Source organism: Seriola aureovittata, chromosome 8 (genome assembly GCF_021018895.1).
Source record: "Seriola aureovittata isolate HTS-2021-v1 ecotype China chromosome 8, ASM2101889v1, whole genome shotgun sequence".
Taxonomy (NCBI): domain Eukaryota; kingdom Metazoa; phylum Chordata; class Actinopteri; order Carangiformes; family Carangidae; genus Seriola; species Seriola aureovittata.
The window spans coordinates 4,139,444-4,211,532 of NC_079371.1; the positions used below are offsets into that span (position 1 = coordinate 4,139,444).

Genomic DNA, 72,089 nt, shown 5'->3' on the forward strand with positions numbered 1-72,089 from the left:
ACTTTTCTCTGCCATTTTTTTTGTGTGTGTGTGTTTGTTTTTATCCACTCTGCTGGTTCTCTTATCCAAATCTTTTGATGTATAAGTAAAGGTGAGTGAAGCAGTTCACGAAAAGCTGCGTCACGATCCCAACAATGCAAACACATTAGTTAAGGAAGACTTTGCTTAAAAAGGTGGTTTTACCTCTTTTATATTTGGTTACAGTGGCTGCTCAGATGTGACCTTTAGTTGTCTCCAGTTGGAGAGAAGATGATATCACTCTCTGGCAGACTCCTTCTGTAAAAACAGGTAATTGCATGAGAAGCTTTTTGAAAGAGACTTCCTCTGTCCGAGTGTGTTTGAGGGCGGCTGCAGAGCTGAAAGCATTGACGTGCTGGCCAGTGTCTCAACTGTCTGACAGTGACACTGCACATACGCACTTTCTGACACCGCTGACGGCCGGCACATGTGCTTTGCTCGCCGTCGGATCACGTTCACCCTCAAAGTGAGCAGGGAGGCGGACTATGCAGCGAAGCAAAACAAGAGGGCGTTCACCGCCGCCGTGTTCCACACACATTCTCAGCTAATCAGGAACTGCCCTGCTTGGAGACACACAGTCCACTGAATAACAGCATGCAGTGATAAGGTCACCAAATTAACTAAAGCTGGAATCAAGAATCCGAAGCCCTCTCTAATCCGTGACCGACAAGATTAGAGGGTTTCCACTCAACATATGAGTCACTGAAGGAATCACTCAGGGACCCGAGCTGTACTGGACACAGAGAGGTGCCTGAAGTTTGAAAGCTTTGCTCCGAAATGAAACATCTACCTTAAAATGGAAGGTATTTCCTTGTCATGCAGTGATTGCAGGGATTTTGGTTATTGACTCTCAGCTGACAGCATATAAAAAATGTTCTTTGAGCTAGACCCCAAACTGATCCTGAGGAGCGCTGAAACCGTGTGAGACACGTTCTCATCTCGTGGAAATACCCCATTTAATATAGTGGAGGGGTGGCACCTGGGTGAAGTGCACAAGGAGGCAGGAAATGCACCAAAAGGTCCCTCAGTCTCTTGCCGTTCCTTGTAGTTTATCTGATGATTTCGGCATCAGCCCTTCCCCAATCGCTCCACACACACACTTTGGCGTCTTCATGTGAACGACCCTCGGATGTTTGTATCCTTCCGGTTTCACGTCAGCAACAGACATGGGCTCAATCGAACGTCACACAGACTCTGTACTGGAGATCTGGAAGGTTCACGTCCGTTTAATGTCCAACTGATTCGAACATTTGCGATTTCACGCACAGCTTGACCCGACTGTTTTAAATGATGTGTTTGCGTGTGTAATGTTTCCCCTCAGATTCACCAGCAAAATCTTCTGCTGTTTGTCCCAGTGTTTTCATCCCAACTATAAAAGTACAACTATCATGATTCGGTGGATTTCATTGGTTGACAATACTTTCGAATTCCAAGTAAAAAAAACCCACAATTGATCTTATAGTTTGGGGGGAAAATAGCTTATAGGGAGGATTTAAAGATGAATTACGATTTTTTTATGGCAAACGATGAGTGTCCCGTGTACAGCGAAGAAACACAGAGAGACAGTGAGAAGAATTTGTGTCCGGTAGAAGTTGGACAATATGCAAAACAAGTCTGTGTCTTTTCCCCCGAAGCGAAGGCAGCCTCGTCTCTGAAAAGCTTCCATACATGAGGTGGCGAGGAGAATGCCACGCAGGCTAAAAAAGACGAACTGTGGAGAGGAGAGAATACACTTTCTCCCTCCCTCTCCTTGCTCACTGATCCAGCACAGTGAACACAAAAGCTACTGTTTGCCACTGGGCCGAGGAATCCGACCAGTTACCTCAATGAGAAAAAAAAAAAAAAAAAAAAAAAGCCCCCAGAAGTGCTTCTCATAGAAAACACAAAGCAAAGGATCAGAAATCAGAACGACACGTCTCAATGGAAAGTGAGATATATTATTTCAAGTGAGAAAAAAGTCTGGCGTTTACTTTGACTCGATGATAAAATAATAAACGATTATCTACCTCATGATTTAGCGATATAGATTTCAGGTAACTCCACGTCGGTGTCCCAGTCACTCTGAATAATCCACAGACCTCACAGGTTTCATTCATAAGAGTAGTGAGAACTATCCACAGCAGAAACTTAAAACCTGGACCTGTTTGTCGAGCTACATGAGGTACATGACTAGATCGTGTACGTACCTTTTCAAACTGAATCTTAGACTCATTTAGACGAACAGCAGCCACTACTTTTTAATCTCAGTGTCTCAGTTAATAATCAGCTTGGCGCCCTGGTGGCTCACCTGGGAGAGCGCATCCTGCTCAGTCTTCACCGCAGCGGCCAGCGGTTTGACTCCGGCCCGGGTCCTTCGCTGCACGTCTCTTTCCCGTCTCTCACAGACAGGAATGTTGTTTTTTTCAGTGCAACTGGCAATAATCCTTTCACATATCAAACATAAACAATAATAATTAAGATCTGTAGCTAACCTGTAGCTATTATATTAATTTAGTGCTGCAAACAGTCAGACCTGTCCTCCTGAAATATAATGTAGAGAACATAAAAACTGTCACACATCTCAAAATGTATGTACTGTCCTTCAGAAAAATGTGTTTTGACACTTAAAGGTATAAAAACTTTATTCATATTACGCCTTTTTTTGCAAAAAGTCTGCATGTGTTTATTAAATTTCTCCGCTCTGAAAAGAATCTGAAAGCTCTGCACAGTAAACAGTGTTTAGTTGGATGAGTAATTGCCGTCTGTCCTGCCCAGATTTCTTCCAAAGATTTCTTCATCTTTGTGTCTGCAGAGAACGGCGCGCATCCATGATAAATCCTCAGTGCTTTATGCTGCTTTTAGAGGAGCATAATTCTTGCAGGCTGGTGTTTTTATCACCCAGTGTTTATCCTGGGAAACACATGCTCAGCAGACAAATTTCACATAGTGACTGGAGGAGGACATTCATCTCCGTCGGCGGGAGAGAACTCTGCAGATTTTGTGCCTTTTAACAGAACTTACCTGAACATTTCAACCTGAGGGAAAAAAGAAGAAGCACTCACAGTCGAGAATCAAATTATCAGCCAGATAAGACCTGATGATGTGGTTTACAAGTGCCGCCGCATTCACAACGTTCTTTTCTATCAACACAGTTTCATGTTGCAGCGTACCCCCCCCCCCCCCCCCCCCTGTCAAGGTGTGATGGGTGAGATTACAGGGTTTTAGTGTAAGATTCGGTTTGCTATGTTACAATGCACGTACTTCAACAGAGATGAATTTATCCAGTCCCCGATTCTCAACGTCTCGATTTACAAAACACGTCCACAGATTTGAATCTTGCATAATTTAGAGATTATGAATGATGAAATTCAGGTGATGAATTTTTACTTTATAAAAATAGATGCGTGGCATTTCAGGGAAGCACTTTGGTTTATTTTATTTTTCACCTGTAGCAACTGTCTCTCCTGTGTTTTATTTAGACCAGCATTCCAACTGGACTACATTTAGAGGAAGGTTTATCATACCTGTCATACTTTCAGAGCCATTTCCCTCCCTTATGAAGCCTAATATGCTCAGTCGCATTCTCAGGATGAGACCACACAGCTTCTTACACAACAAATAGCTGAAGCCAAGCCGCCTGATTGGTCGGGGATGCGTTCCAGCCGTGCCGGTAATCCCACAATGCACTGGCTGGAGGTTATGAGAAATGGAAATGGTTTTTGATACTAACTCTCGGTAACCACGGAGCTCGGAGACAATCTGTCTTCTTTTCCCCACTGTGTCGGTCTCATATTTGTAATTCATTCACATCGACTGTTTTTTAAGAAATGGCATGAAGCCACGTCGCTGCTGTACACAAAATCATGTTAAAGAATCCTCTCTTGGATTTTACTGCTGTAATAAAGCATATGTGCTTAAATTTCACTAGGGACCGCCTGCAAATTTTAACACTCAGTTCAAATGTGCTTTTTCCACTGGATTTATCCTGTACACATGCACAGAGTGTTTTTTTCCTTTAATTTTTTCATTTATTAAGATTTTTCTTTCAGTGCAATGTTGGTATGAATTATAATCTTAGTAAAACAAAAAATGTTGTGTTCTGAATTCAGGACCAAAGAAGGAAGTAGCAGGATGTTGTTATTAGCTTTGCAAAACCTGTTAGGGAGGAGGCCAAGGTGGACGGATGTGTCGAACATGCATGTGGCTTCAACATGATGGGAGGGGGGGTTGCTGTTTACATCCTGTCCCTTTCTTTTAATGCAGAATAACTTTTTATGCTTATTTTAAAAATAATTTGTAGCATACTGTGGCGGGCCGTGACAAACACCTCCACCCTGGTGACAGCGGGTCAGATCAGATGGTGATCAGACGGTGCCTGGTTCATTTTGGAAAGCAAAGACATTTTTCAAGGACTTGTTGATAAAATTGTATCCATGTATCAGGTTGTCAGGAAGTGACACATAAACCAATAATTTCATATTTTGAATAACAAATTTAACTATAAAAAGTGAAGTGGAAGACAAAGAAAATATAAACTAAACCATCCAGAGAACAGACAGCGATGAAGGGAAGGTGCTTGTCACATTGTGAGCTCTCAGTAAGGTGTAAAAATGATTATGTTTCTGAAATAATGTTTTTATATTTTGCTTTTTAAAACTAGTGTTAGCATAATGTTCGGCCCTGGTCCCCGTCAATGTGATCATTTCACACAAACAAAAAAAAGCAAGGAAGAAAGTTTTGTTTTTCATAATATATGGTTGAATTAAAGGAGGAAAAAAAGCAATATACGAGTATAAAAAGGTAAATAAAGTGAATTAAAAAAAACGTACATACAGTATAATCATTACTCAAATTGCTTACAGGGTGACCTGCTGTGAGGCCAGTGTAACTTTGACACAATCAAAGCTGAAAACACACACATGTGCATGCTGTTGTGTTTACAGTAGCTGGTTGTGCCGTTGCTATATCAACCCGTGGATGATGCTCTTCAGGGCGACATATTTTAAAACCGAACCATTAAAACCAAAGGTTAGTGATCGGTGCCACTCTGATCCAAACCAAATTGAAACTAAGCACCAGTTGAGATAAAAACCTGGCCTGCAGTTTTATAAGTGTGATACGATCAACGAACAGTCTGAGTACTCTCTGTCACATGGATGTAATGATTATGTCACTCACATGGCGCTGGGTGTTCACGCCCCAGAGTCACACCGTTCACACGCCGACCCCGCAGCAGAAAGCTGAAAGGCCAGCTCAACAATATGCCGTTAATTCTGGATCACAGCTTTCTGCTTATCAAAATATTTCTGCTCCGCCTTCCGTCAAAATACTTCTGTCACCTTGGAATCTGTCAAAACAGTCCGGGTGCATCGAGTTTACCTGACGGCGTCCGATTCCGTCAGAAACGACGTCTGAAATACTCCGACGTCACAGATTAGTGGGTGTTTTGTTAAACAAAGGTGGGTTTGATTCTGAGCAGAGCTCGGCACTCCACCTCCCAGGCATTACATAAAGCGTGAGCCTCGACTTGGCATTGTCCGCCTGCAACAACGCTCCATGAGAACATGACTGAGCAATGCTAAACCCATGACCCCACTTATGCTTGTACCCCACATCACCCTGCCACCCCCCCCAACCCCCCCTCTACAGCTCATTCTCTCCATTTCAGTCTTTCTCCTCCCTCCCTCTCGTTTTCCTCTCACAGCTCATCCTGTGTTGGATGTGAACATGTTTGCAACTTTATTGTGGAAGAATGCAACAAGATATTCATTACTATGAGTCGTGTTAGTAGCAGCAGCAGTAGATGCTGTAGGTGAAGTTGCAATAGCAGTAGTAAAAGTTGCAGTAGTGGCATTGGAAGCAGCGATAAATACTAGGTATTAGTAGCAGTACCACTGGTGGTGAAAGAGTGTGTGCATATAATGATAAGAATAGAGTAGTGGTAGTGATAGAAGCAGTAGTGAAACTTAGTGAAAGTCAGGAAGAGTATCTCTCTGTGCTTCTCTAAACTCCGCAAGCTTATTCTCATTTTCATCCAATCACAACCTGACACGCCGGCCTTTAGCCAATCACATGTAAACTGTCAAACTTACATACGGCATCACTAATCCACCTTGCGGATGCCTGACCACCTCCGAGACGTCAGACGGTTCCCTCTCATGAAGACCTTCCCGTCCTGGAGCCAGTTTCCCCCCGTCGTTCCTTACGGAGCGCTTCCCGTGGGGAACTTCCTGCCGGGGTCTAACCGCCTCCTGCTCGCAATAAATTCTATTTTACTTCAAATTTCTCATTGCCTTTTTCGTTCCTCATATCAATCTCTCCTGATTGAGGTAGTATCAGTTGCAGCAGTCGTTGCAGTGTAAGTGGAAACGTGTAACTCCATTTTAAGGGTTTAGAACAATGTGAAGGCAGCAGGATGCAACTCCTTCACCAAACCTACTCAAATCTAGTATCATGTACTGCGGTGGCTGCTGTCCACTTTCTTTAATCTCATCACACAGAGATAGGTGGTAAGATGGTAGTAGTAGTTCTATAACAATTTTTTTTTAATCATGATTGTTGTTGTTTCTGTGTCTGGCTTCCTCTCTGTGCTGCCTGCTAAGACTTGCAGTACTGCAGGTCCAGCCAGTACACTTTGTACCATCACATAATCTGCGATCCCGCGGCTTCAAATCTTTCCCATCCTATTTGTTTTGTGTCTGACGCTGCCTCGTACATCCTCTCCCATCTTCTCTGTCATTTATTTAATCACACATCAAAAGGCCGCTCTGTTTGATCACAGCGAATCAAATCATATCAAAATATCATCGCTGTCACTCGCTCTGTTGTTTTAAAGACTTGATGACGCTCTCGTCCGCACTCTTTGCATATTTTTTGTGGAGCATAGCCAAGCAAAGTAGCTACAGTGACATCAGCTTATATTGTTTTCACTCACCTATACACTAACTGCCTCTAAATATGTAAAACACGGAGCTCAGTGCCGAGGTCTGTGAGGCCTTTAAAGACTGAGAAACACCTTTGATATTTAGCCAAGCATTCATCAGTCTGAACACTTGGCTTACAGAGGCGATTGCAGAACCACAGAGACAGGCAACAACTATAACCGGTCAGCTTTGACTTGATTTGTCTTTTCTCCCGTATCATTTCAACGTCATGCAGATTTTGTACATTTGTATAAGCTGCAACAGTCATTCTCTGTAATCTGTAGCGCTGTAGTGACTGCACGGCTCAACATTTACGTCCTTTAATAATATATAATGTGTTCTGTCGCCATTACAGCTTCTGCTCGATGTGACTGTCTCTCCGTTTCACACTGCGCATGAAACAATGTAAGCACAGTTATTGTGTGTTTGTAACAGCTGATGCATCCAGCTGGTGTTGCGGTGGTGCTACGAAAACCAGCAGGTAAAATACCTCAGTGGAGAAGCATAAATCAGGTTTTACACTGTTGGCCACACAAAGCGCCACTGCAGGGCCAAGATGGAGGACGTCCAAGGACGCCTAACGCAGAGCCGTTTCTTATTTTATCATATCGACCACTCAAAGTGTTTTACACTACAAGCTCATAGTTTCCACCAGAAGCTCGTACTCACATTCATACAGCAAATTTTCTCTGCTCTGAACTGCACTTTTATGTCCCTCACACACACACACACACACACACACACACACACACACATTGTGGGTAATTCGCGGTTCAGTATTTGAGGAATGATTTGAGGAACCGGGGATCGAACCGCCGACCTTTGACTGATAATTAGTGGACGACCCGCTCTGCCTCCTGATCCCCAGCAGTGTGTGTGTGAGTGTGTGAGTGTGTGTGGGACTCCACAAGGTAGGGACTCTCCTCTGGCTGCAGACAGGTCAGCTCAGCTTGGTCGAGCCCGGTTTGGTGAAGTCGGGTTAACACGCTCCATTAGCCAAACAATCAGCGACTGGAGATCAGGTGAAGGCCTCAGCCCCGGCGGACCCCCCCCCCCCCCCCCCCCCCCCCCCCGCCCACCTACGCTCCCCACTCAGTGACAGACCGCTCATTGTCTCTCCGCCTCCCGCTGCAGCCGAGGATTCTTTGGGGATTGAATAAATGCAGGTGAGTTACTGCTTTGACAGGGAAGAGAAATAGTCCTATATTGTATAAACATTACATCATCCACCGTATAAGCTGCAACTGGCAATTGTCCACGAGTTATCGGATGGAGGAACGCAACGCTTTGTCTGTGGAGTCCCAGTCTCGCCAGGATCTTTAACTGAATGCAAACAAACTCCACAGACAGACAGACAGATAGATAGATAGATAGATAGATAGACAGATAGATAGATAGATAGATAGATAGATAGATAGATAGATAGATAGATACAGGAGCCAACCACTGGAAATTTACAGTGCATGCTTCTGTGCCGTCGTGGTTCATGTGTCACCTGTTGTTACTCGTCACTCTGGATTCTCTGGGTATTTAAACCAGCAACTGCCCCCCCCCCCCTTCCCACTCCTTCAGTCCATGAACCGAGTGAAGCTTCACTGCCAATAGACACTTAGCACCACAACTCTGCTGGGGCCGATGACAGACAAATATTATTATCATCTACAGGATAAGCTCTGTTTAAGACCAAGACATTTTCTTTTATTACTTCTTGGCGCCTTTAAAGCATTCCACTTATTTTGTCCCTCTTCCACTCGTCTATAAAAATCTGATAAAATAACCAGACTTAAACACTTTGGAAGCAACTGAATATCTTTCTCTCTTTTTTCTTTGTTTGGTGCAAGTCAAACAGAATATTCCCCCTTTTTTTTTTTTAACTTATGTGGGTCCATTCTTCAGTGTAAACCAGACATATTTTTTTTTAGTTTGAGAAGATCTGTGGGAAAAGACGAGACACAGCAGAAGTCCACAGTGAAAACTGTGAAGGCGTTCCTATGTTTTCCCTCCCCAGACGGAAGACGGAGACGACACAGGCACACATCTGCACAGCTTTTCTGACACTGTCAAGAGTTACTTTTAAAACACTGTTGTGGTTCTGCTTATATTTATGCCAGAGATTCTGTGAGAAAGAAATTCAACGTGCATTCACATGATCGGAGGAGGATACAGGATGTCGTCAGAATCTGAAAATGGGAATATTTCGTGTATACGGCGCCGGGGTCTCAAAGTCCGAGACCTCGTCGCACTTTATACCTGACGGAGGTGGTCTGAAGCTTTTAAAGGAGCTAGAACAACAACGGGCATTGCTAAACTGCAGCCAGCTCGGGGTCCCTGCATTTTGAATCTGTGTAGACTGTGTACTACTTTTAAAAGCTAAGATATAGTGGGGGTCCAAACGTCCCCAGAAATGGGACCCTACTGTATGTAGAACTGTAAACACAGGACCCACCCCCACCCCCCTCGGTGGTATTAAAAAAAAGCCTGGGTTTTTCACTTTAATTGTCCTGTTGCTCAACTATCCATTCATGCCATCGATAGATTAAAAGGCTGCAGATACTGGGTCAAGTAACTCCTTTCCAAAGATCTTTGTCACATCTACTTTTCTGTGCAGTAGTCATTTCTCATTTCCCTCACAGCTTGGTGGGATCATCCTGGACTGAAGCTCTGTGGTTTCTCATTTATAATAGATGATGGATCTGCAGGGGGGGGGGGGGCTGCTGTAATCTGATCATAGATAATCTGAGGATAATCTGCGAGACCATGCATCATAGCCGTACGGCAGCCGTTTCAGTTCTGACCTCCTCCCAGCTCCTTGGATGACAGTGAACTCTGTGCAAACAGGAATCTTCTGACGGGCAATCCGTCACTATCTGTGCAACCTGCACATGACAAAGCAACAAATTGCCTTTGAATCGCTTGTTGCGGGTGAAATCCCAGCTTCAGGGTAGAGTTTTTTTTCCTCCTCCTCCCTCAAAGCAATGAATCACAAAAATATGACAAATATGGTTTGACGTTGCTTTTTGGGGCTGATTAATGAGTGTAGCTACAGTCACAGTGGAAAGTCCCACACAGACAGGTTTCGAGATTTCTGTTTAGCGCTGGAGCAGTGAAGAAAAGCCTCTTCATGTGTGTCCTGGCGTTGAGCACAGGTTGGCTGGGTGACATGCAATCAGGCTGTTCTCCTCATGTGAACCTTGAAATTTACTTTAAATCTTTCTGCTGTCATTTTAACTGTGCCTACAGTTACAACAAAATGCTCAATTTGTCATGTCTGTATTAACGCTTTCTGTCACTGGAGAAGTTATCGCCGTTTCGTAACAGCGGTGGGGATGTTAACGCAGTGTTTATAAGAATCACATTCGTCTTCAGCCCACAGGATTACCCAGCACAGATAAGAACACTGACATGGCTCTGGTGTACTTAGAATAATAAAGAAATACTGAACATGGTGAATTGAGTAAAGACAGATGAGTAATACTTCCATATGTGCAGTAAAAATGTACAAAAATAGTTTTTAAACACAAGATGCGTTGAGATTTCTCTGCTTTTTCAAGGTGAGGCTGATGAAACCTGCAGGTGTTTCACTGCAACTCCACAGTACCACTTGTTTTAGAGCAAATATGAACCATTAAAGAAGATTCGTACAAGCCTCCTTTTGATCGTGCCATGATACAACTCCTGCTTTCATGAGCAGCCTTGAAGATATCCCTGTGCACACAGCAGGTCTGCTTGTGTTTGAAATGTTCTATTTCTCCACCAATGAAATCATTAAAAATTTGAAATGTGCCTGATGCTTGTTGCGTATCCATCACACACGTTTCAATCTCTACAGAGAGTTTCATTCATTTCCTAACTCTGACCTCACTGCAGGTGTCAGTGCAGGGACACAATAATGAAAGTTTTGACCTGCAAAGACTGCTGGAGTTTGGACGGAGCTCGCGCTGAAATCGGAAACCACATAATCAATGTGCCCTCCAATCCTCCACATCATCGTCTATATTTAACTACATGTATAAATAGAAAAAACAAGACATTGCATTTTAACAAGCAGTCCTGCAATTTGGTGGCACTGACTGACCGTCAAGTAGCTCTGCAGAAGTCATAACCTCAGCTGCACAGTACACACAACGCCAGCTCAGGGTTGCCGCCTGCTCTATGAACACAGACCGTCCATCCGAGGGCACGTGTCCGCATATATATATATATATATATATATATATTTATAAGTATGTGTGCAGCATATTATTGCAGCATTAAGACAGATGTGAATGAAGCTAACACGTTCAGTAAAATAGCAATTTACTGGGTTTATGTAAATACTGAATTTTAAACTGTAATCCTTTCTCCTACTTCATGTTCCTGTAATGCAATATTAAGTCATGTATGACTGTATTAAATACCATTTGCAGTAGCAGCAGCTGAGCATTACCAGTAGATTAGTCGGACTGGTTACACTGGCCACTCTGAGAACGGGGGAGACTGAAGGTCCCTGTGTTGTGTCAGAGCTTCACCACAGAGAGACACAGTTTCAACCCTCGCTGGATATTTTACAGTTGAAGAGTTATGGCTGTTAAACATGAAATCATCATCTTCAACTATAAAAAGTCGCTGGTATTTCTTGTGTCGGCGCCTGTGATAGTAACCATGACTTCATACGGAGCTGTTTGGAAACAACCTCTTCATATTCACTAAACTCTCACCGGTTTATTTTATTTGTCACCTGTAGCAACATGTTCGTCTGTGTTTTATTTAGACCAGCATTCCAACTGGACTACATTTAGAGAAAGGTTTATCATACCTGTCATACTTTCAGAGCCATTTTCCTCCCTTATGAAGCCTAATATGCTCAGTCAGACCACACAGACCATACAGCTTATTATACAACATCCAGCAGAGGTGATTGGTCAATGATGCATTCCAGTCGTGCTGGTAATTCTCACAATAGCTGTGCTTTATCAGAAATCTAACTAGTTGCTGTGGTAACCGGTGGCAACAAGGTACAGTCAGATTAAAGTGTACAACTTTCTTGAGAAAGCATTACTGCTGCGATCATACTTATACTAAAGCACAATTTCTTGGAAATTTCAATGAAGTCATCTAATAGCTGAAATTCCCACTTCCTTAAATCTGACAAAGAGACATGAGCTCAAAATCATAACTACGAACACATGACCATCAAGTGAAAGCAGTGTAATGTTTTTAATGTTTGACACACATGAAGTTGTTATTTAAATGGTTTATACTTATACTTTAAGTCTTGTAATCCATAGTTAGACATCACAAATCCAAACTTTCTTCTACAGGGTTAAATGCTGCAGACTGAAGCTTCTGCTGTTAATGGGCCTTTTTCAGAGGAGACATTTTGACACGGCACAGGAGGAAAGTCACAGGTGTAAATAATAAAAAATGATTGATACCTTCATTTTCACTTTCTGGTATTCTCTCTTGAATTGAACAGAGCCATCGCCGATGTGATTAGTAACTCCTGGGGTTTTCCTGCGATGACGAGTCTAGATGTCTGCTGTGGAAAAGGCGTATTCAAACCCTTTTCAGGAAGTACAAGCACTACTTGTTGTAATACTGCGGAGAAAACCCAACTAACTACCTTACAAAAAAAAAAAAAAGCGGTACTGAAACAACTGCACCAAAGGACCCACGACAAAAATGCAACCATGCGGCGGTTAAGACGAGGGTGTTTTCCTTCCTTCCTCAAAAGTTGACATGTTTGACTTGTGACTGCACACAGGCCAATACTGAAATATGTCCAAGTGCAGCTCTGGAAAGCAACCCCACCTTTAAATGACAAATTCAACTAAATTAATAAATCACATTAGCAACTGTATCCAATATTTATTGAAAACTAATTAGAAAAGCCTTTTCCTCGACAGCACAATCTGAATGAAAACCACAAGAAATCAGAGGATTTAAATGTAAGGACACGTAAAATAAAATTCATTTACAAACTTTCCTCCACAACCAGAGCAGCCATGTTCGAACACGTAACCTGGGTGGTCTGTAGTGATAGCATTTTTGATTTCAGGCCCATGAAAAAAAAAAAAGAAAAAGGAATGACATTTTGCAATGCAAAAAAAAATAATCTGCTGCAATTTTCATTCTGCTTTTGTTGTTTTTACTTTAAATGAAAATTCACAAGGTTTTTTCATCTAGTGGGTGAGTTTTGTGATCCTCAGACCCCCGAGACCCGTTAAAACGCCGCTGTATTTATTTCAAAACTCCTTGATGTCAATAAGAAAACAAGCATTCTTGTCATTCTTTTCTTTGTGGTTTTGTCCCACAGCTGCAAAATAGCTGTAATAACTCTCGTCCCGTTACAACAGACTGTGTGATTTCAGCATTGTTTGGGAATTTCCCTGAAGAAGCTTAATATTGCAGAATATTATTATGCCACAAGACTGCATGAAGACGTTGGCTTTGGAATAGGTAGAGACAAATTTTCAGATGATTCAGCTGCTACAATAATAAACATTGACATTCCTTTCTTTATCTTGCGATCTAGAGTTACACATGTGCCGCCAAAATGAGCAAGGTGTTTTTTTTTTTCTCCCCCTCTTCAGTGTGCAATATATGTGATTATACACAAGAATATTTGTTACACATCTTGTCAGGACACTGTGCTCTTGACCCTTGGTCTCCTTTTAGTGCCTATTTGTAAACTTCTGATAATAAATCACTAAACCCTGGTAAGATTTTTGCTTTTATGTTCGTGCATGTTTGCAGATATTTTTAGAACCTTATAAGTAAAGTAAATGTTCAGAAACTCATCTGCAAAACAGCCACCGTCAACATTTTCAACAATTTGAAAAACCAAGTTCCAACTACAGTGATTACAGGCTTATGTAAGAGCTGCCTCAGGCTGTGCCGTGTGCACGTCCTCTAACTGATGGAGACCAACACAGGTGATTCAAATTAATGTTGTTTAACTTAGTCCAGGACAGCATGGTTAACACATGACTACTCAAGACTTAAAGTAGGTTTCAGGAAGGATTATGTCTTGTAGGTTAAAGCCACAACCTGGTTTAATTTACATCCTTTCCAGGAAATAGGCCCAACTGAAGTCTACAACAGGCTTTACACAGCTTTACAGCATCTTTCAGGTCATTGTTTTGATATTGTTTATATTGTTTTACTTCACTCTCAGCACTCGTCATCAACCTTGTTTCCAGCCACAGCAGTCAGCTGTTTTCAGCTCAGATAAACTCACTGTACACCACCTGTCCCGCACCAGACAGCAGACAGACAGTGTTATGGACGAGGTGATGCACAAAGTTTAGACAGTCAGGAGTCGGTGGAGACCAAAACAGACTTGGAAGAAGAATAAACATCGGACTTCCATTCATAATTCATATTAATGCTAATGTTGCTGTGTGTGTGCTGGGTGTGTAAATATGACACTGGTTGCTAACACACGTGTGCACCTTTCACACGATCATAAGTCAGTGTTGTGGTTATTGCTCGTTTCCACAGCTTCAAGTTGCAAAAACTAAATTCATGCTGCTTTAAGATTAGGCAACTTACACCTCTTGCTTAACTCATTCCATTAAATTACAGGCTTTTAGTGATAAAGTCCAGCTTTGATGAGCAGCCTCAGGCCGCGCTCTCACTAATGAGGACTAACACAGGTGATTGAAATTACTCTCGTTTAACTTAGTCCAGGCTTCTGTAGTTAAGACATCACTGATCTAAACTTAAGAAGAGTGACAGGAAGGCACCTTCTAAACAGGATTAACTGTTGTAAAGCCGACACCTGGTTTCGTTTATATCCTTTCTGGGAAGTCGGCCCAACTGGTAAGTACAAGTACTAATTCTTGTAATTCTGCAAAGCAAACACAACTTGCTCAATACCGTCAATGACTCATGACAAAAATATAACCTGTAACACTATTGTTAATGTGTGCACAGATAAACTATGGAACATTGCAGCAATAAAAAGAAACTGCTGTTTTGTTGTTGGCCTCTTGGAGGAAGCAGAACAAGCAGCACGTTTTCATAAAGCAGCAGATTTTTACACATCCAGCAGTGACGGTGCAGCACGGCTTTTTATTTGGAGTCAGGTTTCTGGCCACATGATGACTGTAAATACAATATGCATTCTTCTTCTAAGTCTTTCTTATTTTACAGCAACGCCTGCAGGAAATATTTGGCTCTTTAGCTGCTAAAATGCTCCACTATGTTGATCAGCACGTTGCTAACTGTGAAATTACACAGTATGTGTTAATTTAGCCAGATTTAAACCTTATATTTATATGGAGCCTCATCCACTGAACCACAGCCAAAGGACAATAGTGCATTTTTATCCAACACTGCATTAAAAACATTTATTTCTCCAAACAGTTTCACTCAGAACTGATGGACTGTTAGATGAATACCTCCTCTGTTGTGTCGCTGACTCTCGTCATGCGAGTTCGCCCAGTCGTGGCAGAGTGCTGTTGGCAGTGTGCGTGCTGCAGCGATTGGCGGTGTTGATACGTTTCATTAAGAGGTAACTCTAGCTGCTCATATCTCTTGTTTCATCCTCACAGAGTCTCCTGGGAGTGCGCTGGAAAACAAAGGCTACAGGGTCCTTTGTGGGGTACACTTAGGACTGGTTCCGTTTACTGTAAACACACTGGCAGGGGCACCGCAGAGGTCACGTATGAGTGTTTTGTGTGTGGGTGTGGAGGCTTTTGTCGCAGTGCTTTTATAGAGTTAGGTTGCAGTTAGTGATGGAGAATGGAAAGAGGGAGAAAAAACATGCTTCTCAGAAAACTGGGGAGGAGTAGAGACGGCAGCATTTAGATTCTGGACTATTTTTGATGTTGTAGGGAGTTCATGAGTTCATAAATCTGACAGTAGTTAGTATTTTTCTGATGATAGATTATAAGCTTTGATAAATACACAGAAGGTACATACAAACTTGCTCTTATCAGCTGATGAAATGCTTAATCCTTAAATCTTAGACAACCACTCGCTAAAACCCAGACGGATCTCTGGCAGGGATCCTCATCAAACTTTGCTGTGGGGGGGGGGGGGGGGGGGCTTCATGATCCCAGGAGGACCCCAGAAAACCTTATTTCATACTGGTCCTCTCAGGTGTGCTGATATGATGTCATGCCGTTTTATGAGCTGAAGCTTGTCTCGACTTACAGAGGAATCTCCCACAGGAAACCTGCCAAACGTCAGTTATGATTATTCTCATTTCTAGAGAATAACAAATTAATTTATGATCTTTATTTCTAGGATTATCTTGAAATTTAAAAAAAAAAAAAAAAAAAAAATTCCCAGATGTCAAGTTAGGGCCTTGAAACGCCTGGAAGGTGCAGAAGGAAGTGAGCCAATTTTGTTGATGGCGAAAATTAAGACACAATCAGTTTGTAATTTCTTTTGACATGTCATTTTTGCTAATAAGAGGAGACTTTAGCTGTGTCACAATTCAGGCGCCACGTCCTTCAGCGTGACTAGACTTTCACATTTCGAAGGCTCCTTTAAATGCGGCCAGTTCTAATAGATCATTTATTTAAATAATCACATTCTCGCAATTATTATATATGTTTAAAACTGTTGTTTGTTAAACTGTTTGTTGTTTGTTAAACTGTTTGTTGTCTAAACTCTTTTTTGTTCCTTTTTCTAGCAGTATTTCACAATTCTCAGATCAGTTGTAAACCCACTTCAGACGGTGGGTTTATTTTTGGTTTGATATGTATGGTGGCTGTAAAAGGACAAAAAGCTGTTGTCAGCTCTAGCAGTGACCCAATACATATCCAGAAGAGGAAGGTTAATTGCTAGCTAGCAGAGGAACGCCTCAGAAAAGATTTATTTGATGTTTGCCGTTTGTCACCTTGACCCTCGGCTGTTCTACAAACAGGCTCTGATGAGGCTGTGTGTGTGTGTGTGTGTGTGTGTGTGTGTGTGTGTGTGTGTGTGTGTGTGTGTGTGTGTGTGTATGTGTGTGTGTTGTGCTTGTACCTTTTCCGACACAAAGGTCAACCAGTCAACTAGGTGCTGAGGGAACAATTTTTCACAGGCTTTGATTTGCCTGTGAGTAAGTTGGCAAGTATGCTTTCAAAGTCCAGTAGTCTGCGGTCCCAGCAGACCACCACAAAGGAGCTAATCCCCTCTATCACAGCCAGCGCAAACACATTAGCCACACAACATCAACACTGCACTCAAGAGCCCCATTGACAAATCCTCCCTGCTTTCTCAATGAAAATTCAGACTGGGAGCCACGATGTTCCTTTCCCAGCAGATCGAGGGGCTCAGATGTTGAAATTCAAGATGCTGTGAAGAATAATTAAAGCTGCAGTGTGCACAGTTTTCATCTTAAGATAACAATAAGTGGAAAAAGACGCCCAATATATTGTGAGTCACTGTGGGGTTTTTTTTTGTTTTTTTGACACATTTACTCACCATTAAGACAAAACACCACAGCGAACGTTCAGCAGATGAGGCCCACTTGAACACTTTGAAACTTTCTTCACCGTTTGTTTTGCTGTGTGTTGCACGGCTCCACAGTTGCAGGTTTTCTCAGCCTCAGGCTACATGTTGTTTTCAAAGCAGACAGGTCATCCAGGTGACTGACAGGTGCTGAGGCATGAACTTGACTGAGGCGGAGTTAACAATCAACTTCCTGCCTCAAGGCCAAAAGCCACGTATTGTTGCTGTAATGGTGCCGCTCTCAGCTCACTATAGAAATAAAGGAGAATTCAGCCACGGACAGATCACGAGACAATGGCTCCCTGTGCACAGACACTTACAGGCCCCTCTTCAACCTTTCTACATGTCGCTCATGGTTGGCTGCACATCTTTCTCATGGTACTTTCCAGGTGTAACCGTGAACTACTAAACTCATATAGTAGGAGATGAACACAAGCTGCTGGAACCCTTTTAACAAGTGTCTATGCTGCTGTTAAATATGTTTAAATTGCTCCACTAATTTTAATGTCGACAAATACTGTATGTCCTCTGAATGCAACACAATGTCAGACTGTTTTGTTCCTGGGGTTTCAAACACTTCCTGTAATAAAACATCTAAAAGCTGGAGGTCCCTGGTCTAATTTGTGTCAGTTTATCGATGTGAAAAAGTTTGAGAACCGCTGCTTTACATGGTGATAAGAATAAAACATAAGGGCGGACGTGAGGCGCATACAAACATGCGCATATCCACACGGATGTAAGAAGGCTGAGGCCTGGGGCTGTGTGGCGTTGGCCCGTTCAGTCGTCATCAGAGTTATCAGATCCGTTGTGGCGGCGGAGGGAGAACAGAGAAACCTGCCGGGAGAAATCCATCCTGTCACTGCAGTCTGAGCCGCAGCTCGTACTGACCACAGCCTGACAGTAAACCTTTTGGTAGACATTCCCCAGCGGCAGCCAATCACGTACCAGTACCGCACGACGTTCCGCCTCTCTCTGTCACTCTGTTGGCACCACACCTTGCAATCAGGCCACTGAAAAGTAGAACGCCGATGTGGTTGCTAGCGGCGTGAACACGGAATTAGTGTCGAGCTCCTGAGGGGGACGTCATCAGAGGCACAATGGGGAGCGGGCAGCGGGCCCTTGGGCCCCCTGTGGGGGTTGCGGGCTCTCGAGTGAGAGCCCCGTGGACTCCCAGCTGTTCTATGCAACATGCTGAACAGTAGGGGGTCACCCTGTGTTTGTTTAAAACTAACAGGAGTCCCATTAAAGCCCTGACTCCCCTCATTTAGGACTGCCATGGGGACACAAAAGACAACCCTGGGAAGCGGCACGTTGCAAGGGACACCAATTATTGAGGCGAGGACACAGGCCAGCTTGTTCCTGCTCAGGGACATGTCAACTCGTTGGACGACCCCCTCCGTCAAACCCATTGACCAGAGCGCACGGAGAGGCATCTTAATTGGTGTTGGGCAAACAGATTTTGTCACAAAGTTGCAAAGGAAGCTAAGTAGCTGAATGTTCACATTGTCCAACCCCTGACCTGAGCTTCAGGGGCTGTTCCGACACATCATTATGCTCCATTACTTTGAGTAATCGTCTCAGACTCGTCCTATACCGCAGCGGGGAATCCAGGACAGCAATTAAAAGCAATATTCTGGCAATAACGACGGCGTAAATAAAAAGTGAGCCCTTTTCTCTGTGTACAATGATATGATAGTGGCAAGGGGTAAGATTTGGCACAGGAAGCAGCTGGAAGGGTCTTTGAGCTTCACTTTGTTGAGGTTTTTTTTTCCACAACCCGAGGGTCGTCTCGGTCTTCTTATTCCCTCCAACCTGTCCTCCCCTCCTCTCCGACTCCATCCCCTTCGCCGGACCCCCAGAGCCCCCGCACTTCCCTCCCTCTCCGCCGCTTTCATTCTGTTTTTAAAAGGGATTCTGTTAGAGGGAATCACTTGACATCATTAGTTTTGGAGAGCGGCCACCATGGCAGGGTTGCTTGTCTTGACTCATGAAAACATATGTCAGATTAGCAGCAGAGGACCTGTGTTTCGACCTCAGGTGAAAGGTCTGCTTGAGTGTTTTCTTTCCTTTTTTTTTTCCCCCTACTGTTCTTCCTCCTCTCTCTCTCTCTCCTCCCAGCACACTCCGGTTAGATAATGTTCCTAAACGGTTCTTCGCATCAGTTTTAACGTGAACCAAGCGGCCGGATAGTCCGAGTTTGGTGTGGAGGATAATACAGCTGCTGCGCTGTGTGTGCTCAGAGCTTTATGTGGCCATATGAACCCACCAGGGGGTCCAGGGGCAAAAATCAACCAGGTCCCTGCCACCCCTCCCCACTGTGAACATCCCCTGTCCTTATCCAAGTACCCACTGAGTGCAGGAGGCCCCCCCCCCGTCTACACTGTAACTTAAAACAACTGTAACACAAGAAAAAAATAGAAATAATTCAATCAAATTTAATCAAAAAGAAGCAATTTAAAAATCGTTACATGACTGTTTTCACTGCTTAATAAAAACAAAGAACAACACAAAGGTATGGTCATCAGTTAATATCTTCACAAAGTGTTTTAAACTCACCTTATACACAAAACATGAAATAAAACGTGTTTTTTCCCGCTGTGATAGGATTACATGATAAGAAACACACCTCAAAGCAGGAAGCAGTTTGATACTCAAATGAATGAACGTACAGTGTAATATGATTATCTTCTGCTAGTGTTTACATAATCCTTTTCCTGGTACGACACATAATACACAGTTAATACACGCTCAGAAACCTTCAAGCCCGACCGGCCTGTTAATGTCGTAAATGTAAATGTAAATATAATCCGTGTAGTTACCAGTTTTGTTGCTTTAAATCTGTGTCTCATTTACATTTTTTGTCTTTAGTTTTTAATTCTATAGGAGCAGTTTTATTTGTTGGTCTTTTGTTTTAATTCCTTCACTGTGGGTTCTGAATACACTTCAATACAAAACTGGTAGTTAAATAGTGTTAAACAAACCATAACATTGTCCAACCACGTCTATACATGTAATCCTCTCTCTCTTTGTCTTTCTGACTCTTTAATTTATACACACCCACACACACACACACACACACACACACACACACACACACACACACACACACACACACACACACACACACACACACACACCATTGTGTTGCTCATCTGCTCAGTGCTATTTTGCAAACAAAACTATTAAAAGTTGTATTTTGAAAGATTTATGAGAGCCCGGCAGTCCTGGTAATAACCAACCAGAGATCACAGATTGAAGAAAATAAACACGATGCGTTACGACACGAAGGGAAAGATAATGAGAGAGCAGAGAGCGCAGAACTATTCATCCTCTAATAGAATCGTAGCTTAAAAGTCACATTGCGCCCATCAGTGCCACGTCAACAATAACAACTAAATGAGAAGATGAATGAGTTTACTCCGTGTCGCTAACACATCTGAGCCAGCGGCACCGTCTTAACCAACGTGGAGCTTCAGACAGGTGGAGCTGAGACGTCAGGTAACTAATGTGATTCTGTGGTGACAGACAAACCTTTTGTCACGTTCGAGGTAGAAAAACTGAACCCCAGACGCAGACCATGAAAAAGGGGGTTGGTGGGAAAAAGTTCCAAAATGGAGGCAAAACACTAGGGAGACTAATCAGCAGAGAAGAGAAGGAGCAAAACACAAACAAACAACAGAAAATCCAAATACAGCAGAAACACAGGCGCAAGAGGCGTGAAAACAAGACACACTGACTCAGACCAAAGGGGGAGCACAGACACTAAATAGACACAAGGGAGGAAAGGGTGATTGAACACAGGTGAAACACATTAGGGCGGGGCAGACAATCAACAAGGAGGGAAGCAGGACAAAGACAGGAAGTCAAAACATCAAGAGACACACAAGGAAACTAACTACAAAATAAAACAGGGAACAACGAACCAAACTCAAACATAAATTGTCCGTCATGGCAACCATGACATCTTTCTGGCACCCGCTGCTTTGTTTCACACAACAAGCCCCTGAATCTGGCACGAAGACAGATTTAAACACTGTGAAACGCAACTTTTAAAATGATATTTGACTGAAGGTAAAAGGATGAAACGGAACAGAGCATCCGTTCGTTTTTGTCATCTATTCTCAAAAAAATCACTGTTGTGTCCTGATACTTCCATTACTGGAAAAGAGAAAAATAAAGGCGTCACAACTTAAAAATTTGGCCTTGATAGAATCAAGCGGCTTCTGCCCATTGGTGGGAAAGTGCTGATTAATTGTGTCGTAGCCCTGTGAGAAAGTACGCCCAGCGCAAAGCACTAATTATGGGCCCTGCCTGGCCGAGAGAAAAGGGGGCAAAACTCTCAACAAAGGATCATCTCATATCTCAAGACAATGAGGAGCCAAAAGAATAGGAGAAAGGAGAAGTTAATGAGCTGTGTCACCTGGCATCTGTTGATGCTGGGACTGAGGCCTGACTGGTGTGTGTGTGTGTGTGTGTGTGTGTGTGTGTGTACATGTGTGTGAGAGATAAAGTTTTCTACATGTTTACAAGTGGTTTCATCACTGTGGATCTTTTTTTTCCTCTTTCCAACCGACGGGATGATGCAGCAGGTAAAAGTCATAATTCCAGAGAGTGACTGAGACTTAAATCCTGCAGGAATAGGAGTATTTTTATTTCGTCTCCAGCTTCGGTGCTAAATGATCAATGTGTTGATGCACTGTCTGTTCCAGAAATCTGTTACTCAAACACACCGTGGAGTGTGAAGCTTTCTAGCTGTTTCTGTTTCTCTCTCCTCCTCCTGATCGCCCTGTTCACTCTCAGCAAACCGCACGAAACACGCACGAAACCCAGAGTTCATCCAAGACTGACGGTTATTATGTGCAAAGGCAGAGTGATATCAGTCTTTGTGTCGGAGGTTGACTATATACGCAGTGTGCACGCCTGTTAACTGGTCGAGGCAGACTGTGGTTTTTCCTCGCCCCTGTCGCCAAGTGCTCGCTGCTCATGGCGGGAGTTGTTGGGTCTCTGTATTCAGTGTTATAAAGAGAACGTCCCGGAGATAACGCCTGTTGTGATTTGGGTTTGTTTACTTTTCTTTGTTTCTATTCTTGCGTGCCTCTTCTTCGTTGGGTGTCGGTTTTCATCATGTGGTTCTCCGCTCCGCTGTCATCACTACGCAGTCGCTGCAACCGCCGCTGCTTCTGCTGCCACTAATACCTCTGCTCTTACTTCATCATCTGCTGTCACGCATGTGTGTAATGATGATAAATAGATCAGTAACCTCGGTTTAACAATCCAGTCCAAGAATGTATCAGATGTGCAGAAGCAGATCCAAGATTGTCATAACTGCGCGCGGGTTTCCAGCAGCTGTAGGATTTCTTTAAAGCTCTCGGTGTTGTTGTAATGCTTTCATTAAAAGGGTAAACAAGTTATTGTTATGCTTACATGAAGTTGCAAACATGCATTACAAACATGCAGTTTGTAATGCATGTTAAATGTTGTTGTTGACATCAGGAGGGTTATTTTCTCACACTGAACTAATCTCCTCTCAGAGCCAACCGAAGGCTGTGTGGATCTTCTCACGACAAATAATCTGATCTTCACGAGTGAAGAGTTTTATTTTAAGGTGAAGGGTGTAATCCAGTAGTAAATGAGAGTCACCCAACCGCTAACGTTTGCATCACAAGATCTAAAGCTGCCGTCACATCGACTGACAGGGCTTTTATAATATGAACTACAACTAAATCTGAATTATGTATAATGTAAATAAATAAAATATAAATTTTATATTTAAACAAACAAATTATGGATTGTGGATTAACCACGGGGTCTGAATAAGAAAATAATAATAACAATAATAATATTTCATACTGAGCTGAACTCAGATGGAAAAGGACTGACCTTCGTTCCGACCCATATTCATAAGACGCGAGCCACATGTTGTTATGAGGAGAACACAGAAGAGGTCTGGCTTTCCAGAAACTGTATGTACAGTAAGCACATTTGTAATCCTGTAAAAACACAACTTCAGCCGTGTGTTCAAAAATACTTTGAGAATCACAGTGTTTCCCCTGTGGATTTCACAGTCATGAAGGGCGACCAGTCGACTGTGGTTTCAGCGTGCAGAATGAGTGAGACGGGCGGCAGCAGCAGCAGCAGCGGCAGCAGCGGCGGCGGCGGCAGCCCTGTTTTGACAGTAAATGACGTGACGTGAAACTACATTTAATGGCACACGGTATATTCCAGCTTGGACTGTGTTTTGTTTGGCGTTGGATCTTTGTTTTTCACTGACCTTGAGGCACAATTTCAGTAATATTCAAAGAGACAAAACTTGTTTTATGTCTCAAACAGAACAGATTTCTGTTGACAGGGCTAATTGTTAAGTGTGTGGTTGCTGATCTCGAGGCCAGAGAACCACTTTTGGTTCTTCCACTGAAATGTGTGTAACTTATTCAGAACCACAGAGTTTTTTCTCTACATTGACACTGCTCCCCGGTCATACTGTACCCATTGTGCACAGTTTCAATGTGCTGAGATTTTCTAATAATAGAATATAAACTACTTGGCAAGCAGGACTGCATTTAAAGATTCCACCTCCTTTGAGAAGGGGCTGGGCTTTGCAAAAGGGAATTCTATGTTTCATTTTGAAGTTATTGGTCCAGTTCCAAGACCATCTAGCCTCCAATGATCAAAGGTTGAGTCAGAGAAAAGCCTAGCGGGAGGCTTATGCAAAAATGTCGTCCCCTTATTGCGAATCGGCCGACATGTTGGAAACCATCGGCGCTCGTTTAAATGTCAATATATCCAGATGCAGTTTGGCTGTGCTTGGTCAAGTTTGAAGTATGTGGATGGAGAAAAAAAAAAAAAAAGAAAAAAAAAAGAAAAGCTTTGCTGGCATAAATAGAATTCAGAGGGTTTCGAAAGTTGCATTGATTAAATTCCTTGACCATGTTCAAGGTTGATTTTAACTTCCAGACCAAATATCTGCCAACAGTGATGCACAAGTCAAAACTTTTGGCAACTTATATTGGAAACAGTGCGTTAAAAGTTTTTATAGTTGTTGCTGGGACAAATTTAATTCATGTTGTTTGTCTGCGGTTGCTGCTTGTTGCAGGATTTTTCTGTCATCATTCTTACGCAGAGGAGATAGTAAGCAGCCGAGAGAGATGAAGACAAGATGAAGGAACATAAAACATCCCGCAGTCAATTTAGCTTCTTCTCCCACTGCCCCCCCCCCCCCCCACCTACACACCTCCCCCTCCCACCACCCACCACCTTCTCCCCAGACAAGCGGGATCTTCAGCGCTGATCTATTATGTTAATGGTGAATCACTGGGTCACACATCAAGCACTATGTTTCCACCTTTAAAAGCAGGCCAGACGTCCACAATCCCATGACGGAGCGGGGGGACTTCTGGATCTGTTGGAGGTAACTACCGGAGTAGAGTGAAGGGATGGGGGGGTGGGGGGGTTGGGGTGGGGGTGGGGGCTGATAGCATTGCTAGGAATTTAAACAAAAGTATTTTTTTCTCTCTCAAAGCTGCCATCTTTCAGTCTGACGGTTACTGTAAACATCATTCCAGCACACAGCATTATAAGACATGCTACTCCACATTCCTTTGGCGCTTTTAAAAGATGGAAAATTGTCTAAAATATTCTGTGTTTACTGTGTCTGGAAAAAACGGAGCATTTACATCAAAGTGTGTTGTGTTTTAAGTGCTCGAAGGTTAGAAAAAGGTAAATCTCAGATCACGTCCTTCACTCTCCACAAATAACGTGAGTTTATTTCTTGTGTGTGTGTGTGTGTGTGTGTTGTCACTTCTGTGCCACTCACCACAGCTGCCAATTAATCCAATTTCACAAATAAACACGTATCTTGAAAAAAAAAACAGATAAAATATTACTTTCTTTGCCAGAAATACTCATGTAGAATGATGTAACAATATCAATGTTTAAAAAAAGCACCCACTGTGAAATCTCACTGCCCTTCACAGCGATATAAAAAGCCTTCAGGGATGTTGCAATAGACCTTTCTCAATTTAAAAACCACTGACCTTAAAAGCAGTCTTCACGCTTTGGGTTTGTATATAAAAATGCATACCTTGGCAGTATGCAGAGAAGGGAATGTACTCTATGTCCAACCAAACGCTGCTACCTGCAGCATTTCTCTTTTAGGCAGTACGATATTCAACGTGCACATCATCAAATTCCAGTCGGAAGCAGGACGTGAAGGCGCTTTTACCTTTTCTTCACAGTGCAATAAAGACATGAAATAGATCCTGTTTGGGTTTTTTTTTAAAATATAGTCCTCATTTTATTAACAGAGGCCAAATAAAACTCATCACATTTTATTTACAAAAGGGAGGCAATAAATATCTTAATAATAGTCATAAAATTATTTTTGCTTACATTTGTTTAAAAAAAAAAAAAAAAAAATCATAAATGTGTCATGTTGTTAGTAGCGACTCATACAAGAACCTGCCAGCAGACAGGTGAATACATACTACTGGTGAAAAGAGGCCGGAGTTGGTCGTCAGTGAGAGGAGGAATGGTAGAAGCACAGACTTTTCCCTTTAGGATTCAGACACAAACTCTACCACACGTTGCGAACAACGTTCCCTGAATCCTGGACAAGTTGGGTCATCTGGGGTTTTTTTTTTATTTTTTATTTTATTTTTTTTTAAAGGGAAAGTCTTAATTGTCATGTGGGTTTATGAAGTGATCAGCTGCAGCGTTGCCTGTGTGTGGATCACTGATGTGAACAAAACAAGCGCAGGGCTGCACGCTCCCAAAAAAAAAGCATCTTTGAGACTTTTCATCCAATGAGAGTGAAAGGAGCGAAGATGAGCTCAGAGAAGATAAAAAAGAAAAAAGGATGATTTTGGAAGAAGAAGAAGAAGAAGAAGAAGAAGAAGAGCCCAGATCAAGCTCAGTGTCGACTGAAAGGTTCTTGAGATTAACTGAACCAAGACAGTCAGACTAGGTAAAGATAAACTTAAAAAAGAACAAGGAGGTAGAGGAAGTCTTCGTCGCCAACCCCAAAATATTAGCTAGCTCACACTCAAAGAATCAAGGCATCCTTTTCTGAACAACTGTTTAACACATGCGATGAAGAGCTGTTGGAAAAACGAGTCCAAATGGAGACAAAAGGGATTAACATCCATCTCGCACGTGTGATGAAGCTGGAAGACTCTGTGGAATTATGAATCACATCAGCTGTTATTTTTTTGTTTATATTGGGTTTTCTTTTTTTTTTTTTTTTTTTTTTTTTTTTTTTTACTGTTTAAACAAGACTAAAGCCACGGCTGGTGCCTGACTAGTCAAAGCATGTCGTGTTTTAGCTGAATCACAAGCTGCATGGAAATGTCAAGGAAATCACACACAGTACTCGGAGGGTTCAGCGCATTCCAGGAGCCAACGAGTGAAGCTGAGGTTGAGAGACATATGGAAAAAGAGAGAGAGAGAGAGAGAGAGAGAGAGATAGAGAGAGAGAGAGAGAGAGAGAGAGAGACCTGTAAAATATTGCACTCAAAGCTACACAGTTATCCCGGCAGCACAGTGTCACCTGCGACTGCCACCTCTCTCTCTCTCTCTCTCTCTCTCTCTCTCTCTCTCTCTCCGTTCCCGTCTCCATGGTGTCTGATTCCAGTGGAAAGTATGGGATCCGCGTTGTCAGGGGCAACACAAACAAAAACCGACAGGTATTCCAATAAATCTCTAGTTGGCTGATTTTTATAACATTGCGTCCGCTCCTGCTTCAGCCCCCACACTGTCAAAAAGAAAGTATGCCTTCAGCTTGCAGTTCAAACGTAGCTGAGGACGACGGCGACAGGAATTCTCTCAGAAGTCCTTTAGTTTATCCAGTATAAATAACATGACAGACACGTTAGCACAATGACATCAACCCAGAAGAATCCAAGAGTTAGGAAATATTCAGTCATCCTGAAATACAAAAATAAAACATCTTTGACTTTTTTTTTTGTTTTTTTTTTTTGTTCTTTTTGTCTGTCTTTTTCTTTTACAGAAGTGAAGTCTTTAAGGTGATTCTTTTAAGACAAGAAGCTTGAGATTTTCAGTTACAGTTTGTTTTTTTTGTTTTTTTCCTCCCCCTCGAAGGAAAATTAGTGCTGTCCCATTGGTCCCATCAGTTCCTCTTGGGGTTGGGTTTTAATCGCCGAGCCCTTCGTGTCCGCTTAGTTACTGTGGTGAAACGAAACTCCTCCAGCGGGTCCACCCTGCCCTTTGGCTGCCGCTTCATGAAGTGGACTTCCTGTTGCCTCTGCGTGGTCCGCGAGCCTTTCTTGGGCCGCCCCTTCCGGTTGAAGCCGAGGTACCATCCTTTGTACTTGGCCGACACGAGAGCTGTGTAGTTGTTCTCCAGGAATTCCTCGACAAAGACGCACTCCTGCTTCCTTCCATCGGGCTGAAAGGAGGAAAATAAATTAGGACATTAATTAATTATTAACATAGCAGCACGGCCTCTTGTGTAACTAACAGTCGGGCTTGTTTCCATTGCGTCAGGGCATTGTGGCTCAGAACGGTTCGCTTCTATGACGGCGTTTTTGCATGTGTAAAATGAGCAGCTCGTTACATGATGTTACGTGATGTTATAATGAGAATATATCATGGAGAGGTTAGCTATAAGATACATTTAGGCAAGTAAAATGTCATTGAAGGATAAGGTTAGCGTAGCTTGTTTTCACTCACAGTAGAAAAGATTAAACCTAAGGTAAACAAAACCTGTTAAATGTAAAAACCTTTACATGCAAAAAACTGTTTCACATTTTGGGTAATACGCGTATTTGCTTCCCAAGTTCCATATCAGTCCCATTTCTGTAGGCTAAATGTTTAGCTAATGCTAGGACCTGGTTAGCTGAGGAAACAGGTAGCCTCGCGCACACCCAGGTTGTAGCTTTTCATGAAGGTTATGTGCTGGACTACTTCTTTACCAAGAGCCGTGACTTCTTGGAGTCACCGTTAGTTGCCTGGCAACACAGCAGGAAGTCAGGAAGGTTTTTGACCTTTGGGCAGAGCCAGGCTAGCCGTTTCCCACAGCTCCCAGTCCTTTGGCTAAGCTAAGTACTTCCTGACTGTATAGCTTCATAATCGGTAGATAAACACTTTGCAGATAAAGGAGTGGCATCAATCTTCTCATTTAACTCTTAGCAAGAAGATGAATAAGTGTGTTTCCCAAAATGTCGACCTATTGCTTTAAGATATAAAACTATATATTCAATAAGATGTGGCTTCATATTTTTTTGAAAATATGCTGGTGTGGATTTAATTAATTGTTCATGAGATATTAAAGTGATTTACATATTCACATCAAGCACTGATGGATTCTGTTACTGTGCGGTACTGATACATGTCACGGCACACAGTGGCTGTCGCGCAATGGAAAAACCTTGGATATATTCTAAACTAAAAGTCTGAAAATATGGTTCTTTATTAGGATTACACCTCACTGTCAACGGCTTTCATGGAGACTTTTTAGACAGTTTGTGGATTATCCAGACTAACCAGATATTGTTTCTGTAGAAAAACAAATTGGGGTGCCGAAGAAAAATAATATCAATAATGTGAAAAGACCCTTTCAAAAGTCTTGATATCAACGCTGGAGAATTTAATTGCTTCTGTCTAAACTTCTGTGATTTACAGTACAACTTATTGTTATCATTATTCAAGCTGAAAGCTAAAGACATCAATAATTTAAACGTCATTTTATCCGGTTTCTTTTATAAAATAATCCTACAGTGGTTTAAAGGAGGAAGTCAAAGAGCATTTTTTAAACAAATGAGGCCCCTGCAAGTAAAACTCAAAATGCATGTTCCTAACAGATGACCATGATGAGAGAGTGAAAACTTGTGTGAATTGCTGCAGCCCCACCAACGCTGACAGCATGAGTTATTAACGCAAGAAAATCACACGTGTGCCTCACGAAGAACAGTATACGTTTTCAAATATTAACTTCTTTTCCATATCGACGCGGCCCGTCCACAGAGTCACATGCAGTCACATCCTGCGCTTGTGGCCACCTGGTGTGACTAAGTGATATAATTGCAATGGCATTCCTCCTAAGTGACCATTAGTCTCTCAATGCATTGTGGTGATTGCAGTCCGTAATTGACTGATCGAGTGTCAAAGGAGTAGGCCGATTACGTAATGGAAGAATGGCTGTGAGTTATCAAAGGGGTTTTGTTAGGGTGTACAAAAACAGCAGGAGAAAGCAGATCTGAGGCTGCGTTCAATTCAGCCTGGATTAAGAGCTGCCTTAAAAATATTCATTTTGGTATTATCGAAAATGTGCAGTTCAGTTTTGTCGCTGGAAATATTGAACTTTGACCGAAGGATTGGTCGTTTAAAAAAACCGACACTCACCCTTCCGACTATTTTGCCTTTCTCGTTCATGCAGATGTAATGTTCGCTCTCTTTTCCTTTTATTCGGATGTGGCTCCCAAAGGTTTCTGTCTCAACCACAAGAAGAGCTGGAGAGAAAAAAGAAAAGAAAAGAAAAGAAAGACTCTGTCAAGGGCATGTATAAATCTTTTTCGCTCACATAAATATGGCTTAAGGATGTCCATACATTTAAACAAAACTGAACAGAAATTCCCAACATGGTCAAGACTTAAAAAGGATGTAATCCAATTTCCAGTCCCGAGAATGATCCCTGCAAACTGGGGTATTTAAAAATCAAAGAGTAAACTCCTAGCTATTTGTGCACTAATGAAATAGTTACAGTTTGTGGTAATTAAACTAATACTTTATGAATACGTTGCCAGTTTTCTTCATATACATCACCACAAAGCTGTCAACCACCATTAGTATTAGTTGTACCGGAGATTAAATTCCCTTTAATCTCATTAAGGATTGTGGGAAATAATTTATTTTATTCATTGAAAATAAACAATTTATGAAATTCTGTAAGAAACAAAAATAGTTGAATTATGGGTCTCCAGAGCAAATAACTAAAAAGGTATATGACGTGTAATTTCACTTCACTGAAATATCACCAAAACAACAACAACAACAACAACCACCTTCACGTCATCCTGACACAGCAGTAATCCACCCCAAAGACGTATCCCGGCGGCTCTTTTTATTTTTCGATCCCCCGCCACCCCTCCCCGCCCCCCACCCTCCCGGACCCAAACGTTAACCCCTGCGAGGTCACCTTTGTCTCTGCTCGCCCCTCGACCAGCAAGGAGATCTGCCAAAACGTTTGTGGAGCGGTTATGTGCCCCTCAGGATTAGGTTTCAAGTTCCCTTTAGTCTGTGCTCACTCAATCAAAAAGTTAAGATGATCCATTTGTTTAACACACAGGGCCATTCAGTAGCACTCAAGGGAGCAGAGGAAGAATAGACGAAGGGGATGGGATGGGCTCGGGGGCAAGAAGTAACTCCCCTCCTCCTCCTCCTCCTCCTCCTCCTCCTCCCCCCACAACCCTAAAATCCAACCTTGGAAGTAGAAAACCTGTTTTAAAGGTGAAGCTGAGGAAAGAGAGAAGGTATTCCTCCTCTAGTTTCTTTGTTCATACGTCTTATTTGGGAACAGAAGAGCCACATTTCTGACTTTATCGCCGGAAAGATCTGTCTGAACCTTTTTTTTTTTTTTGTGAGGAAAAACCATCCAACAACACTGGTTTTCCCATGAAGTTAATGATATTTTAAGTGATAATTCCAGTCTGCAAATCAACTCAGGAGTCATTTGACAAAACTTTGGCCGTCTCACTCTGAGTGGGTTTCGCATAAAGACCCAAAAATTCAACCTCAGGTATGAAGCTTCGACCCAGAGCATCAGATAAAACAATATTTCCCCTCCCTGCTGTGAGTTGTCCTCTGTCCGTGACCCCGGCCAAACCCTATCTTCACTTCTCTCAGAGTAAACCACTGATGGTTTGATCTTTGACAACCAGCAGTCTGGCAGCTGCAGGCTTCGGCAAAACTTAATTAAATCCTTGAGTCATAGCTCCATTCAAACACAAACACTGAGGGGAATCACGCTGTCATCAATACCGCTAACAAGTGGCATTTAGTTTACAAAGGAGGGAATGTGGTTACTTTTATTTACAGTGTAAGCACTTCAAAACCATAATCCACATAATCCACGAATTTAAAAATCTGTAAATGTACGAACACTACACTTCGGTAATCTCTCGGAAGCTGTTTGAGTGCAGGAATCTTAGCGGACGCCCTGTGGTGATGATGAAATAACAATAATAGAGTCTGAAATATGAACAAGGATGAATTTATTTGATTAAAACACAATGCTTGAGATAATATATGTGAGTCTGTGAGTGATCATTGTCATTTTCTGTATATTAACTTTGGGTATTCTGGTATATTTTTAAATCTGACCATAGAATACTTGATCTACTTTGTACGGTGTTAATGTTCACTGCAGCCTGACTGTGGTTTTATGAAGCTCCATTTCTTCTCCTTTCGAGCCAGTGTTTTCCAATTTGTGCATCGGTGCAGTATGAACAATGTGGGGGGGCCACGGGAGCGTTTAGCGACCTGACTGCGGGGTCACCTGTGAAAAAACGTTGAAAAAAACTCCTGCTTTAATTCCAGATTGCAACTTTTATCAGTTTAAAAGCCTCTGCGGTGACCCAGCACCTGCTCCGAGTGGACAACAGGCATCGGTTACTACGGATTGTTCTGGAAAAGGATTGTTCTAGTTGAATATGCTATGCTAATACCTATGCCCCCCCCCCACTCCTCCACCTTAGCTGCACAGATATGGACTTCAAGCGATATATATTTCCTGTGGTGGTTTTTGTGGGACTTCTTCACGGAGCCACAGTGAATGAGAGTGGATTAGAACAAGGAGAGTATCTTCCTGTGCATTATTAGTGAGTGCAAAGGAGTTCACAGGTGCCAGGTACTGCAGCTGGATGGGGAGGAGGAGGAGGAGGAGGAGGAGATGGGGGACGGGAGGAGGGGCGGAGGGTAGAATTGGCAAGGCCTCATGGGAAAAATTGGATCTGCTTCCACTCAAGCTCTAACAAGCAGTGAGGAAACTTCGCCTCGGCGCATCTGTGACTGAACACACTCACTCAGAGGCATTCAAGACCAGCAATTTTAGAGCCGTGAGTCAGCTGTTATAAGCAAAATATCTGCAGGAAGGCACAACACAAATTCTTCCGCCTCGTGTTTGTGCCACTGCATCAAAGACGGCCTCAGTGACCGTCAATTTACTCATCTGCCTTTTGTTCTGATCTGAAACGGTGAACAAGTCTGCACAGAAAGTGAAGAGGTTGGCAGAGGTATGACATTGTGTCTGAAAATACTCAATTCAATGATTTAAAAAAACAAACACTTTTTGTCATCTTTATGCTTAATATCTCACAGCTGACACAGGGTATGTTCACACTGCTAGATTGTACCAAATCTCTATGGTTGCCCATCGCAAACCACTGTGTGGTGAAGCAAATTTCTCTTGCCCTTTCAAGGACAATACAATTTCACTGATTTGCATTTGCTAACATGGACAATCACAGGTTCATTACTCACAATAATACCTCATAATGCCACAGGATTGCATCCTAAATGGCCTTAAAGTAATTTCATAATCTCAAACTCAAACAGCAACAAAGGAGAATATTTTGCAGAAAGTCAAACCAACAAGTCGGTTTTGGTCCATATTAGGTATTCTGACAAAAATTCACATTGTGGGCCTATAAATCCATCAAGATGAAAAATAGACTTGCTCTGGATACCCAAACACTGTAGTAAACATCCTCTGCAAGGTCAGCAATTTCAACATGTTTTCATCCACCCCAACCAGTAGTTGGTGGCTTCCAAAAGTCACCATCCACTCCTGCCCGAGCCAAACACAGAGCATGGAAAACCACCTCCAAACAATGGGTAGTAAACAGCCCAGAGTGGCTGGAGGAGTGAGAATAAACCTCAAGAAGCATCAGAAGCTCAGCTGGTAGCTGGTGGTGATTTCTCATCCTGTTTTTAACAGACTAGCTAAAGTGTCAGGTGAGATGCACAGGAGTTCTCCCATACCATACTTGCCCCCATCATCTCCGTTGGCGTTGACTTTCTTCCCCAGGATCTGGACGTGCTTCCCCGTGGTTCTGCTGTACAGCTGGTAGATCCGGACCTGCTTCCGGCTCAGGTCGTCCGGGTTCCTGGTGTGGTTCTCGATGTAAAACCTGAAATCAGCAGAGCTCTGCTGGGACTCCTGCACGGTGGTGTGAGACAGGAGGAAGCAGAGAGAGATAGAGAGAGAGAGACAGAAGATGAAGAAACACAGAGAGAAGGAGAGACAGTGAGAGACCGTCACGACACAGGTGTTGATAGTAATGTGTGCTGCTGCTTTTATGGGCTGTGTCAAAAAAAATTGGTGCTTCAGGGGCTAAAAACTGAGACAACAACCTGGAAATTATGACTGTGGCATTTTAGTGTTTCTTTCCTCGCTTTCAACTGCCACATTTTATATGTGTTGCATTTACAAGCTCCTAGTTATCCTCCAAGATGTGTTAATGAAGTATAAATCCCACAGAACAAGTGTAAAGTCTATGGTGCAGCCTTCTGTTGCTTTCTATTGAGAGAGCAGTATACTATGTGCCCCGGGCGATATTGAGAAACCTGTGCTCCATTTCCACAAGCAAGCAAGCCACTAGCAATTATACACCTGAAGCATCCAGACCTGTTGCACTATCATCAAACAAATATCTGCCTGCAGGCGAAGCAGGGTCCATAAATTAGGAAACGCAGCAGGCGGAAGACAAGACCGAGATGGCAAGAGGCACCTTGAGCCACAAAAACACTCATGTAGAAGGAATTTTTTAGATTAAATTGTACCAATCTGCCTTTGAGAATCCACTAGCCGAATGTTTACGAGTCACCTTAGACCTGACATAAAAACCTGCGGAAATCGCCGACTCCATCGGCACGTCAGAAAAGCAACTGTGTCACCCAACATGTGGAAGAGCGAGAGGAAAGGTATACTTTCAGAAGCCCTGGAATCTCTGTTCACGCCAAGATCCCATTTCCCCAGCTGTATGGTGTGGTAATTGCACAGTAATGGCTTTTTATGTGGCTGTTCTCAGGTGGCTAATTATATACACATTACATACCCCGAGTCCTTGTTATTCTAACTCCAGTAAATTAATGACATGTAGCGAACATGATGGGAAATCTCGGCCACGGTAGAAGAAAACTTAATCTCAAAGAGGAAAAATAAACTTTTGCAAATCTGAGGGCAAATCCTGGCGAGGCTCCTGACGTGGTTCCTCTGAACAAAGTGTCAACCCTGTGAAGGACATGGTCAACGAAGGTGCGTCCTTCAGAAAACCCGAGGAATGGGTCGGACCTATGCTTTCCCTCCGAATGAGGCGGTTTTCGCCTCACAAGAAACCAAAGCTAATGACGTGTTCAAGCATCAACCTGCAAAGTTGTTGAGTCAAAAAAGTTTACTCCAAAAAAGACTTTGTCCCTCAAATGCCCAATAGACTGTCAGACACGGCATTAGGCAGCGTTTCTCAGCCACATTTGGAAGAGCCTTTGCCTTGTTATGACGTATTCGGTCCAGAAATGTGGACCTCGGAGAATCCAGCCCCTGAACTGGGACACAGCTTCTGTATCTTGACGTTTAGGAAACACGCCCCGTAATGTTACTTTTGGCACCAGGCAGTGTTGAAAATGAGAGGCCGGGTATCAAAATGCATTACCTACTGATGCAACAAATTTGCGGCGTTAACTTCAAGGCATTCACAACCTGTTGGGAACTTTAAAATGTCGACGTCTTTTCTACCTGCTTAACGGGATTTATTATTTGGGAAATCGTTTTTATGGCCAATATTTCTTGGGAACAGCAGATTATGGGTTTCTCTCATAATAATTTCTCTTTTTTCCAAGAAAAGAGGTGTCAACTTTAGCTTAACTGAAATTTTCTCCCAGAGTTCCTAGTCCAACAGGTCACATTTACTCTAACATGCAGCACAATACATTGAATACTACAGCTGACATAATATGACAACAAAATGAATCAAGGCTACAACTCTCTGGAGAACTACCGTCGCCCTCAACCGGTTCGTCAATCGTCTAAACCCAACCAGGACCGGGACTCAACCAAGACACAGACAGTTTTGCTGCACGACGAGGCACGTTCGAGTCAGATCAGGGGACTGATAGTAACCCCGTGCAATCGATGTAATTCTAGACAAGCATTTGTCATGTCCAACACACACGTCTGTGACAGATTTGTTTGCTGTCTTACACAGTCTGTGTTTAGTAGGTGTTTCATTTTAAAGCAGAGCTGTTCGCACGAGCAGCCGTCCTCCTAAAGGACTTTTTATTCAAGGAACAGGACGTTACAGTAACAGTCAAACTGTATGACAAAATGCAAATCCAAAGATGTTGCTATAAAAGAAAGAAGCTGGATTACCACTAAAAAAAAAAATACACGCCGATTTAAAATTAAACATGTGTGCACCAGCAAAGTGTTCACCCCAGACAAGACACTAGTGTGTTGAAAATAACGCATCCACTTAAAAAGTCAAACACTGGCATCATCATGTTGTCAACTCTCTCTCTCTCGAAATGAACCTCAAAGCTGACGAGCAAACACACAACAAAACATGGCCTAACTGGGCTGCTGAGGGATTTATCCCAAATCTCCCCCATCTCTAAACAAACATAAAAGTGTGTTTGGTAGACAGTTGCATTTCGCGTCGAGGGGGAAAGGCAAGCCTAAGCACATGGTTGAGGTGAACAAACCAGCGACAAAAGTTTTTTATCACGCCGTCTCCTTTCTTCAAAGACATAGCATGAAAACGGATATGGTTGAAACTTCAAAAAGTCTGGTGCTCATCTTCACCGAGGAAGCTTAGTTGTCGCCTCCATCTAAGATACACCGTTTTTATCTGCTTGACACACACACACACACACACACACACACAGACGGGGTCAGACAGACACACAAATAGGGAAAAGACGCACATGTTGGCAGTGCATTCGAAGTTAACATCCAACTGTGGTTATTCTTTTGTTTTGTTCCTTGTACAGTCACAACCTCAGAGCCATTAACTATTAACAGTGACATGGAGAGGCAACCTGACAGGAAGATAAAGGGCTATTCCTGCATTTTTATTCTTATTTTTTAGCTTGATTATTAGGTCACAATGCACTTTCTTTGTTTTACAAATGCCTTTGTCTATAATCTGACTTTTTCTGAAGCAAAATAAACACCCAAATCACAAATTATAACAAGCAAAAACTGGAAATATCATTCATCAGTCCACCTCATACTTCTGCTGGGACTATGTCTTACATGTGAGGAGTGGTCAGTCGACACTATAGCTTTGTCTGTGCCAGCTCTGTTGGAATAATCACAGCACATAGACTTATATAACATTGCATTTTCCAGTTTTTTAGGTTTGGGTTGTTTTTTTTTTTTTTTATTTCTGAGACACTTCCTTTACAATTCTGGAGAATCCTACAGATGTATTTCAGTTATTTTAGCTAACAGTTCCCTATATGTGCACTAAGTGAAAAGAGAAAGAAACAAATAGAACTGTGTAACTGATCAAATGTATTTGACACAGTTTACACAGAGTTTTATTTGCCCCAAAAGGTCAAATCCCAACTCCCCATCTTGGTATGATTCAGTGTTCTGGACAAAAAAATAAAAAATCTTTTTTGTGACCTGTTAAAGACATAATTACATAAAACTACTACAATTAAAATGTTACCAACTGTGAGATGCTGATGTGGGTAGAAACGGCTGAGAAATGATGCCTGACCAACTTTCTTTTTTACTATCGTGTTTTAACGTCTCGGATCATAACGCTGAGAAATTAATTTAAAACAACAAGCACGTGGAATATTATGATCACACACGTCATAGCAATAAAGCGATCAGATAGCTTTATGAGTGAAGGAGCGTGCTCTCCGCATCTTCTCGCTCAGTCAATTAGGTGAGTGGATGCCTGCAAATCATTACTGTTCAAAGTGAGACGCAACTAATAAAAAAAAAAAAAAAACCGAGGCAACAAGCGCCAAACGAGCCCATCTGTTCAGAGAACAACTTTTAACCCCGGGGATCAAAATATCTATTACACAATTCTGCTGTAAAATAGTGAAACTGCTACTTGAACTCCAGATTAAAAACAACAGGTTTGAATTTTCAGTTTTTTTTGTTTGTTTGTTTGATTGTGTTAATTGCAGATTTTAGGCGATTAATCCTGATGCAAAACAGCCGATACGCTTCAGATTATCGTTTTTCCAAATGCCCGAATTGTTTATTACGCTTCTTCATCACGATGTAGTGTTAGTCTGTCTTCATTGACTATTTTATACGGATCTCATTGCAATAATTAGGCTCTATTTTTATCTACTCTATCATGCCTCAGCAACGCCGCTGTAGTATTGATGCTGGGAGCTGTAGTGTCTTCAGAGTATTCAATGAGCTACGTTACATTTATAGCACTTTTTCCATTGTATATCAGTATAATTTTACTCTAATCTTCTGTCTCTTCAGTAAATCTGTTGCACTTTGTTATCACCCCTTTTATTTGTTTGATCCTTGTTTGATATTTTTCATTTATTTTGGCGTAATAAGCCTATTCTCGAAAAGTATGGACCGAGTTTGTTTTCCTTCAGAAGCCGATTTAATGTGGATTTAATTAAAACAGCTCCTTTAACTATTTTAGAGGCTATCCTGAAAATAACCTATAGCGCCCCATCATCAGCATTATTGACACTGAGAAGCTGCACAGACATGCAAACACACACATATACAGACACACATACATACACACACACAAAAAAAGGAGTTGAACGAAGGCGTAAACATACCTGTAGCTGGAAATAGAGTACCAGAAAATGTAAACACCTAAGTGGAGAGAGAAGACGAGAGAAGGGAGGAGGGGAGTGAATCACACAGGCAATTACATGAAGTATAAACGCAGCCTACCTGAATGACAGCAAAGCGCAAATATGAAGCTTTTGGCGACTTCTATTGGTAAGAATGCATGGATTTCTATGTGCAAAATGAAAACGGGGATGTGGAACACTTACAGGTATATGAACCTCGAAGGCAGCAGAGACATCTTGACTTGCAGAAATACACCTGAAATACACCTGCTTCCACAGATTTAGGGCCCCAGGAAAGGTTGGCGAAATCGCCCCCCTCTCTCTTGTCTCTCGCTTTCGCTCCTCTTGCGCGTCCTTTACGCACACACCTCCGGGGGTAAGTAGGAGATTGAATCCCAGTGTAAGGATAGATCGCCGGAGAGCAGTAGCAGAGTCACGGAGTGCAACATTAGGTGCTTCCTTGTTGGGGGTGGGGGGAGGTGGGGGGGGGGGGGGTGAATTATCCAGAAGATTATTTTTCTCAGCTCCTCGAAATCCCGCAACGTCTCCGTAAATCGGTGCCAAGCGTGCAAAGGATTCAGTGTTCGACCTCTCCAAAAAAAAAAAAAAATCTCCTCGTTTAAAAAGAATATCCTTCGAGTTTTGCACCTACAGCCTGAGCGAGCTGTCCCACAATCCCAATCCTGCTGCTCCAGAGATCACAGGCTCCTCAGCTCCGTCCGTACCTGCGGGGGATTCACACACCTTGCATGGGTCATTTTATTCTACCAAGTGCTGCGGAGGAGAAAAAAAATAACAGCGGTGGATAATAAAAACGCCCTTCCACCGAAAAAAGAAAAAGAAAAAGAAAAAACAAGTCGCTAAAAAAGTGGGCAAACAAACTTATCCAAGCATACACAAAAAAAAAAAAAAAAAAGTTGTGTTTTTGTGTGGAAATCGCAGTGGCAGCAGCGGCAGCGGATCCCTGGAGAGGCTTTTTGGGGGCTGATGATGGCGCAGCAGTGCCTGTCAGTGGTGTTTGTGCGTCTGTGGCTTGAGATTTGGGCACAGAGAGGCTTTTTTGTTGTTGGTGGGTGGAAACATGTCAGCGGTTTGCACCTGATAGGGTAATCTTGGAGAGACCATCAGCTTGGAGAGGGTTTTTTCCTCTCGGTGGGCAAAGCGCAGCGCAGAGCAGAAGTAGAACAAGGAGATGAAGAGACTTTTGCTTTGGTTTTTTTGGGGTTTTTTTTTTTGTGTTTGTTTCTTTCCAGTTGTAATTTTTCAAGTTTGGGAGAGGATTTAATTGATACGGACATGGCAACCTGATTTAAATGACCTGCATCTAATTGGATATGAACTATATTTTGTTTATTTATTCATTTATCAGTTTGATTGGACCAAGTTTTCATTTAATTTCACGTTTTACTTTTATATGATTTACAAAAGGGCCTATTTATTATTATTATTATGTTATTATAATATTATTTTTACATTGTTACCGTCAGTGACAAATAAACCGAGTTGCTGTTGTAGCTGCTACAGAAACTGCTTCCCTCTCTGTGCTTGTTAAACTGCTCCTGGTTTGTGGATTGGCCCCGGCTCTTCCAGACACCCATTCAAATGCAGGTTGTTGTCGACCTCGATTTTTTTTTTTTTTTTTTTTTTTCAATAATGTGCTATAACTTATCCCGCATTTAAATGAAAGAGAGGTGTGAATGTGTTTACGAGCGCTTCAGAGCTGGCAGCAGTAAAGTGAGCCCACATCCCTGCTGCCATTATAAAAAAAAAAAAAAGAAAAGAAAACCTTTGTGGTTCGCCTTTATTGTCCCATTAAAACTGGATCCTCGGCATTCCTGCCCCATTGATATTCAAAATGATTCAAAATGATTACATACATAACTTCCCATGTTGGGGATTTCAAAGGGCCTCCTGTGGTGAGGTGAGTGGGGAATGAGAAGAAGAGTGTTTGACTAAGAGCTGCAGCTCCTGATCAACATAAGGCAAACAGACACAAAATAAACAAAAATCAATTATATTACAGGGAAAAACATGAATTCAAGGCTTTTATTTAGTGTTTATGGTTTATAAGCACAAGCAGAAACACACAGCCTTTATCTTTCTTCTTTTTTTTTTCTGTGCGTACGAATGTGGATAAAGTGGGTTGATGTGGGTTTAAGCAGTGATTCATGGCTGCCTGCCTAACAAGAAGGCTTGATCCTGTCAACCACAGTGCGCTTTAATAATCCCTGTAACACAACTGATGTATAATGTCATTTAAAGCATGACTAATTTAGCCTTGTCTGCCTTAGGGAGGGAAATCACAGCAAAATGGAGCAAATAGTAATTATCCACAAAAGGTAATTTCTTCACAAACACAAGGCTGAGGGTGCGTTTGATCAGATGAGGCTCACATTAGCTGCTGCTCTACGCCGATTCAGATTTCTCTGGAAGTCCAAAAATAAAGGGGGCGCCTGACAGCTGATTTAAAAGAAAGCGGCACGATAAACAACAATCTCCACACCGACTGTGATGGAGCCAGCATTGTGGAGTCACTCATCGCCTCTTAAGCACATGCTTGTGACAAACTTCTCGGAGCATGGCCATAAATCCGCAACTGAGAAAGGAGAGAGCAGCGGCGGGCTTGGATGTGGCCACCTGTGAGTCACAGGGAGGAGGAAACATATCGGGGAAACAAGAGGAAGGCCCCTGTTTTCTTTCTTAGGGGACTTTTTTTTAATCATATTTTGTGTCTTAAGAGTATAGGAATTAGCAACGCCTACAAGACAATATTTTGATGAGTTTTCACAGCTGTTTGGATTACCAGTTGCTTTGGCAGCTTAAACAATCAGGAGTCGGAGGGAGAGACTTCAACGCAAAATAATATGTGACACAAAAGAAGGCAAAGTAGTCAAAACCTTTTCTGTCATAACTACACACAAAGCGATTTAACCTCAGGTCCCTGTTGGACTTGATTGGCTGTGTCTCGCGCTGTCTCTCATTAGGATCCGCTCATGTGTATCTATATCTGTCTCTGTTTCATTTTCGAAGCTGTTGAAGTTTTTCTGCACCAAAACCCGCAGGAGAAACGACCCGTGCAGCTGTTACACGCCGAGAGCGAAGTGACAGGTACATAAACAAATTCCCTCCTCTGTAGGACACGTTCCCGGCTTAAAGGATTGAGTCACACAAATTATATAAAAGAAAATATGTTTTCTAAATTATAGAGCACTGTCATCTGGCCGTGCCTTTCGTGTTTATTAGGCTCTGGGACTGGAACAACTAAAGTAGTTCCAGTGAAAACTGTTGACAGTGTGTTCTGCAGATTGTCCGGTGTAACTGTTTCTGCTGTTTAATTTTTTTAATGTAATTTTGCAATGCTTTGAGCAGCTCGGAGGAAATGCCATTTGCCTCTATTGTAATAGCGCTGGCAAAAACTCAAAATCCAAGCAACTAAAATCCAAACAATCTGCATGACAAAACAGAGTTAGAAGTGGGAATTATTTTTAGTGATTTGGGTGAATTGACCCTTTTAGGAGGGAAAGATTCTAGATGTAGGTGGCAACAATACATTTTCACAACATCAGTCGAAGGAGTTGCTGCTGCTACAAATTGCCAGCTGACACTATTCGAAAAAAGTTCAAAAATAGCCTGATAAAACAGCGAGAATTAATCAAATGCAGGCTGCCGCTGGTCGAGCAGAACAAGAGTGAGCTTTATGAATGGGGAGAGCTGTTTCAGTCCGGTTTCTGAGGCTGGGAGGAGGGTGGGGTGGGTTTGGGGTGGAGGGGGAGCCACTCAAGAGTTGGGATAAGGTTACCCACAGAGATTAGCTGACAAGAGTGAGGGAGTGAGAAAAACAAGCAAGCAAGTTAAAGGTCTTAGTTTACCTGGCTTGCTGTGCTTGGCAGCCAATGAAAGTGCTTTGAAACCACAGATTCAAACGGTGCCTTCAGTGACTTCCCTCCAGCCACATTCGCCTTTTCTGTTTCAATTCTCATGAGAACAAACTTAACTTTTAAGTCGAGAGCCGCAACGTGGCAAATGATGTTATTTAGATGAGTCCAGGACTCTTTTCAAGCCTTTGAATTTGAACCTCGCCGCGTCCATGCAGCTATGCGTGTCTGTCTGCGGCGACGGGACTGTGGGAATGTCAGCGAGGATATCTCATTGAAGCTAAAGGAGGAGGCATCTGAAGGCGGGCAAGCGCTCAGCGGTTCAAAGGACCCTAGCAGGCATTTAAGGCTTGACAAAAGAACTTGGCAGATCAGTAAGTGAAGCCCAGTGTACTACATTAGTGTCAGGACCCCCTCCGCGTCCCTCCCACTTTGCACTTTCATCTCTGACACGGACATATTGACTTAAAGGAAAGGAGGGGTGCCAGGGCCGCGAGGGAGGGCTGGGTAGTTGTGGTGTGTGTGTTGGGGGGAGTGGGGGTGGGGAGTGGGGTGCATGTGTCCCATTCAATTCCCAAAGGTGAGGCGACTGATGCAGAGGGGTGACCACCGACTCAAATGAGCCACCCAGAAGCCTTTTTAAAATCTAGAAGTCACAGGCCGACAAGCCTGTGAGACCTAAACAGGACGGCCCTCTTCCTCTCATCTCCCTGAAATCACCCTCACTCCATTAGTATACGACGACCCCCTCCCCCGCCTCTCCAAACACACACTCACATCCCTTTTCACACCGCTGACCGTGCCCCCCCCCCTTTTTTTTTTCTGAAGGCTACCGAAGTCCAACGGCTAACGTGGGTTCAGGTCGCAACGGGGTCGCGACACCTTGACATTGTGGAAGGTGACAGAGAGAGGAGCCAGAGGAGGGAGGGGCGCAGCTAGCCAGCTACCTCCGAGACCTTTCAAGTATCACCTGAAGGAGAGGGAGGAGGGAAAAAAAAAAAAAAAAAAAGCGGGAAGTGTTTTAGTAATTTGTCCCCCGTCACACGTTGTTTGCATGGAGTCATTAAGGGCCATTTAGGGTTTTTGCCTTCAAGGGAAGAGGCCAGAGAATTTGGGTGCGGGCACTCTCGGGGGGGGGGGGGGTGAAAATTAAAGAGTCGCTCTTCAACAAATCATCTCTGAGCACTGCGGTGCACGCAGAACATATTAATGTTTCCATTAACTTCAGTCGCCTGTTTGACATTAATGATGATTTGCTCCGTCGCAGTCCAGCAGGGAGTCTAAAGTTGTCCAAAAACATAAACAAAAGTAAGGGCTGTCTTGTTGCTAGTTGCTAACACATGCAATAACTTTATGTGACTGCATGCATTTTGAAGACATCACTGAACCGCTCTTGCCTGGATGAATTCTTTGGCCGTTGCTCAGTGGAGAGAAACTGCCAAAATGTGTCACAGTGCTACAATTGAATAACAATCGGCCGACAGACCCCATGTGTTCTGAGTTTTTGGCCCATGTTTGACAGATAAATGTCAACTCCCTTGGACGAGCAGAGGTAATCAGAAAGTCTTGTTTCTCCTCTCAGACCTTTGCTGAACAATATGAGAGCCTTAATGACATAATAAGCCTTCAGAGCTGGGTGGACTGGTGCTGAAAGTTTGGAAAGTAAAATGATGTAAGTGTTTTTTTGTCAGCTCTTTAATTTTTTTTTTTTTTTTTTTTTTTTTCCTCCCGGAATTGAATGACCCCATAATTGTTTTCTTGGACGGCCATAATTACCAAATTAAGGGGCTGGTTGTTTGTAATGTGGCATAAAATTACCGTGAGACTCTCAAACTGTCCAAAAGCTTTGACTCATTCACACAAAATGTGACTATTTGGCAGTTATTAAACACACCTACATGTCCCTCTGTATTTAAGCATATCCTCACTCCTTGATGGACGGCAGTTTATAGATCTCATTAACAACACAAAGGCCCAAAGTAAATTAAAAATCAGCTTGAAAACAGCTTTGAAAAGGTGATGCTTCAGAATCAAAAGGATGCTGAAGTGAAGCCCACCAAGCGTGTGACCCGGACTCACCCATATAATTTGATGAGGACTTTGATTTTAAGTCATTACCTTCATGTTAGGGGTGAGAAGTACTAAGTGAGTGTTCAAAGCCGAAACCTGTCAGGCTAATGTTTATCTGATTACCGTGCTGTCTGAGGAGCACTTCCTCAGGTGCAAGTGGTCTGTTGTGTACTTGAGATCAGTCTCATCTTGGGTAACTCGATCGCATTCAGGAATTACTAGCAAAGTACTTTTGAAAATGGTCATTAAAAAAAAAAAAGCATTGTTACAATACTCTGCAGTCAATCCTATTATTCTCCCTTTGAAGTTAAATCAAAATTTGAGACACATTTGAAAAAGATTTTCCTCTTGCAAAAAGCAGTGTGTTGTGTTTTTAAAGATACAATCAGAAACTTTTCACGTCGCTGTCATGAGGCAACTTTTTTGACAAATGAGGGACAAAGGAGGAGAGTCCACTTTTCACTGTCCAGCTCGCAGCACATTCTACACTAGAAAAAACATCGCCAGGGAACTTAATCCCGTTAGAAGTTAGAGTTTCCTTTCCGAATATAATTAAGAGAAAACAAATTACAGACAATTTCTAATTTGCTCTTCCTGTTAACTGGCAAGTACTGAAACCTGAAAATACCGCTTCATTAACAGGACAAATATCTGGCGTCGCATTTAGGCAGGGTGATGCTTTATGTCACTGCTGACCCTCTTTTTTATTTAAGGTTTACACGTGCAGCTTTAAACGTGGGCTCAAGGCAATATTCAACGTTTTGGGTAAAAAAAAATAAATCAATAAAAATCCGGACTTAACGTTTGACCTTAACTGCAAGTTTCAGCTTTGCACCTTGGGGACAGACTGACGGCGCAGATCCAGAGCTACATTAGTCATCAGTCAACTATAAAAACTCCTGATCCTTTCCTTTACAATTTAAGTTCAAGAGTATGCTGCGCTGGAGTGCAGCTGCTGCCTACGAGTCCTCTTTTTCCCCCAGTCACGAAAGGTCCCACAGCAGTTGGAGTGGAGTCCCTCCTTGATCTGTCTCTGCTCTGGTAAGCTAGCCTGAACCTGCAGTTCCACTCATCCTAATCGCTGAGCCCAATCCATTCCCCTGTCTAGCACCTCTTCAGAGGCCGCTCGCCCCTTTGTTCTGACAATACACAAACGACCATTCAAATGGAGGGACTCTGTAATCAGTGAAATACTAGCCTCTGGGCTTTGTAGAATAGAAAAAGAAAAAGAAGAAAAAAAAAAGGGTGGGAGAGAGGGAGAAGCATAGAAAGAGAAGAGAGAGAGAGAAAATCCATCCATGACCAATCAACTCTAACTACCTGTCTGGCTTTTTAGCTGCAGATGTTATTTGGAAAAGAGGGGAAAAAATGTGCCCATTCCAGATGTAAGATGTACAAAGGGGAAGGCAAGGCTGGTACCTCCACCCACCGAGAAAAAGGCTGGACCCTTCCACACCCATCCAGTTTTGATATGGCTGATGTTGTTTTTGCTCTTGCCTACGCTGTTGCCTTCAAACAAGTATGTGATGCATTGCGTCACCTTTCACTAAATTTAGACAGTATGAGAGATAAAGTAAACTATGATTGATGCCGTCTCACTGTCAAAGCGCGCTGAGATCTTACAGGATCTTTTTGGTGCCAACCTTCACCCAGGGAGTGTTTCTGGATCATTTATCCAAGTAAATAAGCACATAAATATTCATATGATTATAGCGGGTATAAATCCATCTCTGAAAAACACAAGAAGCTTTTAAAAGGGGAAAAAAGAAAAGGGAAAATCAGGGTGATGTCTTTTTACAACCCCTGAAACATTACTTTCTATCTGGGTCAGAGGTCTTAAGAAGAGGAATCCAAATGCACCAAATGAAAAAACACATATAAATGAAAGGTTTTCTCTGCTGCTGTAAGATGAGTTGTTCTGAACGATATCACTAGAGTGATACGTGTTTTCACTTGTAGACTCCACGTTCAATTAACTGATGCAGTCTGTGATGTTACTGTGAGTTTGGTCAATATATTCATATTACTAGTTACTGGTGATGCTCAGATTGATACCGACCGAAATCTATTTTCCGTGACATCGAGGATGTGGTGACATCTTCAGAGTATCACATGCTTGACCCTGGCAGTGCTGATGCATTAAGCTGTCAAAGAACAAAAAAAGCACTCAGCTGAGTTTATAGAGATTAATTTAAGTTTGTGGCATTAATGATATGTACACAAGATATGAGCGACCAGGTAGTTGGGTCCAGGAGTGGTGAGCACTTCTCAGCCTGTTGGTGATTTGTGTCTATGTGTCTTTATTGGCAGGATAAATAAAGAGAATATAAAATAAATTTAAAAAAAGGAGAAGTCAATCTAAAATAAAAGCGGTTAAACCCGTAAATCAGGTTAAAGCCCAGAGCATCGTTAAAGTGTTGTTTTAGGTCAAGTAATGCGTTAGTTCAACCCAATTGTCAGTTGTAAGTCTCTCCTCTGTACTCTTGTTAAAAACCTTTTTTTCCCCATTTTGAATCATAATTGTCTGTAGACCTGAAGCATCACCTACCTGTTAATGTGTGTGTGTGGCCCAGGTATTACCCATGTTGTGGGGACCTTAATCTGTTCAGTTACATTATGGGGACTTTGGATGTGATGTAAATCATTCGATTTCAATGTGAGGACAAGTTTAAGGTTATAGGGTTAGGGTTAGGCAAGTAGAGTAGTGAATCTCTTTTTACCTGATGGGCTATAAATACATTTCTCTTGCCTTGATGTCTATGTAGTCACTCACTTCCTTCCTATCTATCCTGTGTCCTGTGGACAAACAGACAGACAACAACAGTTGCACTGGCAGAGAGAGAGAAAACCAGTCAATCGTGATGGTTGTGGTGTTGCTTTAATTACAAAAAATGGAAGCCTTCACCTTGTTAAAAACTGTGCAGAGATTATTCTGGGGAAACTGGAGAAATGTCAAGTGAGACAACGTGCAAGGTGCATAATGGCCTCTCAGAGCTCGGGGGCTGAAGTCATCACAGATATCAGCTTTTTGAAGTTTAGGGACTGACAAATTACCTTGTTGAACCGCAATGGTTTGAGTGAGACGTGTCTGTCGAACGTCTGGTAAAAGCGCTGCTTCAGGCTGTTGTTGGACAGGTGAGTGTGAAACAGATAAATGTGAAGTCACTGAAGCGAGGCTGTGATGTGGTGATAAAGTGAAGTTCAACGCCTGCCTGTGATCACCACAAGGTAACCGACTCCGGGTGTCTTCGTACCTTCGCCTGACAGTCCGACCAAGTACGATAAACACGGTACTCACCACTTCGTTGTGGGCATCTGGGCACGCAATGACATCTGTTGGCGTGGAGTCCCTTACGGCAGCAACAGGAGTGGTCGACGATGACACGGATTCGTAGACAAACCCTGCACATCAATCACGTCTGTTACACATCAGTGATAAATGATTTATTTGAATTATGCATCAGCATTGCCTAATTAAAACGGATGCTTTTATTTAAAGAGAAACTGAACTAAGTGGCCATCCATACAGAGCTACAGATTTACAGATCTACAGATTTAGATATACATGGACATGAGCTCTCCAGGGGAGGATGAGCGATGTGACACCCTGATAACTGAAGCGCCACCAGTTACCTCTTCCTGAGTCTTCTAGCTCCGCCTCCTCCACAGAGGTGGTTCTGCTCAGGTTCAGGAGATCAAGGGTCATCTGACAGTTTAGCAGGACTCCAGTGAGGCAACCGGTCTTCCTCAAACCTTTCCCCACTTCTTTTACTTCTGCATCACTACAGAATTGGCGGGTATGACTTCATGCACATACAGTCTTCTGGACACAAATCTAACTTGCCAAAGAGGAGGCTTGAGCCTGGCCCTCCCAGATGCAGTTGAAGACTTGTAAATAGGGGCATGCGCTTGTAGCATAGACAAGCACATGTGGTGATGTTTCCGGTTCAGCAAACACACCAAGTCATGGCCGTGGTTACACTGAGTTTTTGCTGCCATTCTTTTATGAACACGGATGAGAAATGAGGCCTTGCCCCTCTCAGTTCTCTCCAATCTAAACATTAAATCAAATGGAATTCACTTGTGCTCCGGTATCAGCATTAAACACCATCTCGTGTTGATTGTGATGAGCTTTGTGAGAATATTGCAAAACCAAACATAACATTGAGTCATATAGAAGTTGGCAACTCACTGGAAATTTCTGGAATACCAGCTCATCTTCTAAAAAGAAGCTGAGCTGCATAACGCCATTATTAATCTTAGTCATACTCTATCTACTTCAACCAGCACTGGAAAGGAAACAGAAATGTATTTTTCAGTGTATATCCAGACAGCTGTTGTCAAAGCCAGTATTCAGTCAAATGGCAACAAAAAAGGAAAACGAGAAGTACTTTTATAAATTATCATACAACTATAATCTTAGAGAGACGATTATGTGGAGATAATCCTACAGAACAAAGTCTAGGTTAGTCCCCCTTTCAGAAAAGCCTCCCCCGGATCTGAGCCGAGTTACTCTCACAAGCCTCTGCTCTGCATTAGGGGAAAGAAGCTCTGGGTTTGTGGGCAGAGGAATGCAGCTCACATCTTTGCCATAGCAGCCGTAGAGGTAATGCGCTCGCGTGTTGGCGCTTGTCGAGGTGAGCGCACCTCCCTCTTCTGTATTAATAATCGCATGTCCTATTGCTGTACCAACTGGGCTGTGTTTTACTGGGCCAGGGTTTGCTTACGGGAAGATAGATGATGAACTCCCCCACCTCTTCCTCTAATTTACACAATTACTTCCCCTGATGTCTGTTTCACTGAAGTGTTCCCAATCCCTGAATGAACAAACCTTTACCGCATATCCCCAATGCCAAGAGTCTTCAACCAAGAGACTTCAACAAGAAAGAAACGGGAATACGTCGAAAGAAAGACAGAAAGAAAGAGGGCAAGGATTTTCATCTATGACTGCGAGCACTGACATCTTGGAATGTGACTAGAACAGTTAAAAATAGCTTTGTTTAGTATTCACACAATTCATGATAATGCCACAGAGTTCACAAATCCTGACAGGAAAAAGGTTTCACTGCTCTTTTTTTTTTTTTTTTTTGTGAAGAAAAATGTTTACATAAGCGCATCATCCGTGACAATTGACTTATACATAGAAGGAATTGTTATTAAGATACAGTCAACTGTCAAAATCGTGCTGTGAAAGAGAAAATCACCGGCGATGACAATGATGGCTTCCTTTCCGTCTAATATAAACATACCAGCATGATCACTTTTTTCCCCCAGGGCAAACTCATTGTTCCATTTTGAAAGCTCTCTGTGAATGCTTGAAATGTTCCCTTGATATTTTTTCCCTCTGCTCGTTTATTTGCTTGTATCCAGGTGATGTGCCAACCTGTCACATCAAGCACAGACGGCCTTATTTCCTCAGAGCAAAGGTCAAAACAATCGTCATGGGAGGGATGGGCGTACGTGAGTGTGTGTGTGTGTGTTTGGATGGGTTGATATACCACCGTCAGTAGTTTTAGTTTGACGTGTTAAGTACAAACTACCCGGGGAAACAGATATTGCTCACTCAAACACGCCTGTGACAAAGATTTTGACATTTTAGCAGAAATTTTCCTGAGAAATCCTTGATTTTTATATGAAAAAAAAAACAACATTCTTATCAGACTAAATCACAAACTGAGACTATGTTTTGGCATATTTGTATATTAAATTTAATTTGTCCGGTTTGTTTGTGGACACAAAGAGACTAACCATGACCTAGAGGAAAAAAAAAAGAAAAAGTTAACTACATCCATCTGTCCAAATCACATTACTTCACATTACACGGCTAATAAAAGGGTAATGAAGTCGAAAAAAGTCACAGAAATCAAAGTCATCTTTCTCTGCCACTTGGGGCCGCCAAGGTGCAAACTGGACCACTGCAGCTTTAAAAAGGAGAATGCATCTTTTTCTACACATCTGCACTGAAGGACAAAATACTGAGTTGCTTTCCAACCACACTCCATCTTAATAACAACACTTATCAGCAGTTTCAGTTCTGACCGCATGTCCTAACCACAGAATTATTATATAGTATTAGCACATGTTAACGACACCTGTTGTTGTGTAGTTGTGAGGGTTTTTTTTTTTTCAAACTAGACACACAGATGTGTTTAAAATCACACATCCCTTTGGGTCGTGAGAAAAAAGAGGGCGGAAATGTACATGCCTGCAGAGACATGACCTTACATTTCTTTCCACCAGAGATCGAGTATGAAAATATTATCCTCAATTTGAAGTTCTGCAAGTAAACCCGAGAAAGACAATTTGACTGATAATGCATGATGTCAGTGAACTTTTTTGCAGAAGCTCTAATGTCGTAAATCAACACTTAACAGAAAGAAAAGACTGAAAAAGACAGACGTGTTCTCAAAGGTGGCATTAAAAAAACACCATAATTAGAGTAGTTGTACTTGCCATCTCTGCTTTTAGCTATCAAAACTGGAGCAGTAAAAATGCAGGCAGAGCTGTTGTGAGTAGAGTGATATAGTCAGCCTGACAGTAGTGTTAGCATTCCCTGAAGGCAGTTTAAAGAACAGTGTAGGATGAGGTTGCATAATCTGTGCCTCAAATCCATGGAAAAGAATGCCTGGTCTTTGAGAAAGATATATTGACACTTCCAAGACGTCTGGAGAGAAGCATGTGGAGTTACACTCTTGGCAGCAGCGAGGGCGACTGTACCAAATGGAAATTTGTAGCTTAATTGATACTAGTTGCTACAAGCCGTACTAACAAAGACGTGATGAGGTGGTGACAACGCACGTCTGATTTTTAATGTGGATTTGAGAGTTTGATTCCTCGAGCATAACTGAACAAATTTTTCAAAAAATGACTAAACCACAATGAGCAACCATCTTGAATCTTGAATCACGGAGCGTAAAGGAGCTTTTTGTAAGTTTTGCTATTGTTACAAGGCACAACATTAGCATTAACAGCTGTGTAGTTACAAAGGAGAAACGTCGCAAGTTCAGCATCAAACGTACTTCCTTTAGCCGCCAAGTGTCTCCAGCAGTGGAAAGAAACGGCGTTGTCAACTCTTGTCGCTATCTCATATTTTCTTCTGATGAAGTTAGCACGCTAACCAGCTCGTCTCATCACTTTCCAATAGCGAGTCACTGTCGCCTCGTATTGATTTAAAGGTACACTGTGAAGTTTCTGAGCACTTATGGCGCTACAGAGCAATGATTTTATGATTGGGTCCGCATTTTGTTGACGTTGGTTTCAGGTTATTCTGTTGATCAACAGTAGGTGCCTGTAACATGCCAAGAAATAGAGTGCAGAAGAAGAAGACTGCAAGATAGCAAACATGGACGCTAACAATGCACAATTAAAAGTATTATTTACAAAATCTACTTTGCAAATGTTTTTATGAGGAAGGAAATGCATTCAATATGTTTGTTAAATCTCCATGAAACATTGCATTTTGTTGGGAAACACAAAGTAAACATAACTTTTACAAGTTTACAAGAAAACTCCACAGGGCACCTTTAATTTAGGATGGAATTACAGCAGTACCTATAAACCGAGAGAGCTTGAACATCATTACAGGAGTTCAACCAGAAAGGGTTAAACATTAGTAAGGATCCAATCGTACAAGGCCCAAAAGATATAAGCTAGTAGTTTTTGTAGCATTTGCATATTTTCATGCATAAGTATTCAGTTATTCACAAAGAATCCTGCCATGGTTCACTGACCAGATAAATCCAAGTGAAAGCTGACACTTGTTATTGCTTCCATTAATTAAATCCACTACAACTAAAATGATTCGGAAAAAGAGGAATTTAAGCCGAGAGAGATGGATTGTGTAAAACAGGATGCAAGTAAATTTTGTAGACTGTTTAAAATCCACAATAAACATTCTTAAATCTATGCTTAATAAACCTTCATTTGCAGTGTAGCCGACATTTCGTCCGTCCTCTTACACATTTTGCATCACAGTGAGAATGCTGCAATAACATGTGCTGGTTTGTATTACAAGTATTAAATTCTTTTAAAAAGTGCTAGGAAGTGTTTTAACAACTGTTAAAAAAAAAAAAAAAAAAAAAAAAGGATCTACAGATGGTTTTTGCTGCTTTTACAACAGACTGTTTGAAAAGTACAAGAACAGCCTGAGCCTATTAGATGTTATCTACTGTACCTCCTCTCCCCCACTTACAATAAGTGCTGTAAAAACAATTAAATTTGGTCTGTGATCATGTATGGTTTGCAGCACTGTGTCTCTTTAAAGCTGCAAAGACCATAACACAACATCCATAAAGCTGCAACTTTTTAAATCTTAATCTAAAAACATCACACCCAAATCGTGTTTTGTTTGTTCTGCAAGGACTCTGAATAGTACAAATGATTCACCCTGGATGAAAGATCATTTAATCCAGCCCCCAAAACACACACGCGCACACACACACACACACAGATAAACACACACAGGCTTCAGGCTCTTAATAAGGCAGGTGGTTGTACAAGCTGGTTTTACAAACTGTCCGTCCTTTGCTTCACTCACACACTCTTCACAGAGGGCACAAACATGCTCACAAACAAAACACACCTGTTCTCTTAGAGGAACACACACACACACACACACACACACACACACACACACACACACACCACACACACACACACACAACACACACACACACACACACACACACACACACACACACACACAACACACACACACACACACACACACACACACACACACACACACACACACACACACACACACACACACACACAGAGTCAGCATGGAGGCATCTATGACTGAGAACAGATTGTCATGACTGTCCTGTCCCATATCGTGTGACAGCTGGATTAGAGAAAAGGGCGATATTTCCCTAATGGCCTAATGTTGTGTTTGGCCGCCACATGAAGGGCACGGATACCTGCGGTCTCACATGTACAGAGCACCTGCCTTGTTCCTGTGTGGTTTTAACTGTTACAGCATGGCACTAACAGAATAAGGACTTCCATTAAAGGGTCAGTTCACCCAAATTACAAGAGAGACATATAATTTTCTTTTTCACTTTCATCTAGTGGTTCTCCAGCCTTTAACTGCAGATGTTTTTATTTGTGCCCTTTCTAACAGTTTTCTTCTGATTATCCAGACCAATGGGGAACGGAGGGACAAGTTACCGTTTCATTTTTCAACAATCTTAGCATTCACATACAAATCTCCATTCACCTCCACTGCACAGGGGTCAGAGCGGGTCACTGCTGGAAGCAGCCTTTATCAGATCGCGCATTGCACTGAAGTTATGATGACAAATACGATTCTAAACCAGCATATTAAAAGACCATTATTGCATTTTGTGCAAGTACACACTGCACAATGACAGATGGAGCACAATGTACACTCAATGAGCCTTAATGACCAAGTGAAAACATGGTTTGTCTCATGAGACCAGAGGATATTTCTCCTCACGCTCTTTAAATGCTGCTTGGAAAACTCAAAGTTGTCATACACCTTTTACTCACAGTGGTTTCCATCAGCTCAATCAAAAAAAGGCCTGATTGTTGCAGAGCTGCTGCCATGGTCGTCTGTCCGGCAGGTTGTTGCACCTCTGCAGAGGACGACTGAAGCTCTGGTGGAGTGACTGTTGGGTTCTTGATCAGGATCATGCTTCAAAAAAACCTTTCATTTCACAATCACTGTTGCTCCTGGGAACACAGGCATGGTTTTATACCTTCGCCCTGGTCTGTGCTTCGCCAAAGTTTTTCTTGCACGTCTACAGAAAGTCCCTTGGACTTCCTGGCTTGGTTTTTTTGTCCTGAGATGCAGCGTGAACTGTGGGACCTTCTAAACACAAACTATGTCCAATCGATTCAGGTGGCCACAGGTGGACCGCAGTCAAGTTCTAGAAACAGCTCAATGATAATTACTGCAAACAGGACGCACCTGACCACAGTTTGGAGTAACGCAGCGAAGGGTCTGAATCATTCTGTAAACGGGAGGTTTCAGTTTGATTTTAAATTTTGTGCAATACAATTTCAAAAGCATGTTTTCACTTTGGCATTAAGTGTTGATGGGAAAAAAAATGCAATTTTATCAATTTAAAATTAAATCCACAATAAAGTGAAGGGGTCTGAATACTTTCTGAAGACACTGTGGTTATAAATAATTGGCGTTGGATATTGGTTGCTCAAGTGGAATTAACCCGACAAAGTGTCAATACCACAACATTTTCTCTCTCTCCACTGTGGTACACTAGTAACTTGTAGTAACTTCTACACGTGTATATGTGTGCGCACTTTGGGATTTTGGTGTGTGCGTGTCAATACCTCGAGGCTGGTTCAGTCAAACCCAGGACTGGAATTCAAGTCAACCACAAAGGGGGGGATTTCCACGTGCCTCTCACTCATCTTGTGTGGAACATAAAATTGTGCGTCATCCCGTGGCTGCATCCGCTAGTGCGCCTCACTTCCTCATGGCTAGGGGGCAGAAACTGTTCAGCTGGCAGTGAAGTAATGTTTGACTCACACTTCAGGTAAAGGCTTAATCAATTTATATCATTATGGAGTCTGGCTTTGAAGTTAAGGCTGGACTTCAGTGCCACCCAGTGGTGACAACAAAGATGGAAGTTAATTACAATTAAGGTGGGAGGGGGGTTATTGGAAGATTATGATAAAAATGAATAATGAATAAAAATAAAAGTCCTAGATCCAACTCTTTTATATCCTCTTCAACGAACAGCACCGTCATCTGCTCAAATTTTGTTGGGCATCAACAAAACACCTGAAAAAGGGGGTTTCAAAGCATCACAAGAGAGCAGGGAGGAAATCTGCAGAGTCAGCGTTGGACAGCAAATAAGTGTGCATGACAGAGAGGGAAACTTACCCAGTAGTGCTGCCCAAAGAGATGCCTCTTAATTGTTTCTTTATGTTGTGTTTTCACAGTCCTCCTCAGTGTGTGCAAACTTGGAAAGTCTAAGTCTACCACCAGAAAGTTGCAGTCAAAAGGCCACGCAGGCTAAACACCAGCTTACAAACTGGGATGACTGACAACACGGAAAACTGGAAATCAGCTGATTTACAGCAGCAAGGAATTTATGTCTGGTGTTCAGTATTTAGGTTTTGCAGCAGTTTTTTCATGGGTCCAACACATGACATTAAAAAAAAATGATCATTGATGGTTTGAATGCAAATCCTCACTTGATCATTTCTCAACGATAAACAGAATGCAGCGTATTTCACGTTAATAACAGGAATCATAAACAAAACGATCAAAAAACAGGGGAAAAAAATACAATAAAATACAATAAAAGTAGAGAATGAGAACAAAGATTTACACTTTCTGTCCCACAGCTGGGTGAACCTCCAAGATACAGATAACAAGGTCTTCATAAAGTGAATATCACTTCACATCACTGTTAATGTTGAAACCACAGGTAAAAAAAGGTGTGACTCAAAGCCGCCTGGATTCACTTTATTCAGGTAAATGATACAGGTAGGTAAAAAACAAAAGAAAGGATGGTTATGTCTTGACAAACCATGAATGAATGATTATCCACCATAAGCAGTCATGCATGAACTGATCAATCAAGTTTGACTGAATTCATTTTCTTTCAAACATATGTTTAGTCAGCCTGTCACCTTTCTCATATTCTCGATTCTGATTTGAATACACGGTGTATCACAATTTCATTTGCATTAACAACATGCAGCGAATAAGTGCAAGCCTTGTTTCTTATTAGTTCAAATTAAGGACGCCTCTCACTATATGCTGATTTTACAGCGGGTAGGAAAATACAGAGGGAGTCAATGGACTGATAAAGAATAAATGATAAATAAATCTAGTTTACAATGGTAGATACAGCTACTCAAAACGAAGAAAACATCATTACAAGTTTATATCGCTGTTCTACATGTGACATTTTTTACCGTGCTGGCTGCATTGTTAATAGATTTGAAACAAAGCTTGTCCAACAAAGCTGTTGATTATGTCTAAAAAGACAATTACTAAAAATAAGGTACAGTTAAACTATCATGTTTGCTGCAAATTTGTATTTTTCAAAGCCAAATTTCAACCAGGTTTTTGTTATTACTAAAATAATTAGGCCCCAAAATTGGATCAGGTCATCAACAAAGATCACAATCTGTCTTTTTTTTTTTGTATTTTACATCAACACATTTAGGTAGTGGCTTCATGTTTTCTTCAGTACAGAATAAAAAGATGACAAACTAAGTACGAACTAAAAAGTAGTGCTAAACTGAAAAGTTAACAAAAACAGACGGTATTTCAGACGTTTTAAAAGGGGCTTTCTACTGAAAATAAAAACGATTCTATACCAAGTAGAACATTTAAAATAAAGATCATGACAACAGATCCAAGCTGCAAAACCAGCTATTAGCAGGTCAGATTAAGCATACACTTACAAATATAATTGTTCAGCTGCCGTATTTGTAAATAAGCTCAAAGAAAAAAAAACAAAACAAACTTAATTACTTTTGATACAAGGGAAATATTAAAAAGTATTAACAAAGGACAAAGCAAAAACTAAATCCTATAGGACTGGCAACCTGCTCCTACGGAAACCTCACTACAAAGACGACACTACAGATATTCACAACCTAATATTTAGTTTCTGCTAAATAAATCAGGGGATTTTTTAACGACCCAAATTTGCTAAAGTTGTAAAGTTTACACCTAAAAAAAAATGTCAAATATCCTTTACAGACAACGGGACGGCTGAACCAAGTAATTAGCCCACTTAAGGATGGTATCCAACTGCCAGCATTTGGCTCATAAAAGGCATTATACAGGATCATAAACACATTATAAGCATAGAGCGAGCGTCTGCTTTTTGTCCTCAGAGCACTGACGTACGAGAGTGCAAACAGTTGTGGGGATGAGTTTCTGTAAAAAGGTGATGTCGTGACTCTGATGTAATAATTTTACTGATACATACTTTATGATTTTGTTGTAATAAATAAGATAACCTGTGTTGATCATGGGCTTGTAATCTGTTTTTAGTGCAGCAGGGTACGCTTGAATACGATAACAACAGTGCCAACTCGTAAATATACTCCTGGAGCTCGTTAACAGTCTATTCGTTTTGTTTTTAACTTTTTGAATGTAATGTATATGACTAAAGAAAAACAATTCGGTCAGAGCATCTGTGTCAGTTTTATAGAGGTCATAATACTCTTTGAAAATGTTTTGTATACTGCACTTTTGTTGCTACAGATGATTTTTTTGGGGGGCTGTAATCACTATAATGTATTCCCTCACAGGTCATGACAGTTAATGGGCTTGATATGAATTCAAACACCATCTGAAATCGATCCAGTCAGCAGGTTTGTAATATTTGCAGGTTCAGAAACCTAATGTAAGCTTAAAAACATCCTTATTGAAAGTATAAAAAAAGCCATTAAGAATATCACTGTTCTCACCCAGAAACGTTCCAGGTGTGTTCCTGGAGAAGAACAGACTAACTGGTAAAGATATGTAACGGTAGCGAGATTAAAACTAATCACATATTGGATCTTACTGTTTCTAGCTTGCATCTTTTTTTTTTTTTTTTTTTTTTTTTAAGTGAAATGTTTTGGGGAAGCAGTTTTATGTTTTCGATTATTTGCTCTATCATGGCAGGAAATAAAAGTTTCTCTTGGTGTTGTTGGACAAACCGTGAAGAAACGCATGTTACAGTGTGACGCTGGAGCTGCTATGACCAAACTGAGAGATACAAAAAAAAAAAAAAAAAAGCATAACCTCAATAAACACTGACAAATTTCTGTACAATATGTATGAAGCAGTTATACCAGACAAATCATGGTTGCAAGCTAAAAATACTTTGTAAAGCCAGACAGAACTGAAAATAACAAAACAGGAAAAACACATCATCCCCGGCTGATCACAGAACATTGTCCCCCGAGTATCAGCTGTCTCAACTATCCTTGTATACGCTGCTCAAATTCACACAAAATGGGACTCTGATTTATATCAGTTTACAGTAGAGATATTTAAAGGCACATTCTGCAATATCTCCTATTGCATTATTGACTTATCGAGGACACACAGTGTCTCGGATGCGAAGCACCTGAAAACCAGGCGCAGCCCTCATCGTCCAGCTGCAGAGACGCAGAAGCCGCAGTAACAACAGGTAAAGACGGTTAGATGACATGCGGCTCGCCATCTACGGGCAAGGTAAGGAACGACTGCAGGCATGTACTATAGTATTTACTAAATGCAGTGTTACAGCTGCTGTTGCTTTCATTTTTACAGCTTCTGGAAGATTTATATTTTACATTTTAGCAACTTCATGTGCAGAATTAGACTGTTTTTTTATTTTTTTATCTGGGGTGACTCCAGGTAGCATAAAAAATATACTAGTACTGTTGCAAACCCCACAGACAGCTGGTTTCTGTGTAAAAAGGAGGTCAGATCAAGAGGTTTGTCTGGTCTGTCTCGGGCTCTAAATACTTGAATTTTAAACTCTTTTGTTACCAAATAATTTACATATCTCATCATTTATTGCAGCTATAAAAAAAGCTGCAGGTGCAACATTTATTGCCTGCAGGCGGGACAAGTGTTGAAAATTGCAGCAGCTATTTCTGTCCTGTAAGAAACCAACAGACATCCAGACATCTGCAGGTCTTAATTGGCGCTGCTATTATGTTCCTTCCCTGTAGGTGGTGCAGATTGGCATGTGATGAAGCAGACAGTTTCAGCCTGTGGTTAATCTGCAGTCTGCTAAACACGAGTGAGTGATTTTGTGAGTGACAACTAAAAGGTGCTTCGCATCTTAAAAAAAAGAAAGAAAAAAGAACGATGACACCTGATTCATTAATGGCTTTACCCTTTCTCAGCACTGTCCCTCTGCTCGCTAAGATTCAAAGTTAGCAATGATGACACAATAAGGCTGAGTAGGAAATCTTGCTGACTGTGCCTTTAAATGTCCTGCAGGATGCATAACATACAAATGCTCTGGTGCACAAGGTTTGTTACTTCTTCTCAATCTTCAGTGTTTGTACAAAACTCCAGAGGTCCTTGACCACCTGAGGAAGGTGTGGAGGAGAAGAGGTGGAGGGGTGGGGGGGTGAGGGGTTTACAACAGAATAAGAAAGAGACAGAGAAATTATAAATCACCCAAATGAAGTGCTACAGAGAATGAGACACATGACTCACTTTTACTACAACATGCTTTTGTGTGTCTCACCAGTGGGAAAGCGGAGTTTAGATGGGGCTGTTGGGGAACGACGAGGGGTTGGGTGGGGGCAGCAGTACATACCAGAGTATATGACTAGGTGCTCCAGGTCTGACAGATCTCAGCCTTGGCTGATGAAACCAAAGCACTTCCACAGATGTTTCTACACACTGGGATCAACAAGCTCTCCCCGACCCAACTCCACCCCCACTCTTTTCCTTGTCCGCCCAGCCCTCACTCCGCTCTAAAGAGCTTTCACCTGCTCTCATAACTGTACAGTTAACATTTTTAACACTGCAATGAAATCACAAATGAATGTTCAAACAGGCCTTTTTTTCGTGTGATCACCAAACAGATGTTGCAGATACAGAAAACACAGCATTGCTACCTCTGACACGCTGCTGAGACTCGTGTGATAATCTAAAGGTTTTGCAGTGATTCATTCATGCTCTGCAAAACAATGTGCAGGAGCTGTTGTTTATCTTCTGAAATGACAAGCAGTATTAGAAAAGATTTAAGTCCTGCATTTAGAAAAACCCTGTTTTTGGGGTTGGTCAAAGGCCTTGAATGTGAAAGAGACTGGTACCATCCACATACCACAGGTCCCTTCATTAAGGCTACAAAAGACACACACTCCAGTAAATCACCAAGAAAGAGTTTGCCTTGGCAGGTGTACTCCCATTCCATCTCGAAAGAGCCCGCTGACACAAAATGAATATAATTCAAAGAGAACACACTGTGCTGGAGAGACGATGGAGGCATACTGGACAGTGTAAGGTACGAGGACAGTGTGAAGAACAATAATGCATTCCTGGGTATCTATCATGGAAAAAGAGCTCTTAAAGCTAAAATGACGGTTGATGTAAATGTTTCCCACTGGAAAAATGTTTAAGAAACTAAATGCGGAGATTGAAAGGTGAAAAAAGCAAGACATTTATGTAACTTGCATGTGTAATGTAAATGCTACAGATGTAAAAAAGTTAAATAAATGCTAATTATGGGTCTCAAAACTGTGTGCAATCAATTTATAAATACATATATAACATATAACATATCAAATGACTGATTACTTACTTTTTTGTCTGAGATTTTAAAAGAACTCTTCACGAAGTTCTCAAACTTCTGCTCCGTCTTCGGTAGGGGTTTCCCCTGATGAATAAGGCCATTAAATCATCAGCTTAACTGTGCAACAGACATTCAATTAAGAGTGGCAATTTGCAAAAGAGGATGACAGCCTTACTTCCTTGGCTGCTGTCGACAACTTGCTCTTAATCTCAGGCAGAGAGGGAGATTTCGACGGGCCGGCCTGGAGTTTGTCTTTTCCTGCGGCAGGTGTCTGGAAAAATACATCAGCCAGATAAGAAACACTAATTGATACGTCACATACAGAGAGATTTATAGAGCTGTAGATAAAAAGATACCTTCATATTATGCCACAGTATTTCTTCTTCTACCCTGGTTCAGCTCCTATAGCTGTAACCTTTTTAACTTTTCTGTGTTCTCATCTGAACTCAACACAAAATTACTAATTCTGAGTTATTGGTGATGCATTCATTCGCTGACCAGTCTGGGCTGCAGCCCTATTGTGACCCATTTAGTCAGGTCTGTGTTTACAGGCTTGGCGTGGGCAGCCAGCTGGAAGAAGATGAAAGCAATAGAAAGGACAACAAATTCTAGCCTAATTACACCATCTTTTTATTTTTTTTAACCAATACATCAGGTACAAATTATGTTTTTTATTGTTTGCAAGCAGGAGAGGGCAAGCCCCGACTCTTCAATGAGCAATAGACAAATGGGTTTTTCCACTGAAGGCAAATCCTAACAGCTGAACTAAAGAAAAAAAAAAAAAGGTCAAAGTGCAGTTTATGTTCTTGTGCTTATACTTATACTGACATTAATTCAATGGCTTCCACAAGAAAAGATGACACTTTTTTCTGTTTACTGTTTATGAATGGTCGAGTTTAAAAGGACAACATGTTGGGAACACTGAAGATGTGGTTTTGACCAGTAAAGACTTCTGTGTGTTTGTGAAGGAAAGAGCTGCAGGAGCACAGAGCCAGCAGGCCCCACAGGTGTGTCCAGACCTGGGCAGTGGAGCCGAGCCCCCCCCCCCCCCCCCCCCCAAAAAGGTCCTCAATTAGGAAGTGTCTGAATGTGACACAACAACAACACACACACACAGACACATACGCACGCACACACACACACGCCATACACCATGACTGCATGTTACACAAGCGGCGGAGCTTGTCCCTACACGCAAAGCCAGTGTGGAATCCAGTGAAATTGCAGGGTTTCATTGATAGCCAGAGACACATTTGAAAGAAGAGAGGAGCGATTCATAGAGCAACGTTTCACCGAGCAAGTCAGAAAACAGCAGAACCTCAGGAACCAGTGAACAGCTTTTTGTGTGTGTGTGTGTGTGTGGTGTGTGTGTGTGTGTGTGTGTGTGTGTGTGTGTGTGTTCGTGTGTTCGTGTGTACGTGTGTGTGTGTGGGGTTTTGTTTGGATGATAAACACTATACTATTCTACACTATGATTCAGCAGCTTAGTGGGCCGGAGAATGGCGCTGATGATTTCAGGGTCGGGGTCTTGTATTGTAAGTGGGTTGGGCTCATCATTTTGATTTTAGTCATTTTGATTCTGCTGATCTGATTTGATCAAATCCTAGTTCCAACCTTTGTCATTTGATTTGAGTAAGAAAATAAAACAAAATCTGTTGGCTTCACAAAACCTTCCCTCATGTTCATCAGATTTAAGCTCTCGTTAACACAGATTTGCCATAAAAGACCTGATATTGTGTCATTTTGTTTTTATTTTAAATCAAAATAAAGAAAATAGACATGCAATTCCCTGCCATGCACAAGTTAAATGTGCACAGACACTGTAACTGGGCAACTGAGACGTAGGCAGAAGTGCAGTAGATCAAAACTTTGCACTTAGGAAAAGACAAATGGAATCAAAAAACCGTGTTTCCTAATAAAATCCCTGCCTCTAATACTTTAGCAACTGGTTCAGAGCTAGTTTTCCAACTTCAAGCTTTGGAAAACAGGGTGAGACATGAAATGGTTAAAAAAACAAGTCGAATGATCTTAAGAAAGTAAATTATCTCTCTAATTTTAAAAAAATGCAATAATCTGTCCCCGTCCCTAAGAGATCTGCATTTTATAGCACAGATCAAAAGGTAGAAAGTGGAAAAAAAAAAAAAAACTGACACACATGCCACAAGAGCACATATGCTGCTGGCTCCTGGCCAGACAAATGCACTACGTATTTATTATTTACGGGCAGCTCTCTACTTCCAAAGGACAGCTGTGGACCTGAAACAGCTGATAAACACACAAAGCCAGCAAGCTTTTTCATCTGGGCCAGACACTGATTACAGATGCCACGAGACATGGAACTTAATCACAAGCACGCTATCATTTGATGCAATCTCTTGTCTTCAATCCAGTGCAAACACATGGTTGTGACACCTTTGCTCATCAGGTCTGTCTGGGATGGTAATTATCATTTTGTTGGAATGAGGGCTTTGGGGGCCCATGTCTGGGGAAAACATCAGGTCACTGGGAACTGTGACTCTAATCTGATGACTTGTATAAGTATATGTACGTATGCAGGTTGACGTTACGGACGCTGATGATGCTATGGTAGAGACGCAAACATCCCCACACTCACAGGAAAAATAAATAAGCACTAACAAGATAGGCACCTGCTGCAACACATGTCAATCAGTCGTTAAAACAATGACTCACACCCTTTTGGGATAAGCCTGAGTGAAGTGGTTAACAACTTTACGACTGTGACGTGTGCTTGAAGGCATCGACTTCTCCAAACCCATCAATCAAAAGACACCAGCTGCGAGATAAAGTTACTTCAGATCAGCACAACTCGAGTTAGCTGGTTCTCATGTCGAGCTTGTTACGCAAGAAGGTGCAGCTACATGCTGGGCTGCGAGAGGTGCAAACTGCGGTACTGGCAACAGATCTGACGAGCCAATCTAATGACCAGTCACCTGCATTTAGGAACGAAAAAAACAGACATCCACGCCCGCTTCCTCGCTCCTCAGGGGCATCTGGAAGCGCAAGCTGCACCAGACATCAAACGCTGGTAATGAGAGCAATTGGGAGAAGGTGTGTCCAGGAAGTGAGGGGTGTGAAGAGGTTGTAGAGAGGGAACAGTTGTTGTGCAGAAGTGGAGAGGGGATGGGGGCAGTCCAAGCTCCACGGGCCAGAAAGTTTAAACCGGCGGGACGGTTTCGGCAATTCAGCTGCGCCATCGGCTAATCCCCCAGAGCATTTCAAGAGCCACTGTGTTATGTCTGGACAACGGCCACTACAGAATTAGCTGCACTCTCCCACGCAGTAAGAACGCTGACCCTGAGGGGAATCGCCCTCTACAGCCTGAGGAGTTTAGCAATCCTGTGGCTTAGTGTTTAACATGATAAAAATCACAGAGCTTTCTATCAAGACGTCACACGAGAAACGACAATTTTCCCTCATGTGCGAGTGAGTGTGCAACAGTGTGTGCGTGTGGCGGAAGCTGTGTTCCATCATACAAGCAGCCAACATTTGCATGCCAACACATAACACCTTATCTAAACTGAGCTCACTTTTAAATCACAGAGACATGCTTTGTGAAATTTGTAAACTTGCAGAGAAGCTTGCCAATTTGTATTCTCTGATCTGGATGTGTGCTACAGGGGGTTGTTGGGGGTGGGAGGGGGTGGGGGCATCAAAGGTGGTTGCAACTCAAGACGGCGGGGTCAGGCCAAGGGGTCGCAGGTTTAAACCTTGCCCCAGGAAACCCGTTTGGAGGTCAGGTGTGTTTGCTTAAAGAGAGGCAGAGTTCAAGCTTTGGGGTTTGAGGGGCGGCTGTCCAAGACATTCCACCCAAGAAATTAACTATCAGGTTGAGCTAATTGCAATGTGCATTTATCACATTCCTTGGCGGTGGAATGGCAAAGCTCTCCAAGATTTTTTTTTTTTTTTTTGTGGCTGTTTTAATTGTGAATGTCAATAGATGCAAACACTTACCCTCGGTCATAGAAGCCCTGTGTCTTTTCAGGCTCATGTCTGAGCAGAAATAATTAGACAAAAAAAGATCAAGTTGTTTGTAAAGGATTTCTTGATTTCTTTTTAAGTGTGCTAGTTATGTACCAAATTTAGCTTGCAGGCCTCATCAAGTTGTCACTTCAGACCTACTGTAAGTATTAAGAAGTCTGCGCCTGTGTGCCAATAAGGATGTTTTAAATTCGCTTGCTCTCCACTGCTTTATCCAGAGGAGAGTTATATTTCCTTACCGTGATATCCATCTATCAAAAGTTGCTCCTAAACGACGCAGTAGTGAAGCGGATGCTCCCATGTTTTGGCCTGCATGATGTCTTTCATTAGGAACAGAGTTGCTGGCTTTGGCTGTAGTCTGGCATCACTGCAGACCTAATTAATCAGTCAAACAGATAATGTCCCGTCTCCATCTAGATCTAAACTGACCTACGACACAAATCTAGCTGCAAACTAACTCTAAAATAACTTAAACCAACAAATTAAACTGGCCTTGGATGGAGTGTAGAAGGGGGATTTTATAGAGAAGGGTGCAATTTATATGCTCTCGTTATTGTTTTCTTTATATTTATGGACTGATTCAACAAACCTTTAACCCTGTCCCATTATTTTGTTTAAATCAAAAAAAAAACAACAAAAAAACAAAAAACAAGAAAACACAAGTCCGCCTTTATTACACCTATAAACCTGCACTGCCCTTCCAATAAACAGAGCACAAAAAACTGGCTCTTAGTTGAACCTAACACCCGATCCTTGTTCTACAGTATGTTGGCTGTCAACCATTTAATCCAATAACAACAACCCAATCACAAGTTAGCAAAGCTGGGCGGGTGATACAGGCTTTTCCATACCTTAATCTGTGGTTTGACCGCGGATCCTGACGGTTTCCCTGCAGGGCCGTTTTGTTTCACTGGAGTCTTGTTGGGCTTCTTTGCTGAAGACTCTGACCTCTGAGAAAGCAAAGAAACATAAAAATGTGTTGATTAAAAAAAAAAAAAAAGAAGAATCGATAATTAAACACCAAGCAGAACACTGTCTGTGTATCAAGAGCTCAGAAAATCACAGTTAACAAAACCAAAAGTAAGTAAGTGCTTCAAGAAAAAGTGCTTTTACTAAATTTGAAGGCACTGAATTGAAAACTGCAAACACTCCTGATCCATCGGTTTAGACTGCTGGTCCATTTCTAAAAAAGGTACCAACCCTGTTTATGCAGTACATATACATGTCAATTAATGATATTCAGTCTGTTCATCTATATTATGTTGGATATTAAAATAACTTCTCTGCGGCTCTGGTAGTGCTGTCATGTGATGTTAAAAACTCCCATATCAACACACTAATTGCCCAGCTGACAAATTATAATTGGCATTTAACATAATGTGCACCACATTTGTTTGCAATTGTGGTTAATTTTCTTCCAAGTGCTTTGCCATGAGGTGTTCATATTATTTTCTCTCAACCCTGCGTCAGCCTGATAGTAATATCAATACAGCACTTTAAAAAGCCCTTAAACACAAGGCGACAAAATTTAAACTGCAACAAAAATCAACAGGGAAAACGGCATAAAGTCATTCTAAAGCTAAAGGAGAGATGGCAGCGCTAACGCTAAGAATTAATAATTTATTCAAGTCCCAGTAAAAGGTGAATCCATCTGTACTAAAAATATAACTGCAACAAAATCAGGAATTTATATGTGACCAAAACTGAAATTATCTCCAAGTACCAGAGCTATATGAAATTACAGAGGAAACTCTAGACACACTTGGTAATTTCTCACTGATCAGATACTTAGTACCCCAGTGACCTGTCATTGTTCTTCTCCACACTGGAGGCCTTCCCGTCAGGTCTCCATTGCTCTCAGGCACCTGTGTAATTACCTTGTAATAGCCGAGGCAAGTACCTGCATTTCCTGAGCACCAACCCTTTCCTTGCAATCACTGGTATTCACCTTGGAATGGGCTAGAAGTGTAATTGCCTGTGTTGACATAACTGCTACAAGGCAATTACACATGTAATTTCCTTGAGCATTGCCTGGTAATACAAGATGCTGGGAGGCCGTTTCAGTGAGGTTCCAGAGCTTTTTTCAATCACAGTGATATTAACATACAAAGGACACTGACATGGATGCACCTGAGTGTATGTGTTCAGTATTCAGACTGATTCCAGATGACAGGATATTAATTGGGTGGCTGTCTCTCTTGTGACTGTGTTTGTCTTTCAAAGATTATTTTTTAGCAAAGTAAAGTGACGTTTTGGAAAAAACAATACAAAAAATGTTTGTATGTGACACGATGAAATGTCATGGTGTTGTCCGTCGTAATGGTCCGTTTGGATGACAAGCTGGACAGGACAAGTCCAGAGGTTGGAAGATTTACAGCAAAGGTCAGACGTCTGTCTTTAATGTGGTGAAGATCTGCTGAGTGTTTTCTGGTCACGTGACTCGTTCAGCATTTAACCAGATTATCCAGGAAATCCAAAGTGTCGGATCATTTCAAGAGGCTAAAGGACGACCCCCAGAAGGTGACATACAAACTCCATCCATCAACTTCAAACACGGCCTATCGTTTCAAACATGTAGGTAGCCTAATGCTCACGTCCTCCACGCTGACACATTCAAAATCAACTGCAACTAGTTGACTAATGGTTTAAACTAACGACTACTACTCAACCAGGAAAGTATTTGGATCGGGGGCAGGCCTCCGTGTGTCGGAGCAGTCAGAGACATGCAGCCCTGCAAGCTCATATTCCAGGTTCCTGTGCTATCAGAAAGTTCTGTAATGGGAACAAAGACTTGTTGGAGACATGAACTATGGCCCAGGAGAAAAATGAATATTCCTGTGATTGAAGCAGGTAAAGTTCAAGAGTTCCTATTTAGATCTCAGGGTTCCTGTTGTATAAAGGCACCCTTCCTGTTTTTGACTGAACAAAGGAGTGTGCTTGAATCTGTAAGCACTGCCACTTTCTTTTCTTTTTTTTTTTTTAATATTGGTGTGTATTGCTCCCAATGCCAACACTGGCACAGGCAAGTCGCTCTGTTGCCAAATTTATGATCGTCTGAAGTAATGATGTAAGATTTACTTGTCAAGGCAACGCTGTCATATTGCAATTCCATCTACTAAATACGAGTCACATGTAGGCCATATGCCTCAGGATCTTATTTTGAAACATCCAATCTGGTCTAAATAAGAACTGAAAATTATGCAACTCTATAAAACGTGTTTTCTCTCCACACTAGGCAGAAAACATCAAACCTGTGTCACATGTGACCAGAAAAGAATAAAAAAAGATCAACACATGCGCACTTTCAGCTGGGTGCAATTGAGCCTGAAATTGAGCTCAGACTAAGTGCTTGGAAATGTGTCAATACAAGATTATTTAGTATCAACACTAGCAAAAGACATTTTTTATGCTATAGTAAAACTTCTGACCTCTAAAATACAGTGTAAAGTTTTCAATGTTGTCCAGATTTCCTGTTCAGGTCAAAAATATCTGATCAAAGAAAAAGCAAACTAGATTACAAGTCTATATATATATCTATATATATACATATATATGTGTATATATTGTACTGAGGTACTTTATGACAAAAATAGGAAAGGAAACTGTCTTGAAATCTGTCTGAATTAGCTGAAAAAAACTAAAAAAAACAAACAAAAAAAAAAAAAAAACATAACTGCTCCCAGCCCTGCTTTCTAGAACTTTGTGCCTTCATTACTGAAGAATGAGACAGGACAGCTATGGAGCTAAAGAGAAGAAGGGTGAAGAAAAGGATTAAGGTCATCAGGGGGAGGAATGGGGGGGCGGGGGGGGCAAGAAGGTGGAGAAATTGGAAGAGAAGACAACAGAATAAATCAACAGGTGACAGAAATGCTCAGCTGTCATCTGACCCCGAGGCAAGGATCGGCGCTCACGTCGCAGGTATGCGCATCTGCCCTGCTTTGATCTTTTGCCTGGCACAGTTTGCACTTGGATGGCGTGTTACAAAAAAAAAAAAAAATGTAAAAATGAGGCAGATACACACATGCACCCACACACTTGCAAGTGATTGTGGTAACACGCAAAACAAGTGTTCAAAGGCGAAGGCCAGGTGCAAAGCTGAAATGGCATGAGAGAGACGATAAAAAGGAGCAATCATATTAACAGTGGGATGACAGAGGGACAAAGATATGCAGTGTTACAGAAAAATGGAGGGAAGATTTTTCCCATAACTGGTGCATGTGTGTACGTGTGCACGTGTGTATGAAACTGTTTGTAGTGAGCTTCTCTGCACATGCACTATAGATAAATATATATATAAATATATAAATATATATATATATATATATATATATATATATAGTTAATGTTTGTGCATTTTGGAAATGTGTACTTAAACGTTTAAGTGTACATGTCTACAGTATATCTGACTGCATGTGGGCGTGCATGTGCGTGCATGTGTGTGTGTAGGATAACATAGTGCTGTCTTGTTGGTGAGACGGTGAGAATTCAAGCAGATTACAGAGGAGAAATCCGATCATTACGCCACACAGACCCTGTGTTTTACTCGGGGAAAACAGGTGGGTACATGAGCGAACAGGATGAAAAAGTTCCATGTTTTGTCTCATACAAAAAAGCTGGACGGTCAGCGAGTGCAGGAATGGGAAGGGCCTGCTGAAATGAAATGCTACTATAGGGTACAGTCTGTGGGAGTTTAAATGATGTGGTAGAAGCTGAAGGGGGAGTGGGCAGACTGCAGCAACACAGAGAAATTCCTTTTACACAAAGGAAATCTGAGGGCAAGGCCTTGGCTGCCCTGACACCTTGTGGACAACAGAGGATTGGAAACACTCCAAACAAATACAACCTACTGTTTAAAGGTTTGATTTCAAAACATGCGCTACATATCAAATGTAAACGACCATCCCATAACCATTGAAAGGTTTTTGCCTGATTTTGTGTCAGAAAGTTTAAAACTCCTACAAACCATGTTGCAGTTTGTGTTGCAGTATTTGTTTTAGGACAACAACAGATGCTCATCTTTCAGGCGGCATTAGTTTAGTTACTTGGTTCTACTCAAGTTCAAATAACATTGTTTTAATAAAGCAAACTGAGCAAATATACCAGAGAATCAATTAATTGCTCCACAGAAGTTCTGGGTTGGCATGTTGATTTAATGTCATGGCAGTCACACAGGTTCATATTTGTCAGTGTTTAATAGTAGGTTATGTAGGTAGTATGTAAAATCATATACATGTTCATTCCAATGTTCAGCTACTGGTAGAGTCAAAGTTTAAATTTTAATATTATCACTAAATGTAATAAATAAACAAATCAGACTTACCTTTTCAAGCTCTTTTCCAACATTTTTCTGAGGCTTCACAACGTTGTCATCGCTGTCGTCATCGTCATCATCACTACAATAAAGTAGGAAGTAAAAAAAAAAAGAAGTGTGTGTTTTGGGCATGCTCAGTGACTGAAAAAGTTCAGCATAAAGAAAAAAAACAAAACAAAACATACTCATCATCATCTTCGTCACTGTCTTCTTCATCGTCTTCATCGGAATCCATCTTTAGTTTTTTCTACAAGGAAAATGAATAATCCGTTTGTTAGAAAAACCTTCAGTTTCAAACAGAAATAGCAAATAAGCACCACAGCCTCACAAACATTCAAACATTATTTAGTCTTATCATTATTATTATTATTTAAAGCTAAAATAAATACAGTTCAAAAATTAAACCCCATGATTTTACAAAGGTTATGAATCATTTTCTTGCAGAATTAGACAGAAAAGAAGAACGCTCTGTTCCCAGATGAATACAAAGAACAAACTGAGGTAACCACCTGCGGCGGCTTCTTCCCCGACATCAGGCTTGCAGGTCGTTTCACTGGTGACGTGTTGTTCTCCTCTTCTTCATCATCTGAATCCTTCACACCTACAAAGCAAACACTGGTTACCAGCTCAGGTTTACGGATGTAAAATGAGGCTCTGTTAACTTCATTGACAAGGAAGATGGAGCTGTCAACTCACTACTTTTATCTTACATGAAGTTGAGAAGGTAAACACTTTATTTCAATGATGTGGTTGAACTGTTGCCTGAGTCATAGTATGAAAGTGTGTGTCTGTAATCCTAGCAGAAGGAAAGACAACCACAACAGTAACAGCTGTTGCTCTAATACTCACTAACAAAGTGCTGCCCGCTGATGTGAACTGGTCCAGAGCCAGACTGGAGACGGAAGGTAACCGGAGGAGTGATCTCAAATCCACCTAAACTCATCTGGACAATATAAGAATATGACAATTATAACAAGACATAACCTTCATAGATACATAAATATATATATATATATACACACACACACACACACATCAGTGAAAAGCCCCTTTAATGTTTTCCAAAATGCTGCCAGTGTTGGCGTTGACTCACAGATGGCAGGACGGACGGCTTCAGTACGACCAGTGGCACTTTGGTCGTTTTTCCATCATAAGTGAGGCCCTCGACTTCCACCATATGGAACTTATCCTCCGCCTCAGCTCCCAGACACACCTGCAACAGCAGCACAGCTCATCCTTTACACCACCACCTCCGTGTCATGACATCATGGAGGCATCATCAGGCCAATGCTGTTCACCTGGTACCCTTTGTCTGACCTGATGATGCACCACAACAAGTGCAGGTTTCAACTGACCAACCTCATGTTTCTTAATTTCTTTCCTAATAAGGTTTTCTAGCAAGATTTCTGCCTCCAGTTAGGTTCAAAATTTCTTATACCCAGTAATACCAGAAGAAAACTACAGGTCCAGTTTGACTAATAATAATAATAATCTCATTAAACTACTGGCTGTGACATTTCCCAGATAAAAGATACCAAACATTTTCAGGGTACAGCTGTTAAAATTAGAGCCCAGTCTTTATCAGTCAGTCAGTTCATTTCACACATTTATTTCACATTTTAAAAAAAATTTCATTGAATGAACGATTGTTACCCAATAAAAAAAATACAAAATTAATACCATGTAGGAGAGAGACAGAGAAAGAATGACATCACTACATGAAATCATGGAAACCACCAACAGAACATAATCTAATAATTATATATATTATACAGTAAATATATAACTATTCAATAAAAAAACTTTTTCTAGACTTCATGACCCTGCAAAAAAAGGAGGAGGACAAGAAAAGTGCAAGACTAGAAACTCGCCACAACATGACTGTTCAACATAGAGCTGTCTAAAAATATACTAGTTATAAATAAAAGTTATACAAAAGCTAACTACTGCACTGAAGCTTCAGTGACATCCCTCACTTGTAAGTCGCTTTGGATAAAAGCGTCTGCTAAAGTAAAATATAAAACATACACAGAGTTTTTAATTAATAAAAATTGATTCTGGTCTGACCTGTATTTATACAATCAGACTGGGTGAAATCTTAGGAACATGTGAACATACAATTGTATGGCATATTACAGATTTTGTCAATATTTGAAGTTAAATGAATCAATGAAGCCTCTTTTCACTTGCCTGCAGGACGGTTCTATCTAGAATTTGCTGATATTTAGTGGAATCCAATCTTCTATCTACCTGTGCAATATTTCCTGAACCGCTGCCCCAAAGCAGAATATTTACACCATCCACCCCCATGGTTAAAAGACTTGGTGAACTTTATTATTTATTTTTTTTTTTTTTTTACATTTTATTGTAAAAATTTGAGCCATTAAATAAAATGTAACAGTATGAAGAACAAGACATTTGAAGAAAGACT

General features: G+C 41.7%; 2 protein-coding genes across 2 annotated transcripts in view; both read right to left on the minus strand.

Moving 5' to 3' along the window:
- Positions 1-26,568: 26,568 nt before the first annotated feature.
- fgf24 (fibroblast growth factor 24) lies at positions 26,569-39,555 on the minus strand. The gene is made up of 5 exons (XM_056382111.1): positions 38,361-39,555; positions 38,139-38,175; positions 33,342-33,519; positions 29,706-29,812; positions 26,569-27,750 (listed from the first exon to the last, which is right to left on the minus strand). Exons 1-5 carry the CDS (start codon positions 38,390-38,392, stop codon positions 27,472-27,474), a joined length of 633 nt encoding a protein of 210 aa, XP_056238086.1. The 5' UTR covers positions 38,393-39,555; the 3' UTR covers positions 26,569-27,471.
- A 15,992-nt stretch (positions 39,556-55,547) lies between these two features.
- Positions 55,548-72,089, minus strand: part of npm1b (nucleophosmin 1b) — a 17,493-nt gene continuing 951 nt past the window's right edge. Inside the window, exons 3-11 of the mRNA XM_056382932.1 lie at positions 70,752-70,871; positions 70,508-70,601; positions 70,168-70,259; positions 69,844-69,905; positions 69,668-69,740; positions 65,199-65,297; positions 60,524-60,619; positions 60,358-60,432; positions 55,548-59,134 (exon numbers count right to left, since the gene is read on the minus strand). Coding sequence (XP_056238907.1) covers positions 59,081-59,134; positions 60,358-60,432; positions 60,524-60,619; positions 65,199-65,297; positions 69,668-69,740; positions 69,844-69,905; positions 70,168-70,259; positions 70,508-70,601; positions 70,752-70,871 — 765 coding nt within the window. The 3' untranslated portion in view covers positions 55,548-59,080. The remainder of the gene's footprint in view (positions 59,135-60,357; positions 60,433-60,523; positions 60,620-65,198; positions 65,298-69,667; positions 69,741-69,843; positions 69,906-70,167; positions 70,260-70,507; positions 70,602-70,751; positions 70,872-72,089) is intronic.

Excerpts from the sequence above, each read along its gene's own strand:
- fgf24 (XM_056382111.1), bottom strand. The coding sequence starts at position 38,392 with ATGTCTCTGCTGCCTTCGAGGTTCATATACCT. Across the intron at positions 38,176-38,360 it reads CCTTCGAGGTTCATATACCT|GTGTTTACATTTTCTGGTAC; the intron begins GTAAGTGTTCCA and ends CTCTCCACTTAG. Across the intron at positions 29,813-33,341 it reads AGATGATGGGGGCAAGTATG|CTCTTCTTGTGGTTGAGACA; the intron begins GTATGGGAGAAC and ends TTTTCTCTCCAG.